At 44.6% G+C, this 71,445-nt stretch overlaps 4 protein-coding genes across 4 annotated transcripts; 2 read left to right on the top strand and 2 right to left on the bottom strand.

Annotated features, from left to right (window-relative positions):
• Window positions 1-19,547: 19,547 nt before the first annotated feature.
• Window positions 19,548-24,554, top strand: LOC109761923 (shaggy-related protein kinase epsilon). Its single transcript, XM_020320730.4, has 13 exons — window positions 19,548-19,923; window positions 20,757-21,014; window positions 21,099-21,191; window positions 21,497-21,556; window positions 21,662-21,934; window positions 22,027-22,101; window positions 22,270-22,326; window positions 22,399-22,539; window positions 22,925-22,975; window positions 23,057-23,152; window positions 23,229-23,312; window positions 23,988-24,090; window positions 24,204-24,554. Exons 1-13 carry the CDS (start codon window positions 19,864-19,866, stop codon window positions 24,263-24,265), a joined length of 1,413 nt encoding a protein of 470 aa, XP_020176319.1. The 5' UTR covers window positions 19,548-19,863; the 3' UTR covers window positions 24,266-24,554.
• A 1,701-nt stretch (window positions 24,555-26,255) lies between these two features.
• Window positions 26,256-30,596, top strand: LOC109761994 (probable E3 ubiquitin-protein ligase XBOS33). The gene is made up of 10 exons (XM_020320805.4): window positions 26,256-26,677; window positions 26,771-26,830; window positions 27,145-27,216; window positions 27,315-27,523; window positions 27,608-27,768; window positions 27,871-27,929; window positions 28,041-28,087; window positions 28,248-28,391; window positions 28,940-29,031; window positions 29,656-30,596. The coding sequence occupies exons 1-10, from the start codon at window positions 26,501-26,503 to the stop codon at window positions 30,195-30,197; spliced, it is 1,563 nt and encodes a 520-aa protein (XP_020176394.1). The 5' UTR covers window positions 26,256-26,500; the 3' UTR covers window positions 30,198-30,596.
• Window positions 30,597-30,679: 83 nt separating this feature from the next.
• LOC109761995 (uncharacterized) lies at window positions 30,680-32,386 on the bottom strand. The gene is made up of 3 exons (XM_020320806.4): window positions 32,165-32,386; window positions 31,286-32,031; window positions 30,680-31,203 (listed from the first exon to the last, which is right to left on the bottom strand). Exons 1-3 carry the CDS (start codon window positions 32,187-32,189, stop codon window positions 30,868-30,870), a joined length of 1,107 nt encoding a protein of 368 aa, XP_020176395.1. The 5' UTR covers window positions 32,190-32,386; the 3' UTR covers window positions 30,680-30,867.
• Window positions 32,387-39,315: 6,929 nt separating this feature from the next.
• Window positions 39,316-40,930, bottom strand: LOC109761971 (uncharacterized). Its single transcript, XM_020320779.4, has 2 exons — window positions 40,498-40,930; window positions 39,316-40,372 (listed from the first exon to the last, which is right to left on the bottom strand). The coding sequence occupies exons 1-2, from the start codon at window positions 40,801-40,803 to the stop codon at window positions 39,605-39,607; spliced, it is 1,074 nt and encodes a 357-aa protein (XP_020176368.1). The 5' UTR covers window positions 40,804-40,930; the 3' UTR covers window positions 39,316-39,604.
• Window positions 40,931-71,445: the final 30,515 nt, after the last annotated feature.

Here is a 71,445-nt window from a genome sequence, read left to right as displayed (position 1 = left end):
TAGACCTGTGGTAGGCATGCCTGATATTTCTGTTAAAATAGGAGATCATTGTTATCATGGTTTATGTGATAGGGTGTCAGTGCTAGTGCTATACCTCATGACTTATTACAAAGAAATTATGCATGATATTGCACCTGCTGAGATAGAAGATATTGATGTTACCATCAAGCTTGCCAATAGAGATACCATATCACCCATTGGAATTGTTAGAGATGTTGAAGTCTGGGATTGGTACCTGTAGGTTGCTAGTAGTGTTGATTACTCCTTGTAGTTGATGCTAGTTGGTTTATTTGGTGGAAGATCATATGTTCAGATGCTATATGCATATTAATACCCCTCTGATTATGAACATGAATATGCTTTGTGAGTAGTTACGTTTGTTCCTGAGGACATGGGAGAAGTCTTGCTATTAGTAGTCATGTGAATTTGGTATTCGTTTGATATTTTGATGAGATGTATGTTGTCTCTCCTCTAGTGGTGTTATGTGAACGTCGACTACATGAAACTTCATCATTATTTGGGCCTAGAGGAAGGCATTGGGAAGTAATAAGTAGATGATGGGTTGCTAGAGTGACAGAAGCTTAAACCCTAGTTTATGCGTTGCTTTGTAAGGGGCTGATTTGGATCCACTTGTTTCATGCTATGGTTAGGTTCACCTTAATACTTCTTTTGTAGTTGCGGATGCTTGCAATAGGGGTTAATCATAAGTGGGATGCTTGTTCAAGAAAGAACAGCACCCAAGCACCGGTCCACCCACATATCAAATTATCAAAGTACCGAACGCGAATCATATGAACGTGATGAAAACTAGCTTCACGATAATGCCCATGTGTCCTCGGGAGCGCTTTTCTCTATATAAGAGTTTGTCTAGGCTTGTCCTTTGCTACAAAAGGATTGGGCCACCTTGTTGCACTTTATTTACTTTTGTTACTTGTTGCTCGTTACAAATTATCTTATCACAAAACTATCTGTTACCTATAATTTCAGTGCTTGCAGAGAATACCTTGTTGAAAACCGCTTATCATTTCCTTCTGCTCCTCGTTTGGTTCGACACTCTTACTTATCGAAAGGACTACGATAGATCCCCTATACTTGTGGGTCATCAATAGGCATCACGTCCGCGACAAGTAGACCGAAACGATTCTGCATCTACTACTATTACTCCACACATCGACCGCTATCCAGCATGCATCTAGAGTATTAAGTTCATAAGAACTGAGTAACGCATTAGGCAAGATGACATGATGTAGAGGGATAAACTCAAGCAATATGATATAAACCCTATCTTTTTATCCTCGATGGCAACAATACAATATGTGTCGGTTCCCTTTCTGTCACTGGGATCGAGCACCGCAAGATTGAACCCAAAGCTAGGCACTTCTCCCATTGCAAGAAAGATCAATCTAGTAGGCCAAACTAAACCAATAATTCGAACAGACTTGCAAAGATATTAAATCATGCATAAAAGAATTCAGAGAAGAATCAAATATTGTTCATAGATAATCTTGATCATAAACCCACAATTCATCGGATCTCGACAAACACACCGCAAAAAGAATTACATCGAATAGATCTCCAAGAGAATTGAGGAGAACTTTGTATTGAGATCCGAAGAGAGAGAAGAAGCCATCTAGCTAATAACTATGGACCCGAAGGTCTGTGGTAAACTACTCACGCATCATCAGAGAGGCCATGGTGTTGATGTAGAGGCCCTCCGTGATCGATTCCCCCTCCGGCGGAGCGCCGGAAAAGGCCCCAAGATGGGATCTCACGGGTACAGAAGGTTGCGGCGGTGGAAATAGGGTTTCGTGGTGCTCCTGGATGTTTTCAGGGTATAAGAGTATATATAGGCAAAGGAAGTAGGTCGGCGGAGCTACGAGGGGCCCACGAGGGTGGGGGGCGCGCCCTCCTACGTCATGGCCACTTCGTGGCTTCCTTGACGTCCACTCCAAGTCTCCTGGATTGCGTTTGTTCCAAAAACGATCCTCGCGAAGGTTTCATTCCGTTTGGACTCCGTTTGATATTCCTTTTCTGCGAAACACTGAAATAGGCAAAAAATAGCAATTTGCACTGGGCCTCCGGTTAGTAGGTTAGTCCCAAAAATAATATAAAAGTGCATAATAAAGCCGATTAAACATCCAAAACAGATAATATAATATCATGGAACAATCAAAAATTATAGATACGTTGGAGACGTATCAAGCATCCCCAAGCTTAATTCCTGCTCGTCCTCGAGTAGGTAAATGATAAAAATAGAATTTTTGATGTGGAATGCTACCTAGCATAATTCTCAATGTAATTTTCTTTATTGTGGCATGAATGTTCAGATCCAAAAGATTCAAGACAAAATTTTAATATTGACATAAAAATAATAAAGCAATCATGTCTTCTCAAAATAACATGGCCAAAGAAAGTTATCCCTACAAAATCATATAGTCTGGCTATGCTCTATCTTCATCACACAAAATATTTAAATCATGCACAACCCGGTTTTAGCCAAGCAATTGTTTCATACTTTAGCATTCTCAAACTTTTTCAACTTTCACGCAATACATGAGCGTGAGCCATGGACATAGCACTATAGGTGGAATAGAATGGTGGTTGTGGAGAAGACAAAAAGGAGGAAGATAGTCTCACATCAACTAGGTGTATCAACGGGCTATGGAGATGCCCATCAATAGATATCAATGTGAGTGAGTAGGGATTGCCATGCAACGGATGCACTGGAGCTATAAGTGTATGAAAGCTCAACAAAAGGAACTAAGTGGGTGTGCATCCAACTCGCTTGCTCACGAAGACCTAGGGCATTTTGAGGAAGCCCATCATTGGAATATACAAGCCAAGTTATATAATGTAAAATTCCCACTAGTATATGAAAGTGACAACATAGGAGACTCTCTATCATGAAGATCACGGTGCTACTTTGAAGCACAAGTGTGGTAAAAGGATAGTAACATTGTCCCTTCTCTCTTTTTCTCTAATTTTTTTTATTTGGGCCTTTTTCTTTTTTATGGCCTCTTAATTTTCTTTTATTTTTTTATTTTTCGTCCGGAGTCTCATCCCGACTTGTGGGGAATCATAGTCTCCATCATCCTTTCCTCACTTGGGACAATGCTCTAATAATGATGATCATCACACTTTTATTTACTTACAACTCAAAAATTACAAATCAATACTTAGAACAAAATATGACTCTATGTGAATGCCTCCGGCGGTGTACCGGGATATGCAATGAATCAAGAGTGACATGTATGAAAGAATTATGAACAGTGGCTTTGCCACAAATACGATGTCAACTACATGATCATGCAAAGCAATATGACAATGATGGAGCGTGTCATAATAAACGGAACGGTGGAAAGTTGCATGGCAATATATCTCGGAATGGCTATGGAAATGCCATAATAGGTAGGTATGGTGGCTGTTTTGAGGAAGGTATATGGTGGGTGTATGATACTAGTGAAAGGTGCGCGGTATAGAGAGGCTAGCAATGGTGGAAGGGTGAGAGTGTGTATAATCCATGGACTCAACATTAGTCATAAAGAACTCACATACTTATTGCAAAAATCTATAAGTCATCAAAACAAAGTACTACACGCATGCTCCTAGGGGAAGGGTTGGTAGGAGTTAACCATCACGCGATCCCGACCTCCACACATAAGGAAGACAATCAATAAATAAATCATGCTCCAACTTCATCACACAACGGTTCACCATACGTGCATGCTACGAGAATCACAAACTTTAACACAAGTACTTCTAAAATTCACAACTACTCAACTAGCATAACTCTAATATCACCATCTTCATATCTCCAAACAATCATAAAGAATCAAACTTCTCATAGTATTCAATGCACTTTATATGATAGTTTTTATTATACCTATCTTGGATGCTCATCACATTAGGACTAATTTTTTTAACCAAAGAAAATTACCATGCTGTTCTAAAAGACTCTCAAAATAATATAAGTGAAGCATGAGAGATTAATAATTTCTATAAAATAAAACCACCACCGTGCTCTAAAAGATATAAGTGAAGCACTAGAGCAAAATTATCTAGCTCAAAAGATATAAGCACATAGAGTATTCTAATAAATTCTGATTCATGCGTGTCTCTCCAAAAGGTGTGTACAACAAGGATGATTGTGGTAAACTAAAAAACAAATACTCAAATCATACAAGACGCTCCAAGCAAAACACATATCATGTGGTGAATAAAAATATAGCCTCAAGTAAAGTTACCGATAGACGGAGACGAAAGAGGGGATGCCTTCCGGGGCATCCCCAAGCTTAGGCTTTTGGTTGTCCTTGAATTTTACCTTGGGGTGCCTTGGGCATCCCCAAGCTTAGGCTCTTGCCACTCCTTGTTCCAAAATCCATCAAATCTTTATCCAAAAACTTGAAAACTTCACAACACAAAACTCAACAGAAAATCTCATGAGCTCCGTTAGTATAAGAAAACAAACCACCACCTTAAGGTACTGTAATGAACTCATTCTTTATTTATATTGGTGTTAAACCTACTGTATTCCAACTTTTCTATGGTTCATACCCCCCGATACTAGCCATAGATTCATCAAAATAAGCAAACAACACACGAAAAACAGAATCTGTCAAAAACAGAACAATTTGTAGTAATCTGTATCAAACGCATACTTCTGGAACTCCAAAAATTCTGAGAAATTAGGAAGTCCTAAGCAATTTGTTTATTAATATTCTGCAAAAAGAATCAATTGAAAATCACGTTCCTGTGATTTATGAAAACTAATCTCGTGCGTGCAAAAGTTTCTGTTTTTCAGCAAGATCGAATTAATTATCACCGTAGGTTATCCTAAAGGTTCTACTTGGCACAAACACTAATTAAAACATAAAACCACATATAAACAGAGTATAGATGAATTATTTATTATTAAACAGGAACAAAAATCAAGGAACAAAATAAATTGGGTTGCCTCCCAATAAGCGCTATCGTTTAACGCCCCTAGCTAGGCATAAAAACAAGAATAGATCTAGGTATTGTCATCTTTGGTATGCAATCCATATGTAGCTCTCATAATAGATTCATAAGGTAATTTAATTCTCTTTTTAGGAAAGTGTTCCATGCCTTTCCTTAACGGAAATTGGAATCTAATATTTCCTTCTTTCATGTCAATAATCGCACCAATCGTTCTAAGGAAAGGTCTACCAAGAATAATAGGACATGTATGATTGCAATCTATATCGAGAACAATGAAATCTACGGGCACATAATTACTATTTGCAACAATAATAACATCATTAATCCTTCCCATAGGTTTCTTAATGGTGGAATCCGCAAGATGCAAATTTAAAGAACAATCATCAAATTCACGGAAACCTAACACATCACACAAAGTTTTTGGAATCATGGAAACACTAGCACCCAAATCACACAAAGCATAACATTCATGATCTTTAATCTTAATTTTAATAGTAGGTTCCCACTCATCATTAAGTTTTCTAGGGATAGAAACTTCTAGTTCAAGTTTTTCTTCATAAGATTGCATTAAAGCATCAACGATATGTTTGGTAAAAGCCTTATTTTGATCATAAGCATGAGGAGAATTTAACACGGATTGCAACAAGGAAATACAATCTATCAAAGAGTAATTGTCATAATTAAATTCCTTGAAATCCAAAATAGTGGGTTCATTGCTATTTAAAGTTTTGACCTCTTCAATCCCACTTTTACCAATTTTTGCATCAAGATCTAAAAACTCCGAATCATTGGGACGCCTTTTAACTAAAGTTGACTCATCTCCAGTCCCATCTTTATCAAGATTCATATTAGAAAACAAAGATTTAATAGGATACACATCAATCTATCTTCATCCTTATTATCATGAAAACTAGAAGAACACGCTTTCACAAAGCAATCTTTTTTAGCACGCATCCAAGCGGTTCTTTCCTTGCACTCATCAATGGAAATTCTCATAGCTTTGAGAGACTCATTGATATCATGCTTAGGTGGAATAGATCTAAGTTTCAAAGAATCAACATTAAGAGAAATTCTATCTACGTTCCTAGCCAATTCATCAACCTTAAGCAATTTTTCTTCAAGCAAAGCATTGAAATTCTTTTGCGAAATCATAAATTCTTTAACACTAGTCTCAAAATCAGAGGGCATCTTATTAAAATTTCCATAAGAGTTGTTGTAGGAATTACCATAATTATTAGAGGAATTACTAGGGAACGGCCTAGAATAGTTTCCTCTATATGCGTTGTTACCAAAATTGTTCCTACCAACAAAATTCACATCCATAGATTCATTATTATTCTTAATCAAAGTGGACAAAGACATATCATTAGGATCAGAAGAAACACTCTTAATTAGCAAACAATTTCATAAGTTCATCCATCTGTCCACTCAAAACATTAATCTCTTCAATTGCATGAACCTTTTTACTAGTGGATCTTTTGGTGTGCCATTGAGAATAATTAACCATAATATTATCTAGGAGTTTAGTAGCTTCTCCTAAAGTGATTTCCATAAAGGTGCCTCCCACGGCTAAATCTAAAAGATTTCTAGAAGCAAAATTCAATCCGGCATAAATTTTTTGTATAATCATCCATAAATTCAAACCATGTGTAGGACAATTACGTATCATTAATTTCATCCTCTCCCAAGCTTGTGCAACATGCTCATGATCAAGTTGCTTAAAATTCATAATATCGTTTCTAAGAGAGATGATCTTAGCGGGAGGAAAATACTTAGAGATAAAAGCATCTTTGCACTTATTCCATGAATCGATACTATTTTTAGGCAAAGAAGAAAACCAAGTTTTAGCACAATCTCTAAGCGAAAATGAAAATAGCTTCAATTTAACAATATCATTATCCACATCTTTCTTCTTTTGCATATCGCACAAATCAACGAAGTTGTTTAGATGAGTAACGACATCTTCACTAGGAAGGCCAGAGAATTGATCTTTCATGACAAGATTCAACAAAGCAGCATTAATTTCACAAGATTCAGCATTGGTAATAGGAGCAATCGAAGTGCTAATAAAATCATTATTGTTGGTATTGGAAAAGTCACACAATTTAGTATTGTCTTGAGCCATCGTGACAAACAATCCAACACACAAGCACACAAGAAGCAAGCAAAAAGCGACAAACGGAAAAGGGCGAATAAAGCGGCAAGGGTGAAGTGGGGGAGAGGAAAACGAGAGGCAAATGGCAAATAATGTAATGAGAGGGAGAAGAGTTTGTGATGGGTACTTGGTATGTCTTGACTTGTGCGTAGATCTCCTCGGCAACGGCGCCAGAAATCCTTCTTGCTACCTCTTGAGCATGCGTTGGTTTTCCCTTGAATAGGAAAGGATGATGCAACAAAGTAGCGTAAGTATTTCCCTCAGTTTTTGAGAACCAAGGTATCAATCCAGTAGGAGACTACACACAAATCCCTAGTACCTGCACAAACAATCAAGAACCTTGCAACCAACGCGATAAATGGGTTGTCAATCCCTTCACGGCCACTTGCAAAAGTGAGATTTGATAAAGATAATAAGATAAATATTTTTGGTATTTTTTTTGTATAGATTGAAAAGTAAAGATTGCAAAAATAAACGGCGATAGAAATAGCTAATTGACGGGAGATTAATATGATGGAAGATGGACCTGCGGGCCATAGGTTTCACTAGTGGCTTCTCTCAAGATAGCAAATTCTATGGTGGGTGAACAAATTACTGCCGAGCAATTGATAGAAAAGCGCATAGTTATGAGAATATCTAGGCATGATCATGAACATAGGCATCACGTCCGCGACAAGTAGACCGAAACGATTCTGCATCTACTACTATTACTCCACACATCGATCGCTATCCAGCATGCATCTAGAGTATTAAGTTTATAAGAACAGAGTAATGCATTAGGCAAGATGACATGATGTAGAGGGATAAACTCAAGCAATATGATATAAACCCCATCTTTTTATCCTCGATGCCAACAATACAATACGTGTCGGTTCCCTTTCTGTCACTGGGATCGAGCACCGCAAGATTGAACCCAAAGCTAAGCACCTCTCCCAATGCAATAAAGATCAATCTAGTAGGCCAAACTAAACCAATAATTCGAATAGACTTGCAAAGATATTAAATCATGCATAAAAGAATTCAGAGAAGAATCAAATATTGTTCATAGATAATCTTGATCATAAACCCACAATTCATCGGATCTCGACAAACACACCGCAGAAAGAATTACATCGAATAGATCTCCAAGAGAATCGAGGAGAACTTTGTATTGAGATCCAAAGAGAGAGAAGAAGCCATCTAGCTAATAACTATGGACCCGAAGGTCTGTGGTAAACTACTCACGCATCGTCGGAGAGGCCATGGTGTTGATGTAGAGGCCCTCCGTGATCGATTCCCCCTCCGGCGGAGCGCCGAAAAAGGCCCCAAGATGGGATCTCACGGGTACAGAAGGTTGCGGCGGTGGAAATAAGGTTTCGTGGTGCTCCTGGATGTTTTCAGGGTATAAGAGTATATATAGGCGAAGGAAGTAGGTCGGTGGAGCTACGAGGGGCCCACGAGGGTGGGGCGCGCCCTCCTACCTCGTGGCTTCCTTGATGTCCACGCCAAGTCTCCTGGACTGCGTTTGTTCCAAAAACGATCCTCGCGAAGGTTTCATTCCATTTGGACTCCGTTTGATATTCCTTTTCTGTGAAACACTGAAATAGGCAAAAAAAGCAATTTGCACTGGGCCTTCGGTTAGTAGGTTAGTCCCAAAAATAATATAAAAGTGCATAATAAAGCCCATTAAACATCCAAAACAGACAATATAATAGCATGGAACAATCAAAAATTATAGATACGTTGGAGACGTATCAGGGACCTTTTCCGGCACCCTGCCGGAGGGGGATTCGATCACGGAGGGCTTCTACATCAACTCCATTGCCCTTCCGATGAAGCGTGAGTATCTTACCACAGACCTACGGGTCCATAGCAAGTAGCTAGATGGCTTTTTCTCTCTCTTTGATTCTCAATACCATGTTCTCCTCGATGTTCTTGGAGATCTATTCAATGTAATACTCTTTTGCGGTGTGTTTGCCGAGATCTGATGAGTTGTGGATTTATGATCAGCTTATCTATGAATATTATTTGAATCTCCTCTGGATTCTTATATGCATGATTTGATATCTTTATAATTCTCTTCGAACTATCGGTTTGGTTTGGCCAACTAGATTGTTTTTTCTTGCAATGGGAGAGGTTCTTAGCTTTGGTCTCAATCTTGCGGTGTCCTTTCCCAGTGACAGTAGGGGAAGCAAGGCACATATTGTATTATTGTTGCCATCGAGGATAAAAAGGTGAGGTTTTCATCATATTGTTTGAGTTAATTCCTCTACATCATGTCATCTTGCTTAATGCGTTACTCCGTTCTTTATGAACTTAATACTCTAGATGCATGCTAGATAGCGGTCGATGTGTGGAGTAGTAGTAGTAGATGCAGAATCGTTTCGGTCTACTTGACACGGACATGATGCCTATATTCATGATCATTGCCTTAGATATCGTCATAACTTTGCGCTTTTCTATCAATTGCTCGGCAGTAATTTGTTCACCCACCGTAATATTTTCTATCTTGAGAGAAACCTCTAGTGAAACCTATGGCCCCCGGGTCTATTTCCCATCATATAAGTTTCCGATCTACAATATTAGTTTCCGTTTTACTCTTTTTGCAATATTGTACTTTCTGATCTATAAACCAAAAATACCAAAAATATTTACTTTACCATTTATCTATCTCTATTAGATCTCACTTTTGCAAGTAACCGTGAAGGGATTGACAACCCCTTTATCGCGTTGGGTGCAAGTTGTTTGATTGTTTGTGCAGGTATTCGGTGACTTGTGCATTGTCTCCTACTCGATTGATACCTTGGTTCTCAAACTGAGGGAAATACTTATCTCTACTTTGCTGCATCACCCTTTCCTCTTCAAGGGAAAAACCAACGCAAGCTCAAGAAGTAGCAGTTCGCAGAGGCGACGGAGATGAATCGTGTGTGATAGTAAATCACCGAGATTGAATGGGAATCCAAATTTCCTTTGTCCTTTGTCCATGAGTTTTTTTCTACGATGAACATAAACCCTGCAAATCACCGTGTTCAAATTTGGCACTTTTCCGGGTTCATTTATAATATTTAAGGGATTATGTGCATTTTCTAGGCATTAATGCACATAATTCAAATTCAAACAATCGGTGCTTGAAACGGTACACGAGAACGGTCTGGAAAACCATGATCATGCTATTTAGTAAATTCTCATGCCTTTTACAAGGAATTGGCAGATATTTCAAGGAAATGGGTTTACTGGGTACTATGCAAAAATGAAATACATGCTTGGAAACCATGACGCCTGGCGTGGTGCCATGGTATGGCCTCACCATGCCCTGGTAAAATTTTGAGAATGTTTGTCTTATGTCGTCATGCACGCCATTCATAAATCGAACCATCACCGAGGAAATTTCATGGTTTCGCGGGGGAAATCAACAAGATTGAAGGGGCTGAGAATCCAAATTTCCTTCCTGTCATTCAGTTTTTTCTACAATCAACATACACCCTCGAATGCAAAGTGTTCAAATTTGGCATTTTCCCGGGCTCATTTACCATATTAGGGGATTATGTGCATTTTCTAGGCATTAATCCACATAATTCAAATTCGAACAATCGGTGCATGAAAAAGTGCACAAGAACGGTCTGAAAAACCATACTCGTGGTATTTAGTAAATTCTCAAGCCTTTTACAAGGAATGGGCAGAGATTTCAAGGGAATGTGTGGCAATAGTGAATCACAAACGCGTCATTTACTGGGTTATCAACTATAGAAAAATGAAATGCATGCTTGAAAAACATGACGTCTGGCATGGTGCCATGGTATGGCCTCACCGTGCCTTGGTTAAAAGCCGAGAAGGCTTGATTTATGTCGTCATGCACGCCCTTCATAAATCGAACCATCATCGAGGAAGTCCCATGCTTTCGAGAGGGAAATCCCCAAGATTGAAGGGGAATCCAAATTTCCGTCCTAGTTTGTCATTTAGTGTTTTTTCCAATGATCAACATACCGCCTCAAATGCAACGTGTTCGAATTTGACATTTTTCCAGGCTCATTTACCATATTTAGGGGATTATTTACATTTTCTAGGCATTAATGAACATAATTCAAATTCGAACAATCGGTGCACGAAAGGTGCACAAGAACAGTATGGAAAACCATGCTCATGCTATTTGGTACATTCTCATGCCTTTTACAAGGAATGGGCAGATGTTTCAAGGAATGTGTGGCAATAGTCAACCATAAACGCGTCGTTTACTGGGTTAACAACTATACAAAAATGAAATACATGCTTGGAAAACATGACGCCTGGCGTGGTGCCATGGTATGGCCTCACCGTGCCCTGGTGAAAATTCGAGAATGTTTTCCTTATGTCGTCATGCACACCTTTCATAAATCGGACCATCACCGATGAAGTTTCATGGTTTCGAGGGGGAAATCATCAAGATTGAAGGGGGATCCAAATTTCCTTTGTACTTTGTCCATGAGTTTTTTTCTATGATGAACATACACCCTGCAAATCAGCGTGTTCAAATTTGGCACTTTTCCGGTTCATTTACCATATTTAGGGGATTATGTGCATTTTCTAGGCATTAATGCACATAATTCAAGTTCAAACAATCTGTGCATGAAAGGGTGCACAAGAATGGCCTGGAAAACCGTGCTCGTGCCATTTAGTAAATTCTCATGCCTTTTACAAGGAATGGACAGATATTTCGATGAAATGTGTGGCAATAGTCAACCACAAACGTTTGTTTATTGGGTTTTCAACTATAGAAAAATGAAATAAATGCTTGAAAAACATGACGCCTGGCATGGTGCCATGGTATGACCTCACCATGCCCTGGTAAAAATTTGAGAAGGTTTGGCTTATGTCGTCATGCATGCCCTTCATAAATCGAACCATCACCGAGGAAGTTCCATGCTTTCGAGAGGGAAATCACCAAGATTGAAGGGGAATCCAAATTTTCTTCGTTCTTTGCCCAGGAGTTTTTTTCTACGACGAACGTACACCCTGCAAATCATCATGTTCAAATTTGGCATTTTTCCAGGCTCATTTACCATATTTAGGGGATTATGTGCATTTTCTAGGCATTTAGCGCATATAAATCCAATCCAGCTACAGCTGCACAGGTGTGATGTGAGGGACATGGATTGCCATTCGATCGCGGCGCATCCTATGGTGCACACACGCGATCCGTGTGGCTGGGGTTCCGACCAATCATAACGCAACACACAATAGGCTCACAGCGCACTGTTTTCGGAAGCGACGGAGATGAACCATGTGCGATAATGAACGAGCAAAATTGTAAGGGAAGCCAAATTTTCTTTGTCGTTTGTCGTTGAGCTCTTAAAAACCACCGCACTGTACGGCTGCCCGGCCCCTCCATCCCAGAGCTCTCTCCAAGCGTCGTTCATGGCACCGCGGCGCACCGTAACTGGTAAGGAAGCGATGGCATCCCGCCGCGCCGCGTTCCTCGCCGCCCGCGACCGCACACATGGTAAGGAAGTGATGGCATCTCGCCGCGCTGAGTTCATCACCGCCGGCGGCCACACAGTTACGTGGGCGGACTTTGCGGCTGCCATGGCCGAATGGGCAGTGGATCTAGAGGCGGCCAAAGCCGCACAGAAAGAGCGGAAAAGGCAGAAAGCAGTCAAGAAAAGAGAGTCCCACTGCCGTAAAAAAGAAGAGGCCACACGCCGTGGTGAGGAGAGCTTGGCGGAGATCGAAGCACGGTGGGTTGCCGCCTACAAGGCCCGGAAAGAGAACGCCGGCGTCTGGCCAGCATGTCCCGATGGCAGCATGTGAGAAGTAGTTTAAGTTTGTAGTATTAGAGCAAATTACCAGTAGTACTTTAAGTTTGTAGTATTAACGTACAATGTCGGTAAGAGCATCGCTTGAGAGCTTTGAGCATTGATTAGCATGTGTGCCCGTGTGCGTTTTTTTGTGTTAATCATTAGAAGATCACAAAACACACGGTTTCTATGGCGTACCCATGTGCGTTTTTTGCGTTCCATAAGTCAGTTACATGTGCGATGTTTCCTAATAAACCAGGCGTACCATTGACCGAAAAAATCAACTACACGTGTACATTTTTTTGGAGACGGGATCTGGCAATTTTCTGTTTTCTCGCCCACGAGTATTTTACGCGCTTCGTCTGCATTGTGTGTTTCCCCCGCCCAAGTTTCAAGTTTCGCAGTGAAATTTTCATTAGGCACGCGGTTTCAGAATTTATTCCTCCAACCACATCCCCACCCATCAAATTTCCTCAGTATCTCTCCCCCCCCCCCGTGCCTCCCCCTACCGGCAGCTCAAACCGCCGCCGCTGCAACCACAACTTCAACCACATATACGTTCTGCTCGGATCCAGTCAGGTAACCCACCGATCTCTATCACGGGCCCGACCTGATTGCTTAAATGGCGCCTGCGAAACATCCTCATGCCTCCAAATCCCTACCGCCCCTACCTCCAGAGCATCGCCGCGCAAGCCCAACCACATATCACGTGGAGGTCGAGGAGCTGATGGCGGTCCATGGCGCAATGGCCGCTGTGCATGTTGACCCGGAGGAACACCTCGCCTCCGCCGCCGCCGACATGATGCAGGCTCTCGCCCAGACGAAGTGCCCCAGCGACTACCCCCCAGGACTTAACAGGTATGATCTGACTAGCTAAATCTTACCAATACCACTTGCAATGGCTATGTTTTGTACGGTTGATGTATTAAGCATGTTCGTGTCTTGTTTATTTCAGTACTGCACACTGTGTGATGTTCAAGTATTAACTATCCAGCTCAATTTCACCAATACCAGCAACAAACTTACAATACATGACTCAGGATATCACTAGAGATGCTGCCCATTTGCTTGTTTTGGTGGATGCTAACCCTGTTGTACTTAACATGCCTTTCCATGTACTTACGTAGGGCCATAACGGGCGATGTTGTTGTTTGCCGTCGAGGTTAGCTGCATCCCATGTCTTACAGTATTTTACATAATTTGTGCAATTGCAGTTTGGCTTCTAACATTTACTTGCTTCTTGTAGGTACACATGTCGGCGACACTGATCCACGCTTCGACCCGGAGGAAGAGCTCGCCTCCGCCGCCGCTGACTTTGGGCGGGCTCTGGCCAAGATGAAGTGCCCCAACAACTACCTCTCAGGACTTACCAAGTATGAACTCACCAGTTCAATATTACCAATACCAGTTGCAATTAATGACTATGTTTTGTACGGTCGATGTATTAAGCATGTTGTAGTAAACATGCCCAACACGTTTTAGCTATTTTCCCTACCTTTTTATAGACAACGGGGCCATTATCTGCTCTGGCAGCACCTGCCTTGTGATGTTTAACTCTGCCAATTGCATTTTTATCAGTACCGGTTTCAATGGCCATTAAGCCTGTTGCAATTAACAGTTGTATTCATTTTTAAACAGTTATATTTCAATGGCTACAAACTTACAAAACATGACTCAGGATGCTGTTAAGCCTGTTAATTGTATCCATTTTTAATCCGTCCCTTTGCTACTGTGCTACTCTTTCGCAATAAAGATATCACAGATGTTGCCGTTTTATTACCATTAGCTATTTTTGGTGGATGTTAACCCTGTTGTAGTTAACCTTGGCTTTCCATGTACTTACACATGGCTACAATGGGCGATGCTGTTGTTTGCCGTCGAGGTTAGCTGCATCCCATGTCTTATACACCATATGTTCCTAAATATAAGTATTTTTACAGATTCCAATATAGACTACATATGGAGCAAAATGAGTGAATCTAGATTCTAATCTAAACTATCTATAATTCTATATACATCCGTATGTAGTTCATATTGAAATCTCTAAAAATACTTGTACTTAGGAACGTAGGTAGTTGTACTTTACATCATTTGTGCAATCTCGGTTTAGCTTCTAACATTTATTGATTGCTTGTAGGTATATATATGAGCGGTACTGATCCACGCTTCGATCCCTTTTGCGTATGGGGCAATGAGATATTTATGAACTAGCATCAAGTGAGGAAACTAAGAAAGATTGTTAGGCGAAAAAAGGGTGATGGGAATTAAGCTCTTTATTTACACTTTGTCCAAGACAACAGTGAACTTTAGGATGGTAAGTAATGTGTTGCCTTTTCCCCCTGCCCACAACAAGTTACTCTATTAGACCTCAATATCTGATATTTTCTCTTTTCAGTGATTTCCGAAGCTATTTACTGATGATTACCTTGCAAACTACATGACCGGAGTGGAGGCAACTAAAATTAAAGTATATAATTCATGCTACCATGATAATGCTCTAGAAGTCTTCCTGAAGGCCGTGAAGGATGGGCGGGCGATCGTCACAAGGGGTTGGACAAAAGTTGTTCGTGCCTATGGCATGCAGGAAGGCACATTATGGGCATTCCACTTCTTCAACACCATCGGCAGTTAAAATGATTTACACTTGTCTCTTCACCTTTACCGCCTCTAAATATTGTGGTCCATCATAGTTAATTGCTGTCTAATCCTGTAATTCCTGAACATATTGTACTGACAATTTTATTTATGGATTCGTTGTTGAACCATTGTGCTGAGAATTTGAATTGCACATTTCATATTTCAAAATTTCCAATTCGAATAATAAATTACACGCAAAAATAAAAATATACATGAGCGAATAAAATAATGTGCAGACAGTTAGAAAGAAAACACCGTGTGCGATGAAAAAAAGAGAACAGACGATTCTTTGACGTGAAACGTTCGCGATGCCCGACGGATGCACACACGGTTTCGTCTCATATGCGTATGCGATTCATGGTAATACGGCGAACGCCTCAAACCAGTATGCGTGTGTGATAGGAATACCAATCGCACACAGTTATGAAAATGGATATGTTGGCGTTAGTAGAGGCACCGCACACATTTTACATTCTTGAACCGTGTGCGATAACGTACCTATCACAAACATATCGTAGACTAAATGTTGGTGTCCACCTTTTTCACACGACTATAGCGGCGTAATCCTTTGGGATGTCTCTCTGATCAGAAACATAACGTCGAGATGTAACGTGTGGGACTCGGGCGGGTTCTCATACGTTTATTCCATGGCAATCGTCAGTAGCCGCTCGCTCATCCCCGACGGTTTTTGGGTCATGTGGGAAGGACCCCCCTATCGCCCACACTCACTTGGACACGATTCCAAATGTCGTCGCGGAAAGAGGTTAAAAATGATTTGTATAGCACCTTACGGTAAGACATATATCAATATTCATCTTGGTGTGTTCTTCAATGATTTCTTCTTGTGATCCGATCGCCATGTGTGAGTAATCCTGTAAGGTCATGGGCTGATGCATAGCCTTGCAACCCTATGTATTTGTTGAAGGGATTGATGTAATGACTTTGAACTAACATCTCGTATTTGTGAAATGAAATTGTTTCATAGGTGTCTTTTGTCTCTCTCGCGTCTTTGACCCTGCAGGTATCCAGGATCAAGAAGTTCGATCCATGGGGAGGCTAAGGGAAGAGAGATTGTGAAGCCCTATTCTGAACACTAGTGACAGAAATGTTTAGTATAGTAGCATGAATCGTATCTCCGGGGATATAAGAGGTGTAGCCATTAAACGACCAATGCTTTTGTCTGATTTTATCTTAATTATCGAGACAACCCCATGCGATGGATAGGGCCTTCAGTTGGAAAACTGACTCTTGATGCAGGATCCGTTCCGGTCAAGACGTAATTTGGACACACCCCCCACTTTAATACGTTGCAAGCACATCTTGACGGGTGTCTTCCAGGGGCACAAATTAATATCACAATGATTCCGGTCGTAAGTATATGGTTGTAAGAATTAACTTCTCATATGCACTGCTCAAGAATTCATCCGATTAATCAGTTAACGGGCCAGTTAATCGTTACTCGTATGGTGGCCGAATCGAATAACGCATATTCATCATGTTAACTTGGCAGGCTGATTAATTGTCATGTCAGACCGATTAATCAGTTATTAGGCTGATTAATTGCTGTCGGCCCATTAAATTGTGGGCAAACAAAGCCCAAAATTTTGGCCCATAACGCCTTCCAACCCCCTCTCGCTCCTCAATAGCTAGGGTTCGACCAAACAGTAGCATATTTTGGTATATTACATAGCTGAGAGCATGAGAATATGGTATAATACATAAAAGTACTAGATATATGTTGGCAAATTCCTATTTAATCTACCAATTAATGGTCGACCGATTAATCCAGTTAATAGGCCGGTTCACCGATTAATCGCTACTCCCAAACAGGCCGAGTAGCTACCAGTTACCGATTTCCTGAACAATGCTCATATGCATGCCTATTTTTTATTATCTGTTGCAACTTGATTATGATCCGGTCTAAAAACTAGAATTTAATACTTGCAAAAGCTTGTTAGAAACCCTTGTCTTCAAGGTGCACGTCCTCTTGTGGGTTCGATATCTCAGGGTCACCTCTGGAGAAAAGGCAAGAATCCTTTTTCTATCTGTTTGCAAGATCACTAAAGGGACTCATCAATGTACTAAATTTAGGGATTGACTTTCGGGTTTAGGGTATACATCGTTAGTGATTAGATTTCAGGGCTAGGATTTAGGGTATACAATGTTAGTGATTAGGATTTAGGGCCAGGGTTTATGGTTTAGGGTTCAGAGTCTATATTTTATTGATTAGGTTATTCACATAGACTTTATTGTTCATGATTTAGAGTTGGCGTTTATGACTTCGGTTCCAGTTTTTATAGTATTACTGTTTATACCTTACATTATTGCATTTCATGTTTAACACATTCGAATTGTATGATCATTCCATCCAAATAATTAACTTGTCGGTATTGTATGTTGAGTCTGTAAATAGTATAATTACCAACACAAAGCAATAATTAACTTGTCAGAATTGTATTTCAATGAATCAACGACTAATAGAACGATTGTTAAATTTATTATTACAATGTAATACATTACATAGAATAAATAAATAAATCTTTATATGCACGGAACTAAATTTACTAATATACATACATAGCACTAAGTTTGATTGTCTCGGGTTTAAGATGATAATCCTGACACTGATGAATTACTACAATCAACTTAATTTGGATCAAATAACTGAACAGTTAGATCATAGAAATCTTATTTGCCATGGACTCAAACGAACTAATAAATGATAATATTTATTATGTTAAGTTCCATGAGTACAAATTAGGAACTTAACACTATAATAGTAAACGTGACAATCTCTAACACACACAATTATTTTACACACATAACCATGGGTGTACCAATTGTATTTCCATTCTAAGATTTGAAACTAAACAACCCAGGACAATGTAATTCTAGTTGTCATGAAATCAAACAAATATTATGTTTCATCCTCTGTAACTTAAACCAATTTGTTTTTCCAAACATGTCAACACACATAACTCGCAAGATTCAAGATCATACTATTTTAGACCACATCAACTTAATATATCCAACATACAGCGACTACAAACCAAAGAAGGCACTTGAATCAAGAATCTCAAAAGAAAACGACGCGTGACGAGATTTGTGAAGCATTATCATTTTCAAACTGTTGTACAAGAACAGACAATTATGGACAAGAAAAATATAAGTACAACCAATCTTTTCGGCGAATCTTTGATAGAAGTGGAGTGGTGTTGTTGATTCCTTTAATCTTCTTAAGTACACACGAAGAATAAGAAATCTTCCTCCATGATTGCATTTCCTGTAAAATGGTAGCGAAGTAAAAGAACAGACAGGGACCAAGACCAAGAGCAACCTATGTATATGATGTAAATGAATCGTTTTCCTTGCGGCTTATATTTGTCTAGGTTAGATTCACTTATCGTACATTAACCTACCCTAGCTGAACAGTTATGCGACCTCACAAGAAAAGATATACAATTTTGATATACATTGCATTATGGACATATACGAACTATTATACAAGATGAAAACACTATATACACAAACAAATATCCGAATCTTGGCGCACATCGGCGGCCACAATCTGCGTGCCCTATGCACATGCCTGCCACATATCCTCCCCTCGAACAATATGACCTTGTGTTCACAGCTAATGATCAACATTTGCACACAAATAAAATACTAGTTTGGCCCCCAACGAAATTAGCGAGGTTATCAATCTCATTAGCTTTACTAGTTAGTATAAATAAAAGATTTTAAAAACATAAGAAAACGTAAATTTTGATTGAAAGATTATAGGAAGACGCAAACATAAACATAAAAACGTAAAAGAATATTTTTCCTTGCTGGAGTACTATTTGGTTTCTGCTACTCCATGTTACATTGACTGACCCATCTCAGAGATACAGCCGTACATGGCATCTGGCATTAAATGGAAGCATTTGAAACTCAAGCCCATCTCAAGAAATTTACAGCAGAATCCAGGACGCCGAGGATCTCCAAAACTATGCCATTTCGGGGAGCAACATCCGGAGGAGAGAGAGAGAGAGAGGGGGGGGGGGGGGGGGGGGGGGGGTTCAGAATCTGAAAGCTAAAAAAAGCAGCGAGCAATCTAGTGGTGTAGCGAGGCGAGCCCTGGCTGCGTCCCTCCCCTTCCTCCGTTTCCCACCCCTCCAAAAATATTCACCTCACGCCCCCGGGCCCCGGGCCTCCCCCCGCGCCGACGACCCCCGAAGCTCCCAGAGGCTTCTAGGGCCTCGCCGCCGCCGGCCCCCCTCCCACCAATCGCCGCCTCCGGCAGCGGCGAGGCCGCTTCGCAGACGGCGGAGGGACGGTGCTAGGGTTTGCAGCCGCGGCCGCCGGCGCCCGCGGAGGAGGATGCATATGATGCGGCGGCTCAAGAGCATCGCCTCCGGCCGCTCCTCCGTCTCCGATCCGGTGCGCATGCTCGATCTGTCCCCGCCCCTCCCCCTGGCCAGCGATTCGCGGCGCAGCTGCATTTGCCGTCAATGACACGGAAACCGTGGTGCTGGTTCGTTTTTGCGCGATTTTCCTAGTCTTGCCCGAGCAGCACCATCGTGGTTCATTCGTTGGCTTGATTAGTTGCTATTGGGCGAGAAAAATAAAAAAAATGCATGTTGCGCTGTCAGGTGGAAAATGCTTCAGTTTGCTTTCGTTGGATTTGGCATTGAGCTAGTTGCGCTTTAAAGGTGACCGTTTCATTCTGCTTTTCTTTGACGTATACGATGAAAACGATACTTACATTTTTTAGTCCCTAATGCTTTGGCACCGTGAAATGTTTATTTCCGAATAAGCAGCACGGTTCATCCATTTTATAGGTTCATTTTTGCCCCCAAAAGGCCGCAAGGCTGGATTCCACTATTGTAAAGATGCAGAGTGCCAGCATTCATATGCAAAAGAAAGTCGCAAGAACCAAGCTAGGAGTTCAGGCCAGCCATTTTATAGGTTCATGAAGATATTTGATGCTCCATTTCTACTCCGATAGTTGTTCGGTAGCTTGTTCACTTCATTGGTCATTCACACGAAAACAGTTACCTGCATGGATTGACCGGGAATTGGCTTACCATATAACTATTGATTCCCGACAGTTTGATGGATGCAGTTTGTTGGTCATTGCTTGGGACTGCTAGAAAATGGCTTCCATCGTTGCAAGATCTATTAATTTCTTTGATTGCCAAATTGAAGTTTCCTTTTAGCCTCTCTATGCTCTCCAGCTGTGAATACTTATTTGCATATATTGTTGTTGTTAGGGTGGTGACTCTGGCTCAAAAAGGCCAAAATTTGATCAGGATGGATTGGGCGATATTGTCATTCAACCACATCTATCTGATGACAAACCTATGCATCTAGACCAAGAATCATCATCATCATCATCTCATAGAGATGCTGAGGCAAGCACATCTACCAGTATGAATCCTGCTAAAGCTGAAGAAACGGGTGCAGATCTTCCGAAAGGAATGAATGATATGACAATAAGCGATGATAAAGTTGGCCATAATAATGATAAGGTTATTTTGATTCTCCGCCCATGACTTGTTGACCTAATGCCATTTATTCTTTTGCTATTTATGTGATGGCTTTTCTGACTATAGGAAGCTGAAGGGGTTACCGTTGATGGAAATGGAACAGAAGCTGGCCAGATCATTGTGACAACAATAGGAGGTCAAAATGGGAAGCCAAAGCAGGTGATGCCTTGATCAGTATCTTTACTACTCTCATACATATTCTACTGCCGGATTCTAGATGCAGTATTTCCATATCGGAAACCTTTGTGTGGTCCATGGACTGAGAGTTTATTTGTTCTCGGGAACTCTTATTGGTAGAATTTTGCACTATGACCCCATTTATGGGCATATACAGCATTATTTTTCCTGATGGCTGAGTATTGTGGCTTAAAGCTATTCTCTGGAATGTTTGTACTACTGCATTTATTCCTCAAAACATTGGATGGCCCAGTAATGATAATACTAATATTCCAACTGTTTTACAGAAGGTCTCATACATGGCAGAACGCGTCGTTGGGACTGGTTCGTTTGGTGTAGTATATCAGGTGTGTTAATTTGCCGTCTTTCGCCCTTGTATATCACTACAGTTTCTGTTAGTGAATATTTCTAATGCTGGGCCTTGAAGTCATTGATAATATCTGGTACAACAGGCCAAGTGCTTGGAAACTGGAGAGACTGTTGCCATTAAGAAGGTGCTGCAGGATAAGAGATATAAGAACAGAGAGTTGCAAACAATGCAGTTACTTGAGCATCCAAATGTAGTTCAGCTAAAGCATCACTTCTTTTCGACAACTGAGAGGGGTGAAGTGTACCTAAACCTTGTACTTGAATATGTCTCAGAGACAGTTTATCGTGTTGCCAAATATTATTGTCGGCTGAACCAGCGTGTACCCATACTATATGTTAAGTTGTATGCATATCAGGTTTGTGAAGATGTTCCATTGTAGTTTATAAATTCTTTCAAACAGTTACTTTCGGTGATCCTCAAGTTGTTTGTTGTTCCATCTTTGCATAGATGTGCCGGGCCCTTGCATATATCCATCGTGTTGTTGGTGTATGCCATCGAGATATTAAGCCGCAAAATCTGTTGGTAAGTTCATTAGACTCTTATTAGACATATCTTCTTGCTTGAACCATGCAGTATCATTGCATGCTTGCAGGTTCCCTCCTTCAATGATGACTGCCTGCAATATTTTAAAATATTATTTGATTGTATCACACGTAATGATCAACTTACTGCAATGGATTGATCTTCCAGGTCAATCCTCATACGCATCAACTTAAGCTTTGTGATTTTGGGAGTGCTAAAAAACTGGTATGTTTTTGTCACTTATTTTCTTGGTCTTGTGTTTTTACATGTATTTGACTGTACATGGCTCTATTTTAGGTCCCTGGAGAGCCAAACATCTCATACATCTGCTCGCGGTATTATAGGGCTCCTGAACTAATATTTGGAGCTACAGAGTACACCACAGCAATTGATATCTGGTCTGTTGGTTGTGTAGTAGCTGAGCTTCTGATTGGTCAGGTATAGAATCTCATTCTAGAAGCTCAGTTTTCTTGCAGCCAAGTTCATTAATTGAAGTTATGCTTCCTTGAACAAGACCACTTGATTTCTGAGGACACATAATTTTTTTGTTTATCATTATAGATCGTATGACTCCTTTTATAGCTGAAAGTAATGGTATTTAGTTACAAGAACAGTGGAGTATTCGGATAAGCAAATACTGCACAAGTCAAGCTCTGTTAAATTATGCAGATGTTATCAAATTCATTTGAAGTTGCTTCACTTTAGAGGGCTAATACTTTCATGGAAAAAATCAAGTTGATTATTACTTTCCTGTCGACAAACTCTTTTTTGTACATGAGCTGGATTTTTTTGTTGAGTTCTCTTTTTTTGGGGGAAATTGCAGCCTCTGTTTCCTGGAGAAAGTGGCGTTGATCAGTTGGTTGAAATTATAAAGGTTTGTATCTCCCGCCAAACCATTAAAGTCTAGTAATTAAAATCAGTAGGCTGAAGTCATCATTTCTTCTCCCTATTCTAGATTTTGGGTACCCCAACAAGAGAAGAAATCAGATGCATGAACCCAAACTACTCCGAATTCAAGTTCCCTCAGATAAAAGCTCATCCCTGGCACAAGGTTAGTAACCTCTCTATATGTATTCAGTTAGCCTAGACCGCTGTAACATGCTTGCCTAATTTTCTTCTGCATGCAGCTTTTTGGTAAGCGTATGCCACCTGAAGCAGTTGATCTTGTGTCAAGGCTACTTCAGTACTCACCAAATCTGCGCTGCACAGCTGTAAGAATGATTTTATCCTTGGGCTATTTGAACCAACCTATGAACAAGTCAGCACAGATTCATTGCTTGCTAACGCTAAAGTATATATTATGGGACGGAGGGAGTACATTTTTCTCTAGCTAAAGTATAGTATGGTTGCTTCTAAGAAGAGTATTGTGTTGTCCTGGCATCTGTGAATCCAGTTTGGTTGGTGTCCACGGCCACATGCCTGGGCAATAGCGTTGCCTGGCGTGGACACATTTTCTGGTTGTTTTGCTGCCTGGTCAGGCAACTTTGGATGAGAGGCGTTTGGTTACCGCCCTGGCCTGGATAGTTCACTATGAATGAAAAATTCAGCTCATGAGCCCATGTACGAAGAACAGTGTCTATAATTAAAGAATTAAAGGAGCCCAGGCAGCTGCAATGTTCGCCAGGCGCTCCAATTCTTACGCCTGGTCCAGGCTAACTATCTCCCTGGCTTCACTGTCGAGGCTAATCACTTGCATGCAAACCCAGGCCAGGCTATACCTGGCATCTTGAGCACCTGAACCAAACAACTTACAGGCAACCTCCAGGGACGTCCCAGGCCAGGCGAGACTTTCCCAGGACGCAAACCAAACAAGACCTAAATTCATGAATGAAAGAAGAGAAATCCTTGAAAAAGGCGAGTACTATTCTGACTAGACATTTTTGCAGGTTGATGCTTGTGCCCATCCGTTCTTCGATGAACTGCGGGATCCCAAGACCTGCTTGCCAAATGGACGGCCATTACCACCATTATTCAACTTCTCGGGGGCTGGTAAATAATAACCATACATAGACTCTGCGATTGTTTTGAACTGTAAAAACTACACCGTGCTGTTGAGCTTTTTGTTACGCTTACCTGATACAACCCATGGACATATGCTGCAGAGCTAGAAGGCCTCCCTGTTGAGCTACTCCACCGGATCATTCCTGAACAGATGAGGAAGTGAAGAGACGGCGGCTGGAGAAGCGGTCGCTATTTCTCGGCGGCACCGTGCGGGTGGAGACCGGACACCGCGAGCATATCCATGTCTTGTCGTGGATTTGATCTGGAGTAGACTCTCCGGCTGGCCTGGACTGGCCTGGAGCTAGAGAAGGGCAACCGCGGGCATGTGCCCAGGGCCCAGGCCCACACTGCTGTGGGCCCCTGTTTTAAGTGTATGTGTTTATGTCGTTTGATGAAAGAATAGTATGTTGCTCGTTTCCAGCTTTCAGAATTTTCTCAGTGAAGCATGAAAATGATGGTGTCACGTTTCGTATTGATATGGGATTCGAATTCGAATCCCATATCCGAGGCATTCATGGTGGGTACCTTTTGACTTGACCAAGTTGCCAACAGATGCGTTTTCGACCATCAAGGCCAGCATAATTATACATGCATTGCTTTTATGCAAAAGCAATCGAAGTACTACAGATCACCAGATCTGGTAGTGGTATTGACAATCAAACTGGCTCCATTTAAAACAAAGAGCCTGGGCCACTTACATGTGCCTCCGATATGAATATGATGATGCAAATTGTTTGTTTATCTGGCCAACCGAGCCTTCCGTTCCGGTGCGATATGCAGAAAGGGGAGATGGGTGACAAGTGTAGTGTGGTAGCTCAACGAAACCTCACCAGACGCAGATAGCCGAGGACGTGTCCTTTGCCCCGGATACTTTACGTGCAAGGTTGTTGTCTTGGTGGTGACAAGTTGGCACGGCAGCAGTGCCGATATTTTTTGGGTGATGCGTGTTAGGAGAGGACAAATATCCCGTGAAAGATTCTTTTTTGTTTTTGAACATTTTTTAAAGAAAGTTTTCCGATATAAATTCACTAGATAATTGTGACATCGTACAAACACAGCCTACCGATTCTTCTACCGGCAACGTTGTGAAGTCGCTTGGAACATTTAAGTCAACAGTAGCACGCATCCATCGAGTATGATGCAAGGAGTCACTCAGACACCCGGCCATTAATAATGGCACGATGGTATGCTTACTGATGAACCATCGGTGACACCGACTCGATATAAATAAATCACTTATCAGGGACTGCGACCTGTTCAATAGGTACACCTAGAGCAGTAGAGCTAGAGATAAATCACATTGGGTGGGTGATCTTGGGCCGTACAGCAAGTGCCGTCCATCGGTCCACTTCAGAAACTTTGTCCCGTGTCCCGACCTGCTTTCTTTTCTTTTCTTTCTGGACATCATCGGAGGACAAAACCGCCGTCCATATCAAAACATGTGATTTGCGAGCGCCCAGCGCACACCCCGCCCGCCTACCATATTGACTCCATTTTTGTTTCATCTTTTCAAATTTTTTTCTTAAAAAAATTAAAGGTTGCAAGTGTATAATACAAGTAGGACGCGCACCTCACCCGAGTTACCTCATTGGCCCCATTTTTTGTTTCACGTCTCTGTTTTTTTGCTTAAAGGTTACAAGTGTATAATACAACTAGGACACGTTGGACATCACCATACAAGTATGTATGTATGAATGCTAGGAATACTACACATCACCACGAGGTGGGGAAAGAGACGGTTTTGTGTTTAGAGATGGTACAACAAGCAGGTCAATTAGTGGTTACTTGTTAGGTAGTGTTGCCAATCAGCCATGAATGGCAACTTTATCGGGCTCACTAAAGGCGAGCAAAAAGAAGCGAAAAACAACAACTTGAAATCTCGTGGCTCATCCATCCATCACGCTTCATCCAAGCAAGCCAAAATGTGAAAAAGCTTGGCCCGTGACCATCATCTAAACCAACTCCACTCCATCAGTCACTAAGCACAATCACACCCACACAAGCTGCCGCTACTAATCTATGCTCATGTGGTCCCGACGGCACATGAGCCATGCTAAACAGAGATATTTATATTTTTCTCTCACCGTTTTAAAATACTGTACATTTTATACCAAGAGTATATAAAGCGAGGATGAAAATGGAAATATAAAAATCAAATCCAAAGCCTTGTACTCCTCCTGCTCCTCCCCCTTGTTCCGGGCCTGGGAAAAATTTGAGACCCCAGAACGCAAGACGCGAAGACGACCCACCACCGGCCCCCGCCCCTAAATTACGGCCGCACGCCTCGCCGCCGGCGATCCCGCCGACCGTCGGCTCCCCCGCGCCTCGTTCGCCCCTGCGGCGTGCCCGTGCCCACGAGGACGCCGCTCGCCGGTGCGGGCGGGCGAGGAGGGCGGCGATGGGGAACTCGCTCGGGTGCTCCGCGTCCGGCGAGCGGCTGGTGTCCGCGGCGCGGGACGGGGACGCCGTCGAGGCGCGCATGCTGCTCGAGCTCAGCCCGGCGCTCGCGCGCTACTCCACCTTCGGCGGCCTCAACTCCCCGCTCCACTTCGCCGCCGCCAAGGGCCACCTCGACGTCCGTGCCGCTCTCCCTTGCGATTCTATGCCGCCCGCGTGCGTGGTTTCCCGTTCGATTTGATTCATGGACTCGTGGTTTTTTGGTTTTCAGATTGTGACGCTGCTGCTGGAGAAGGGCGCGGATGTGAACGCGCGGAACTACTGCGGCCAGGTAGATCTTTCTGTCCGAGTATCATTCCATGGATAGGATAGATAGGAATCTCCCCCCAAAAATGGAAGATCTGTCATTTATACGTGCTGAAGTTGGCAGCCGCCGCGTCGTGTTTCTAGTGAAAGTAGTAGTACCTGATCTTTGCAATATCGGGACAAGCCAAAAATTGAATTCTTGTTGGCTTCTCGTGGTCTCCTGCTCTGTGCTCGCCCACGGGATAAACATGTGTTACATTTCGATCAGTCTCTACAATCCTTTCTGTGAATCGAATCATTTAGCTGATTGTTTTTGTTTACTTGGATGGGCGGATGAAGACTGCATTGATGCATGCATGCCGACATGGACACTGGGAGGTGGTTCAGATGCTTCTGCTCTTCAGATGCAATGTATGGTGGTATTTCTGATATGGTCTTTACAATGGGTACCTTTCTGCCCTGAGACAAGGAAGGTGCTGACTGCTGCTTCTGTTTGGGTTGTTTGGAAGGTTACCAGGGCGGATTACTTGAGTGGTCGAACGGCATTGCACTTTGCAGCACACGACGGACTTGTTCGGTGTGTAAGGCTGTTACTTGCCGACTTCATCCCAAGTGGGCCCTTGGAGGATACTGCCTCTTCGGTGGCAGATGGCGGTGATTCTCAGATGAATAGCGGCAGCAGTCCTACTTCTTCACTGGGACTCAAGTTTAATGAACCGTATGTATTTTGTCAAGTGTTGATCTACTGTTGTCTATTTTGTTTGAAATAACTAGCAACCAATTGTACGCTGTCTTTGTGCAGTGCTCGTGTGAGGTACATCAACAAACCTGCTGATGGCGGTGTTACCGCTCTTCACATGGCAGCTTTGAATGGTCATTTCGATTGCATGCAATTGTTGATTGAGTTAGGTGCAAATGTCTCAGCTGTCACATTTCCATACGGAACTACATCAAATTTGATAGGCGAGTGATGATTCTTATTTCAGATGATATGCAGTAGATAATGCTATTCTTTCTTAGTACCTAAAATAAAACGAGTTCTCAAATTATATCTGTATGGATCAGGAGCTGGCAGTACTCCTTTGCATTATGCAGCCGGTGGGGGCAGTCTGGAGTGTTGTCAGGTATGTTACTGTCATAAAGGAGCATCGTATTTTTGGACAAGTACCATTTCACGCCTGTACTTGTCGCATATGTATTGATACGTTCTAATGTTTGTAATGCCACCATCACAGGTACTTCTTTCAAAAGGTGCTAGCAGGTTGACACTCAACTGCAATGGGTAAGAATCTGTTGCTCAATTATTAATGCCAAGTTGTGTTTCAAAATATTTATTGACCGTGGCATGACAGATATTTTATTATATTAACTTGACCGGCTCTACTTGAACCTAACGTGTATCTTCCTGTTGAAATGTTACTAATACGTATCTTGTTCTTTAGGTGGCTTCCCATGGATGTTGCTAGGATATTTGGACGCCGTTGCTTGGAGCCATTACTTTCTCCAAATTCACACACGATTATTCCAGCAATTCAGCCATCCAGTTATCTTGCCTTGCCACTGATGAGCATACTTAATATAGCCAGGTTAGTGCCTAACAACTCACCTTACACCACTTTCGATTTTTTCAGTTTTATAAGTAAAATATAATGACAACTGTTACTTTTATGAACAACAACGAGTGCTGCTTGATTTCTGAATCTATGCCTTTTGAGAAAACACACAAGGGTGCAAGCAGTTTCATTCTGCATACCAGCTGATCTGGTTCTTATAATCAATTGGGCCAGTTTATGTATCTAGCGGAATTGCAATGGTTTCTGCAATGTTACTTGCAGAATGGCATACCTGAACAAGGCAACTGCCAAAGTCTGTTCTTGAGCTGGAACAGACATAGAGCAAATATTTTTACTTATCTTGTGTTTTGTCATCTTCAACGAGTTCACTCTTTATGGTGTTGTTACCGTAGAGTGAGCTGAGTGTGCCTTTCTTGACTTATTTCACCTTCGATACAAGTGCTTGCTGTTCAGACACCATATAATGCTTCCAATTATCGACACTTCCATGTTCAATATTCAAAATGAGGATTGCACTTGTCGGCTCTTTTGCTTATAGATTTCTTTTATATGCTTTGCAGAGAATTTGGGTTGCAACACACCGTATCCTCGGTGGATGAGAGTGACCTTTGTGCAGTTTGCCTGGAACGGTCTTGCTCTGTAGCTGCTGAAGGTGGGGGCTACATGACACACTTTGCATGAATCCCATTTTTTAACTAAGTGCATAAGCATATTTTACAGACTGCTCAATGATCATAGGATAAAAACTATCATAACAATTTGTCAAGAGATGAACACAGTCCTGTCTAATCCAATCTACTAAGCTCCATCTATTTGTGAATATGTTACATTTGTTCATATTTACATTCTAAGCTTGGATGTGCACCAATGAGTCATCTTCGCTATCCTTGCATTTTTTTTGTTAGAGAATAACACTATGCATCTTAGCACTTGAAAAGTGAAATTTGTTATTGACTTAGTTAGAACACCTAAGACTATTTTCTTTTATCACAAACTCGAAACACCCGATAAGTTGGGGCGATCATTCAGTGTCATAGTAATCTGAAAAGGAGGCTCATATTTCTGTATCCTTACAGGGTCGTATGATGCCACCCTTTTGTGAATTCCCTTGTTTCAAACCATGCTAATAAACAGTGATAATGGCAGAAACATGAAACCGAATACGAAGTCATATTTTTTCAATAGGATTTCACTTGCTCATGTACATCACATTACAGTACACCACCAGATGAAAACTGCAATGGTGGTATCCTAACACTACATTCTGTTCTTTCAGGCTGTGGTCACGAGTTCTGCATCAAATGCGCTCTCTATCTTTGCTCAACCAGCAACGTCCGTGTGGAGTTCACAGGCCCAGCTGGGTCAATCCCATGCCCTCTCTGCAGGAATGGAATAATGTCATTCACTAAGCTGCCGAGCACACCGACAGAAGGGCTCAAATCAAGCTCAGCACTCACATTCTGCAATCCGTGCATTTTGAATACCCGTTCTGTGGACTCCCCAGCAACTGTCTGTAAAGCTGAAATCAGGCGCAACCGTGTGGCAGCTCTCTCTTCCGAGTTGGTCTGTCCACTGACATGCAGCCCATTTCCGTCGTCCGCCCTCCCAACCTGCAGGTGCAGTGACGACGATCCATGCGGCTCAACAGAAACGCTGGATGGCTCCGAGGTGCAATCTCCACGGCCCTCGCACAGCACAAGCACAGAGCTGGATAAGAGGGGAGAGCAGGACGTTGACCGGACCACCTGCTCAGGCATGTTCTGGAGTCGCAGAAGCTGTCAGAGGGAGCAGCAGTGCAATGCGGAAATCAATGCTTGATTCCTCTCCTTCCTGGTTGTGAATATATTTGGATTCATAGCAGCTAAATGCGGGAGATGATCAGCGGTTATTCTTTCCTCCCCGGCTGTGTTTCTTTTTCTCCTGTTTTACAGCCAAGATTTTGGTGTTTTGGTGATCCATCCTGCAGCTTTTGGCTGCCGTAGTTTTCACTGTATTGTAACATTCGGCTCATATCTATTGTGTTGTGTCATGAGCCTGTGAGTGAGTCTAGATCATAGCTTGAAAATCACTAGTCAGTTACTGTTCTGTAGCTGCATGTAAATTACACGGTTTGGATGGGGTTGTTTTTTGCTTCTTCTGATCCCGGTGATAAGATTCTATGTAACATGACATCAAATTACCCCCTGATGATATATAGATTATGCCGCAGTCTCTTCAGTTTGTTTGTACAGTACAGTAGTGGTTCAGCTGAGCTCACATGAAATGCATTTCCTCCCTTCACTATCATAAGGTGTTTTACATATTTCAATACGGACTACATACATGCTGAACGAGTGAACAAACACACTAAATGCGGCTATATACATCTGAATCAGAAAAACTTAGAACATCTTATAATTTTGGAACGGAGGGAATAATCTTCTTTTCTTCAGCATTGCTTCCTACAGTCCTCTACCTACTGAAGATCAGTCATCAGTCGTCTTTGGTTTCAGTACGCACAGACGCTGCCGGCGGCGGTCGAGCTGTTACCCGCCGGCCCTGGCAATAAGGTGCCGATGATCCTGTCTCCGAGCCCCGGCACCGCCGACAGGAAGTGCCCCACCCTGGCGAGCTCGTGGTAGCTGACCCAGCCGAGCCGGCGGCATATGTGCCGCTGCAGCTGCACCGGCACGACGCCGTCCTCGTCGCCCTGGAAGAGGTGCACCGGGAACGGCGGCGCCTCCCCGAGGTCCGTCGGCTCGAACTCCGGCCACCGCCCGAACATCACCGCCATGTCGCGGTAGAAGGACTCCTGCACCCCCTGCTGCGTGGCCGCCTGTGCCCTCTGCGCAAAGCAAAGCGCACGATCGTTGCATCAGGGTCGTACGAGATTGACAATGGGGGAGCTGAGGGAAGGGACGACGAACCTTTTGGAACATTCCAGTGGAGAGGGCCATGAGGCGGTTCTTCTCGTCGAGGGCGTTGGGGAAGGAACCGGAGCCGCTGACGACGGTGGAGGTGGGCAGCCATGTCTGGCTCATCCACCAGTGCAGCAGCCACGGCGCATAGTAGGCAACGCGGAGCGACCACTGGTCGCCCAGCGGCTGGCGCCGGTACAGCTGCCGTGCCAGCCCCCTCGGCAGCCCCGACCACCGGTAGTTTATCACCGGCGCCATCATCGCCACTCCGGCCAGCCTGTGTGGGATGTACTTGACGGAGGCCCAGCCGGCGTGGCAGCCGAGGGAGGAGCAGATGAGGTGGAACTTGTCGCCGAGGTCGAGCGCGTCGGCGAGGTCCTGGATGTCCTGCGCCGCGCTCTCCAGCGACCGGCGCGGGTCCGGGTCGCTCTCGCCGTAGCCGGCGCGGTCGAACGCCACCATGTACACGCCCAGCTCCTCCAGCAGCGCCTGCGAGGCGCGGGGCGAGTCCATGCGGCTGCCGGAGAAGCCGTGCGAGTAGACGACCTTGAACCGCGCGCCGTCCTGGCCCACGCCGGACTCGGCGTACGCCAAGAACCGCCCGTCGCGCATCCGCGCCCTCGGCGCCGTCACCGGCGGCCCGCCCGGCGCCCCGCACGGCGTCGGCGGCGGCGGGCGGACGGCGTTCGCGAACCACCCGGCCGCCAATGCCAGCACCATCAGCACCAGCAGACCCACCGGCGGGCTCCCGTTCCCTGCACACCATCGACGCACAACTTGTTAACGAACCGCACGTACACGGCGACGCATGCATGCATGCATGCATTCGTCCGACACCAAAACCGCTGCCGCATTGTTTCTCCTCAGTTTTCTTTGCGCAGTTGTTACCTGTGGAAGCAGCGGCAGCCGCCATTGGAGGCGACACAGGAGGAGCTGGAGCTCTGGGATCCTTATCGAAATGGACGGGGATGTGTGGCGTTGTTGGAGCAGGAAGAGGACCGCTTAATGTGTTGGGTGGGTACTGGGCTAAGCTAGTGCTAGCTGAATAGCGGTGACACTTTGCTGAAAGAAAATGCAGCACGTAGTGGAGGCCAGGGCACGACCTACCAACGTACTTTGTATACATGCATTATTATGCCTAGGAAAAAAAACTCTTCACCTACCACCAATTTTCACTCCAGGGTCTTCCCAAGCACGCCTGACAGGTACGAGTAATTTTCTCTTAAGCTTTTCCTGGCACAAAATAATGTTGGAGGAGAACAGATGAATCCAAAAGTAGAATTTCTATCATGCTCCGAGAATAAGAAATTTTTTAGGACATGAATTTATATCATGCAAAATGAATCTCGCGTTCCAAACACGCTCTGTGTGTGGGAAATGTAAAACGACATATATAGGTCTGTAGATTAGGTTTGAGCTATAACCATTTTATATTAATGATAATCAAAACACTCAGGTCTTGAACCACATATATAACCTGTGGATGCAAGTGGACCATGCATGAAACTGGCGATGATTTATGCTTGGAATTTTGTACGCACATCTTACATAGGTGTGACATGGGAGATGATGTCTTACAAATGGTTTACACACACCGTTGCTTTCTAGTACTTCACAAAAACTCTATTCTTGTCTCTCCTGCCTCCGTTTTCAGGAGAACGTAGTCCGTCAAATTTGCAGTGGAGTTGGTGAAGAAGTGTGAATGGAGAAAACGAACCAACACAATCTCCTCTTCCCTCTGGCAGCTCATGTCAAAGTACCTACCTTTCTGGAATCTTCTCACCAACCCCAACAATGGCGACCTGTTGCGCATGGCCAATGAGGGGATGACGATGGCCTTATGGGTCGGTAGTGTTCTTGGTAGGTAAAGACTTGTTTCAGAAGTTCGGTGTGTTCACAATAATTTTGTCAATGCACATTGTGTGGTGGTCAAGGTGCACCACTCCCCCACCTGGTTGCTTTGCTAGAATCTTTCTTTAGACTTGGTTAGCAGCTAGCTGCTTATCCTTCCTAGGTTATTTACTCGGAGAAACATGTGCTAAAATCAAGCTTACAAGTGCAAGAAAATCTCAGAATAGTATATTGTTGAAGTGAATGGTATGTTTGCAACCATGTTATTTTTTTTCAAATTCAAATTAAATTTTCCCAAAAATAAATGCAAAGGATTTGCCATATTTCATTAATTTATTTGTTGATATGTTTTGAGATAGCTTACAGCTCATGCCGAACGGTGCCTTATTTCATTAATTAAGAGAGGGTTTAACACAAAGAGGCCAAAGAAGGCAAGGACACGGATTATGTGAGCTCGAGCTCATATGAGCTTGGGGGAACAGTAAATCCGAAAATTTTGTGGAAAACTAAAAAAAGACCTGATTTTTTAGCAAACATCGACAAATGTTTTAATTGCTTGCAAAGTTTCATCATGGAATGACATTTGTGGAAGACGTGGCAAAAGAAAATAGATGCTCCAAAAATATTATTTCAAAAGCATTTTGGAGTGTTGATTTTTTTGTCACGCTTTCACGAATGTCATTCAATGATGACATGTTGCAAGAACTCAAAACATTTGTCAAAGTTTACAAAAAATCAGTTTTTTTTTACTGTTCATACCAAGCTCATACCGAGCTCGAGCTGAGAAGGACACTTTCGCCACAACTGGCCCTATAGCAGTCTATGGTAAAGATGAAAGCCTACTCTCTCCACAAAGAACAAACAGCTGCCTCACTTTTGCAATCATCCAAATTGCTAGATAGGTGTAAAGGTAGTGGGAGACACGCATGGTTTAGGTGTTCCCAAAAACAAGTGCTTTGCGCTCATTCTAAATCTCCAAAGAGACGAGCATCATAAGGGAAGCACATGCTTTTTGTTGATTTCATGTAGCAGGGATCACATTAAGTCATCAATATTTGATAGTTGCCGCGTTGCTCCAAAGATATATATTGATACTACAACCCTTATACTAAGTGACATGGACATTCTCCCATTTTCACCTGAACGGCAATGTCCGGACTATTACTTCCAAACTAAAAATGGTCACTTACAAGGGGGTCATCTCTCCTGATGCCTTTTTATTATCATGGCAAAATATGCTAGCTATTTGGATTAGCCAAGGAGGAAGAAATGACCATTGGTCTGATTCCACATTTAGTAGACGAAGACCTACCTATTTTGCAAGTTGTAGATGGTAGAATCCTTTCCATGAACCATTACATTGAAAAGGCTTCGTGCGAAAGAAACAATGGTCGAAGAGTTTGATACCTCAGCAAGGACCCTGCGTGTATATATAACAGATAGATTACATATATTGGTTCGGTTGTGCTTCGACTTGATCCCTACAATAGCTATACAAGATCAAATCTATACACCAAGAAAACTAGATTACAACAAACTCCTAACAACCTACAAACACGAGAATACATAGGTATTTAAACATGCCCACTCAATCACAACTTATCTAAGTTGAGATTGCATCGAGAAGCTTCTTACTACTGTCAGGGGTTTAGTAAATTCTTCTGCAAGTTGGTCTCCTATGGATATAAACAGAATATTAAGCAACTTATTTGACACTCTTTCTCGGAAACTTCAATATGCTTGGTTCAAGCATGAAAAACATGATTTGCTGACAGATAAGTGGCACCAAGATTGTCACACCATAAGGTTGTTGTCCGTGGTTGATTAACACCAAGTTCATGTAATAGAGATTGCATCCATATTACTTCTGTTATTGCATTTGCAAGAGACTTTACCCTGTCTCGGCGTTGGACCTTGATACTGAAGGTTGTTTTCTTGCACTCCATGTGACAAGATTAGACCTAAAAAATATGGCAAAACCTCCCGCGGACTTTCTATCATCCGAACAACCTGCCTAATCAGCATCCAAAAACACTCACAAGAGATGAGCCTGCCTTCACGAGCTTGAGTCTAACAACAGATGTATATCTGAGATATCTAATGATTATTTTTATTGCTGAACAATGAACAGTTGTAGGAACATTCTCGATTTCCTCCATAAAATGGCCATTCCCGCAGGAAACAAAATAAATGAAAGGATTTGCAATCACTTGCTTTCATTAGTCATTAGTGAAAGTATCAGAGAGATTCTCTCGGAATATCCGGAATTATCAGGTTTAAGCAATGGTGGAAATAAGTGTGAAAGTACACTCATCACACTTGCTTGTGTACGACCATGTGAAACCTGTTGGGTCCCTAGTGTCAGCTTCTCTTTGTATGATTCCCTCGTTTATTGACCACATTGACAACCTTGTGGTTTTGGATGTCAGCATTATAGTAGGAAACACCATCTTTGATATTTATCTTTTTTCGGGGGCTCTTCCTGTTTATCACGTGCTTGAAATGTTGTTTTACGCCAGTCGTTTTTGCGGTATTGTCGAGACCGATGAAGACGGCCTTGTGGCGAGCGCAGCAAAGGCGCGAGGACTAGGACCAGACCTCGAATGGTCAAAGGCATGGGGACTCCGACGGTTGACTTGTCCTGATAAGGGAGGGATGGGGCTTCCATTGCCGTAGAATAACATGAGGTGCCGGGGTTAGAGGAATGCCTCGGGGGTGGTTATGAAGAGGGCGAGGAGGCAAGGCTCGCGTGTCAGCGGGGTGGCGGGAGCGCGGTGTCCAGCCGACACAGCCTTTGGCCAGCTGAAGGAAGAAGATGAGAGATTCAAGAAGCACCACATCGTTGGATTGAAATCCAACACCTAGCAGAATTGACCGACGCGAGAAAGAAGGAGGCACTTTGCTTGCGTACGGCCATGCGAAACCTGTTGGGTCCCTACCATCAGCCTCTTCCCGCAGAATCCTCTTCCTGATGGCTCTCGTTTGTTGACTACGTTGACAATTCGTTGCGTAGGCTTAAACCTAGGTGGGTCAAAAATGTCAGCCTCCCAATCAATGGTGGCCGACATCCCATTTATTGGGAAGGCCAATGTACATGAAATAACACTAATTTTTTTATGAACCGTGTTGATCAATCTTACGCAAACGTCGGATATATTTCGATGGCGGTTGAATACTAATGATGTTGGCATTATAAAGTCTACGCGGACCTCATTAATACTGTGTCTATTTTCACGGTCAACACATATGGAAAACCAAGATTCCCACTAAAATTAAAGTTTTTCATGTGGTTCTTGCATAGGGAGGTAATTCTTACTAACGATGTATGGCAAAGCGAAATTGGCAGGGTAGTAAAAAAGGTTGCTTCCGTGATAGAAAACAATTCAAGATTTTTTCTGTCTTGCCTTTTTACAACCTTGATTTGGCAAACAGTTCATGCCGCGTATAATTTGTCTCCAACAACGAGTATACCAAATTTGTTTGGCAACTGGTTGGGTGTTATCCAACCAAAGCTGAACGGAAACCTCTTTGTGGGAGTTTGTGCCCCTCTACAAGCGAGAAATGACTGCGTCTTTAACAAATCATCTATGCCGAAAAATTGTAGGTTATCATCAAGGCTATGGTGCCGATCCATACGTGGATATTAATTCAACATGTGGATAGTTAGTAGCGCATGGCCTTTGGGTGTAGCCGTTTGGATACGGTTGATTTGGCTAGCGAGCCAGTAGTAGATTATGTGTTTATGTGTTTGAATCATGTAATCTCATTTTCGACCGGTTGTGGTCGTGTTTTTCTTTTTTTCCCTCCGTTTCCATGACTGATTCACACTTTGAATATATTTTTAATAAAATGAATGCATATGCATAATGCATCAGGATGATACATAGGCCGGGGCAACCCCCATTAGAAAACAAATTGAAGTTTCTTTATTTACGTAGGTATGACATATATGATGATTTTTCACAAAAGCACCCACTGTTGTTTTTTCTATGGAGGAATGGTACCACCAAGAATCTACTTTGTTTCTCCTGCCTCCTTTTTTCATGAGTACGTCATCCACTAGATTTGTAGTTGGAGATGGCGAAGAAGTGTGAATGGAGAAACAAATAAATTAACAATTAATCCGCTCTTCTCTTTGGCATCTCATGTCAAAGTACCTTTCTGAAATTATGCGCAAAAAAAAAAGTACCTTTCTGAAATCTTCTCACCAACCCCAAATGGTGACCTGTCAAGTGTTGAGAGAGCCTATAGGCTAATGGCCAGTGTGACGATGACGATGTGACCTTCCGGGCCTGTAGTGATCTTGGTAGGTAAAGACTTATCCTAAGTTTCTCTTGTTCACCATAATTTGTCAATGCACATTGTGCTGTGGTCAAGGTGCAGTACTCCTTGACCCGTCTGATTTTCTCGATTCCGTCTTTAGACTTGGATGTCACCTATCACTCCGTTCCAAGTATTTTGAAGTTTTAACATTTCTCGAAGTCAAACTTATTTATTTGCGGGGTAAACTTCTTTATATTTGATCAACCTTTTATAAAAAATATACTAATGTATGCAACATCAACTATATATATTGTGAAAATATATTTGTATGCTTAATGTAATGAAATTAGTTTGGTCTGGTAGATGTTGATGTATTTTTTTTAAAGAATTGGTTAAACTTTTTTTTCCTTCAAAATTAAGACAATGCTATAGCTTCAAATAATTTGGGTAGGAGAAAGTAGATCTTTACCCTAGGTTATTACACGGAGAAATGTCCACTATAATCTAACTTGGAAATATGGAACAAAAAATCTCAAATATATATATTGCTTGCTCCGAAAATAACTAGCGCTAGATACATCCGTTTGAGCGACAGTTATTTCCGAACAGAGCGATCAATTCATTTTTGTTATTTATCAGGCACCTGGATTTTATAGAAGATGAGCAACATCAAGGCGTGATGACCCCGACGAGGCCGAGCCAGGAATGCACCGTAGCCAAAGACGAGTCGACGACCAACACTCGGATTAGGTAGCTTCCGCGTTGGAGGAGGGGATGCTGCAGTGAACGGCAGTGAGGTGCGGTGTCATAACCAAAACAGAACTGGGGTGTGGGGGGGGGGGGGGGGGAGCGATTGTTTTCTCTTTTCGCGAGGTAGAAGAAGACATAAGGTGAAAGACGAAGTGGGGCCAGTTGGATCCTAATCCAACGGCTCTTAGAGGGAGAGGGGAATAGACTGGCGGAAACAAAACATTCAGGTGCGTGCGCTATAGGCGCTCCCAATTCCATTGCATTTCGGCTGATATACTTTGCTATTATAGTGTATTCACATTTATTTCATCAAGTATTTGTCTTCCTTATATCTCGCACAGCAAATGAGCTACGTATTGAAACTTCCGGGGGCATAGCGCATCTCTACACCTAGAATTTTGTTGTTTCTTTGTTTAGAGATGCTACAAGCCGGGGTAAGAATTATAGTACTAATTGGCTCAAAAAAAAGAATTATAGTACTAATTAATGTAAGACGTTTTTGTAGTTAAGGAGCTTAACTGCTAAAACTGTCTTACATTCACCCGCAAAAAAAAACTGTCTTACATTAAATTACAGAGGTATTTTCTAAAATAAAATACCATCAACAGAGGCATGTTTCAATAAACTGGCAACTCTCTACCCCTATCAATGAAATGATACGCTGCTAAGTGTATTCATCACAAAAAAAAACTGTTATTGAAAGTGTTTGTCTATGGCACATCTAGATATGCCTAATTATTAGTACATATCTAAGTGACTCAATTAAACTAGAAAGAAAAAAAATGCTTGCAAGAATCTTAGCATAAAATTAATGACATAGAATTTAGTTGTGCAATAGTTGAAAAGGGCTGGGGGACACGGCTTCACCAACTTACCGGTTCTTCTCTAAACTACGAACTGTTATTCTGATCCTTGATTTTGTTTGGGCTCTTGTTGAGGAAGGGGTCCAATTTGTCTGTATCTACCACCAATGATTTCGTCAAGGACAAGAATTAATATTGCCTGAAACTCACTGGCCCTGTAGACCAGGTCTTGTTGAGTGTATGAAATAAAACCTCTTTCATTTCTCTAACCAACATCCCAACCTGCTTCTGTTGTCTACAAGACTAAAACAAAATAAAAAACAGTAACAGTCGCAGCCTCAATTTGTACATAAAAACTTTAGAAACCCATGGTTGACAGTTTCAAAAAATTTATCGATATGTGGAATCAACATCTTGGTAAAAATGTTACTACTAAGCTTTTTGTCAGCATAGTTTTGATTACAAACGAATGAAAAAAGGAGTATGAAATACAAAATCTACATGCTGCCTCATGTTCCCATGTACAGTAGTATAAATTAATCAAGAAATAGACATACTGTCCTGCACTTTGCCAGTTTGCCTCGTACGCCAAGCTAGCTAAAGGCCAAACACTTCTCCACGTTTTCTTGGACTAAAAACTAACTTGTCTGGTATTGGTCGATCAACCGAAAAGTGTCCGGAGAACGGTGTCTCCGAGCCCGGGAACGGCGGACAGGAAGTGGCCGGTGCCTGGGAGCTCGTGGTAGTTGACCCAGCCGAGCCTCCCGGCGATGTGCCGCTGCAGCGCGACCGGCACGAGGCCGTCCTCGTCGCCCTGCCACAGGTGCACCGGGCACGGCGGCTCCGGCAGCGCCATGGGGTCGAACTCCCACTTGCCGAACATGACGGCCATGTCCCTGTAGTACGACTCCTGGATCCCCTGCTGCGTCGCCATCTCCCTCTTCTTCCGGAGGGTGCCGTCGGCGGTGAAGGTGCGGCGGATCTCGGCGTCGCGCTTGTTTGGGAGGTAGGTGGTGTTGACGACGACGGTGGAGGTGGGCAGGGGCAGCCAGCTCTGCTCCATCCACCAGTGTATGATGCCGGGGGCGTGGTGCGCCACGCGCAGCGCCCACTGGTCGCCGCGCTCCTGCCGGCCGTACTCCCGGGCCGCCAGCTCCGCCGGGAACCCGGGCCACCAGTAGTTCACCACCGGCGCCAGCATGGCGGCCCCAGCGATCCGCTCCGGGATGTACCTTAGCGCGCCCCACACGGCGTGGCAGCCGAGGGAGAAGCCGACGACGTGGAACTTGTTGCCGAGCCCCAGCGCGTCGGCCAGGTCCTCCATGTCCTGCGCCGCGGTCTCCACGGAGCGGCCCGGATTGGGGTCGCTCTCGCCGTAGCCGGCGCGGTCGAAGCCCACCATGTACACGCCAAGCTCCTCGGCGACCTCCTGAAATCAAGTCGTTGCGCAGACGGTGTAAGCGACGGCGAGAGAGACGCGTGATCTTATTATAATGAGCTCGCCGGTCGGGCGGGGGTGGCGAGACGACAGGAGAATGTATGCACAGTACTGACCGGCGATGCGCGGAGGCTGTCGAGGCGGGAGCCGGTGAAGCCGTGGGAGAAGACGACCTTGAACCGCGCGCTCTCCTTGGGCACGCCGGACTCCTCGTACGCCAGGTACCGGCCGTCCCTCATCCGGACCCGCGGCGCGGTGATCGGGGGCCCGCCGGGCGACCCGCACGGCGTGGGCGCCGGCGGCTGCACGGCCCGGAGCAGCCACTCGCCGAGCTGGCCCGCGAGCGGGCCCATGCCCATGCCCGTGCCCACCGGCGCCGCCGAGTAGTAGTACCCTCTCCCGCCGGAAACCGATCGGTCCATGGAGACGGCCCCGACCCTCGAGTCTGCAAGCTAGCTGGCTGCCGCCGTTCTTGGGTGTTGGCTCGGCGTGGTGCTGGTTGGCGCTGTGCTACGCAGGAGGAATGGTGGGTAGTAGGTGGCGAGCAGGCACAGAGGGTGGGTGTTTATATATTGGCCGGAGCTGGCCGGGGCTGGACGCATGCGCGTGTGTGTTTGCGGACGCGGTCGTGGGCTTTGCTTTTCGGCCTGGTTGGTGAGGTGAGCTTGGGTACGATTTCGTCGGCTTTGGGAGGGAAACGCGGTTGTACGACGGGGTATTTTTGGCGTGCGCCGTTGCTCTCACTCTCGGGGAACCTACGCCCGGTCTCGGAGAATCCCCTGCCAGCAGTGCCAATGCGTGGGGGCATCTCAAACGCCGGCCATCAAAACGCCTCCAAATGTTTGAGCCGAATTTCGGACGCTAGAAATCTTACAACTCGATTTCAAACTTGGGAAACTCAGGGGGAGTCCCAGTTGTTCGCCACTTCGCCAGGTCAACCCATCTAAAAACTAGTCGACACCCGCACATTTTGGCAATCCTCATTCTTTTTGTGTTGAGCCCCACCCTCTTCGACTCCATCACCAGGGCCTATCACGAGGTTCGTCGTCCCATCAGACACAGAGAAGTCTGGCCGCATCCACGTTACGCCAAAAGCGACGCCTGAAGGAACAAAAACAGGGACCTCGTGTCACCCGCGTCTGGCGACACGAGGGAAACCCTAGCCGTCGCCGGTAGGTCCCTCCTCCGTCGCCCCCTCTGCATCGCCACCACCAAAAGGCTTGTTGGCAAAGCCACGCTCCACCCTGGTATGGTGGCGGCTAGCGGCTTCGTCCTTGGCGCACCACGGCGCCACCCCCAAACCTCTCACCAGATTCAATTTGGCTCGGCGTGAGGCCGCCCCTCTCCCCTCCGGTTGTCGCGTCCTCCTCTATCATCCTCCCCACCCCACCCCACCGTGGTCACTCCCTCCCATGAAGACGTAGCTCCCCTCTTGTGCTGGTGGTGGTTGGGTGCAACACATGAGTGGTGGCGGCCAAGCTAGTCAAGGCTTGGTTCTGCATCGTTGCAGACCGTTCCTCGTCTCCGATGGCGCTTCCTCCGAGCTGCGGCGATGGCTTCTGTGGAATTATGTGGTCATAGTGGTTTTCTTGGCAGGCGGTTGAGGCCTCGCTGCGGACCCTTTGTCGGCGCTGCTCCGGTCCCGACAGCCATGGACCTGCGTTCTGCAGCGTCCATGCCCCGCTGGAGTCGTTTGTCGGCACGATCCTGGTTGCTGCATTCTCTCCTGCCTTCGGCTCACCGCCGACCCGGTGACTCCGCCCTCGGTAGCTCAGATTTTGTTCCCTTTTGGCTCCTGGCTTTTCGGTCACGTCGGTCGCCATCCCATCCTCTGTGTCAGCTCTATCTATCATGCAACCTTCCCGACCCGTCCACCTCCACGCTTGCCAGGCCCAAAGCTCGTGTTTTTTCGATGACGCCCAGTGCCAACCTCCCAAGGTAGGAGCACCCCACCTCTTGAGGTGGTGGTCTCAACCAGTGGACTGACTTCCTCATCTCCGGACCCTGATCTTGCGGCAATGGGATTATTCGAACTCGGGCCAGGGTATAATCCTTGCTCGGCCGACCAATGCTGGTAGCGGAGACACTCGCGGGTGTCATTTCCCTTCTTGGAGGCACTGACATAGCCTCTATCCGTGCCCTTCTCTGAGCACTAGGGAAACCCTTGGTCCGGTTCTTTAGATCAGAAGGCAGTTGTCGGTGTCAAAACCGCCAGATCTCGGGTAGGGGGTCCCGAACTGTGCGTCTGATGATCGAAGGTAACAGGAGATAGGGACACGATATTTACCCAGGTTCGGGCCCTCTTAATGGAGGTAATACCCTACTTCCTGCTTGATTGACTTTGATGAGTATAGGGGTTACAAGAGTTGATCTACCTCGAGATCGTAATGGCTAAACCCTAGATGTCTAGCATGTATAATTATGATTGCCTACGGACTAAACCTCCGATTTATATAGACACTGAAGGGGCCTATGGTTGTACAGAGTCGGTTTACAGAGAAAGAAATCTTCATATCCGAACGCCAAGCTTGTCATCCACGCAAAGGAGAGTCCCGTCCGGACACGGGGGAAAGCCTTCTATCTTGTATCTTCACGGCCCATCAGTCCGGCCCATGTCATATAGCCCGGACGCCCGAGGACCCCCTAATCCAGGACTCCCTCAGTAGCCCTTGAAGCAGGCTTCAATGACGATGTGTCCGGCGCGCAGATTGTCTTCGGCATTGCAAGGCGGGTTCCTCCTCCAAATACTCCAAAGTAGTCTTCCGAACACAAGAACTGTATCCGGCTCTGTCGAACAGCTGCCTCCCACAACCGCAAGGGCATAATACTTAACCCAAAAAACATGGCATGCCTTTACTGACAGTTTTACTGGCAAGACGTGACGTCTGGCTGCTTCATTATTTTGAATCGTTTTTCGACCTTCCGTTTCACGTTTCAAGACGCACCCTCTGGTGACACGTCTTGTCAGAGCGGAGATCGCGTCCCCTTGTTACGGGATTCTCATCAATGAGGGCTTGGGTTATCCAACCGTGCCATCCGCACGACCCCTTGGGAATAGGCAAATTTTAAGGATTATGCGAGGTCGCTTGATATTCGTTGCCTTTATAAAGGGACAAAGACCCATCCCTTTTACCCCACGCCTTCTTCGTCCTCTGCCCTTCCGTGCTTGAGCTTCCAGCGCCCGAGCCCAAATCTTTCTCCGTCGCCACCACGTACTCCAGCCATGTCTGGATCCAGCTCTCAAGGCAAATGGGTGGCTTCTTCCGTGAGGAAGAAGGATATCCAGGGGCTCCGGGAGGTGAGGTACTTGACCGCGGAAATTAGACACAGGCTCCCGGCCAAAGGGCAAGTCATCCCCACTCCAGAGCCCGGCGAGAGGGTCGTGTTCATTCCTCACTTCCTCTGCGGGTTAGGGTTTCCCCTTCACCCTTTTTTTCGCGGCCTCATGTTCTACTACGGGCTAGATTTTCACGATCTAGCCCCGAACTCCTTCCTCCACATCTCGGCGTTTATCGTCATGTGCAAGGAATTTCTCCGCATCCCCCCACACTTCGGCCTATGGCTCAAGACCTTCAACGTGAAGCCGAAGGTGGTCGACGGGGAGCACGCAGATTGCGGCGGCGCCATGGTGAGCAAGCTTCCCCACGCTACCTGGCCTCAAGGGGCCTTTGTCGATACTGTCAAGACATGGCAGCAGGAGTGGTTCTATATCACCGAACCCCGCGGCACCAAGTGGGCAGCCACCCCTGCATTCAGATCCGGACCCCCGCTGCGGCTCGCGTCGTGGATCAACAAGGGGTCTAGACTGGGGATCGTTTGATGAGGTGCTGATGCTGTAAAAGTGCATCAAAAGCATCACAGAGAAGAACATCCGCCTCACTAACGTGATCCAGGTGATGCTCATCCGCCGCACCCTTCCCTGCCAGCGACGACCTCTCCTGGGAGTTTAATCCAGAAGGGCCGCGAACTCTGCAACAATTCTGCGGCACGACGCACAAAGAGATCTGGAAACTGCTCTTTAAATCTCAAAAGTCGTGGCCAGAGACGTCCGAGTACGTCGACTTTGAGTGCAACAATCCGGCCACCCCGGTAAGGGTTAAGTTTCAGCCTATAGCTTGGTTTACCGATCCAAGGGGGTATACTGATGATTTCACCCTTTAAACAGGTCTGGACAAAGAAGGCGGAGCGGATCAGGTGTCCGGCCCCTCCCCGAAGACTCAGCTGATCCTCTCCTAATGAGGATGCTGGTTCCGGCGCCATACCAGGCGCCGATGAAGAAGGACAAGAAGAAGAACAAGGAGGCCGAAGGTGGCCTCCACCTCGAAGGCACTTCGGATGCTCTGTCCGAAGGGACAGAGGCTCCCTCCTCTCATGAGGGGGACGAAGACGAGGACGAGGAGGAGGAGGAAGAGGATAACCTTGCTCTCAAGGGGAAAAAGAGGGCGGCCCCCGCAGATCCGGAGACAGGTGCGTCCAAGAGGGAAAAGTTATCCCTCTCGGATGATTCGGACTCGGGCGCCGAAGCTATCCCCAAGCCCCGCTCCCGGGCCAAGCCTCGCTCCTGGGCCAAGCCCCCTGCCGAATCGTAAGTACCTAAGGATGCTCTTCATACATCCCATCTATTACGAATTGTGAGAGTAATATTAAACCATGTGCTTCAGTCCGGCCCGCGATCTTCCTCAACAATCCTCCTCATCGGGGGATTTGCCGCCGGAGATGATGGAGAGCGAGACGCCTCCACAAGCTTCCTCGCCCCCTAGGGCGGATGACCTTGAGGTGTCATCCCAGAGGGTTTCTCCGGATCGCCAAGAGGTGCGGGGGATGACCAATACGGCGCCAGAGGGTAACACCTCGGCTGTCAAGGGTATGGGGGGCACGACCCCTGTGGGAACCAATGATGGGGGCCCTGGATTGTCCGGCCTCCAGCCGAATACTACTCCGGAGACGGATCCGGAGTCGAGCAAGCGGCCCCCTTCAGGGGTAGGGGGAGTGCCTACTCCTACGGCGACCTCCATGAATCCGGAGGCGCCGAACACTCTGATGGGCGCACTGCAAAGTGCATCCGTCTTAGAGGAGCACCGTACCTTGATGGGTACGGTGATTGAGAAGATTCAGTCCGCCAAAAGTGGACTGAATGACGCCTTCACGAGCCTACTAACAGGCTTCGAGGTATGCGATGTAATGTCTTTAGCCGCTTTCCATATGAAAAATACACCTGTATATAGATAGTAGCCCCTGAGACTCTGGTCGGCTCATAAAGAGAGGCGAACAGAGGATCTATAGATATCGTCAGGAAGTAACATATTTATTTGATTGGAAAAATAGGCTTCACTGTTAGCAGCGACCGCCCAGGCCGCGGAGGTTGCCGAACTAAAGCAGAAATTGAAGCTGGTTGATGAGGACATTGTCCTTATTAACAAGCGGCTTGACGAGGCGCAATGTATAGTTCGGGCATCCAGTTTGTGCCTATATGACGGTGCGAATACTAGGTTGAAACTTAGACGCTGTTATGTGCATAATTGCAGATGGTGCTGTTGCGGTCGAGACCCTCCAGGTTAAACTTGCCCGGGCCAAGGAGCAGGCCAGGGTGAGCAATGCGGCCGCTGATAAAGCGGCTGCCAATTTGAAGGCCGAACAGGCCACCCGGCGCCAGTTCGAGGAGCGGATATCTGCCATAGAGCAAGAGCTCAAGGACGCTGCCCGTAAGTGGAAATCCCTCGAGGAGGATAATAAGGCCAAGGCAACCGAACTCAACAAGGCCCTTCAGGAGGCCAAAGAGGCGCGGTCCGAGTCTAGAGCGGCTCGCGAGGAGATCCGACAAGCTAGACAGATAGCGGCTGGTAAGCCCTTTCTTTTACAGACTAAGTTCAGCAATCAGAAATATGCCTTGCTTAATCAACTGTGGAGTTCTTCAGACGCGTTTTCGGATCTGCCGAAGAGTGCCGCCGAAGCTGCACAATTCTTCCAAGCTCAGGAAGGACATGCGACGGAGAAGCTGTTCTGGACAGGAGCGCCCGGCGCTGCTAAACGACCAAATGGCGCAGTGGGCCGAGCTGCATAAGATGTCCGGAGCGGCCGTGAAGGATGCCATAGTTCGGCTATGGCCAGCCGAACCCATTCTGGGCAGCTATTTTGGCTTGGTGCGGCGACTTGTCGATGCACTGCCCCGACTCGATGCAATCAAGCGGTCAGTGTGCATTGAGGGTGCACAGATGGCCTTCGCCCGCGTCAAGATGCACTGGGCGAAGATGAAAGCCACTGTTATTGCAGTTGAGGGCCCTCCCGGAGGCAAGGACCACCGCACGCCGGAGCGCTACTTGGATGACGTCCTGGAGGGCGCCCGCTTAATAGAGGGTCAATGCTCAAAGGACATTATGTTCGAATGAATGTACCCAAACTGCCAGAACAATTTTATTATATATTAAGGCTTTGTGATATATGTGTGCCTTTGTCTAAAAGTTATTTCCTCCTGTGCGGCCGTTTTTGTATTTTTGAGAGTTTTCCAGTCGTCGGCTTCAGCCCCCACGTAGATAATACGGGGGTGTTCGGAACAGCACATGATCACACTTAACCCAACGTCTTGGTCCGTAAAGGAGGTGTCAGTGCGGCGAACCAGGCAATCGGACTATGTGGCTTTACCACTCTCACTTAACCATATGAGTTTGACGATGGGGCTATAAGATAGCCCCTGGTATGTGCGCGGCTATCCGGATGCGTTACACATGTGACCGAAAAAACAGTCCTTCGTGTAGTACGGAAAAATCGCTAAGGATTTTAGTAGGTCACCGAGTGGCTGACCAGCTCTCGCCGCATCATGACAGTCAATTTTTGGCTTTCTCTACTGAGGTGCTTGACCGGACGAATCAGAAACATAATCGTAGTAGTTCTCCCTTTACTACCCTAGCCGAACTAACGGAACGTAAGGTAGCAAACACAGGAGCCGGGCAACCCAACTATTGACCAAAGACATGATTCGGAGCCGATGCATATAATGCCAAGCTCGGGACGCCGAAGTGTGCTATAAAGCTAATCGGGATTTTTGTTTGGCATCACATATGTGGCCACATGGAGCCCCTGGCAATGTGTGCCGAGGTGAGTGAAACAACTGAAGAGACGGAATATAGCTTATGAGTAAGGTCGATACCGAATAAAAATTGTCTTCACTAGAATCCGATTGATATGTCAAAACGTGATCTTACAGAGGGCACCACGATCACAAAGGCCATTTACATGCCGTGGGTCTAAGAATAAGGGGAAAAGCTCTATACAGGTCCTTGAATAAAGTGTTGGTCTACAAAAATCCTTTGGAACTCCTGCCGCACGTCTGCGCCGCTTTTTGCCTTGGAGGGAGAGGTTCCTTAAGAGGAATAATCTTCAGCTATCTGTACGGAATCGGGCTCGAGGAGAGTCCTTGTAGGTTCGTAGGATGAATAGGTTTTAATGCACCTGTTGTAAAAGAGAAAAATAATTGACGAGAAAAAAGAAAAGGAAGGCCATACAGGGTCAAACCATATTATAGGCCTGTCCGTATTGTGCCTCCGCTGATGCCCAAGGTATTTTGAGTGCATAATTATGCACACGCGGTGCAAATTTCGCGGATGTGTGTGGCGATCGACGGAGGTGAAACTGCTAATCTAGCTCTGGAATTACCGAGCTATCAGCATGCGGGACTGATTGGACTCGTTTAACAAAGTCCGGTGGCTTGATGGCCGATGAGGTGTGCGGCTTGATAGGGCCGCTCTGTATTTCGGCCGCAAGGGCCGCGGTATGCTCCTCTGTACGGAGGGAGCATTCCGTGTTAACCTTGACTGTTATAACGCCATGTGGGCCAGGCATCTTGAGCTTTAGATAAGCATAGTGCGGGACCGCATTGAAACGGGTGAAAGCGGTTCGTCCGAGCAGTGCGTGATAGCCACTGCAGAAGGGGACGATATCGAAGATCGAGTCTTCGCTTTGGAAGTTGTCTGGCGAACCGAAGACGACTTCCAGTGTTATTGAGCCCGTGCACCGGGCCTCTGCACCAGGTATTACTCCTTTGAAGGTAGTTTTAGTGGGCTTGATTCTTGACGGATCAATGCCCATTTTACGGACAGTGTCCTGATAAAGCAGGTTGAGACTACTGCCGCCGTCCATGAGGACCCGCGTAAGGTGGAATCCGTCGATGATTGGATCGAGGATCAAAGCTGTCGAACCCCCATGACGGATACTGGTTGGGTGGTCCCTTCGATCAAAAGTGATCGGACAGGCCGACCATGGGTTGAATTTTGGGGCGACCGGCTCTATGGCGTAGACGTCCCGTAATGCGCGCGTGCGCTCCCGCTTAGGGATATGTGTGACATATATCATGTACACCGTTTTTACCTTGGGGGGGAATTTCTTCTGACCCCCTGTGCTCGGTTGACGAGGCTCTTCATCGTCGTCCTCGCTGGGCGGCCCTTTCCCTTTGTGTTCGGCGTTGAGCTTGCCGGCCTGCCTTAAGACCCAACAATTTCTGTTGGTATGATTGGCAGGCTTATCGGGGGTGCCGTGAATTTGGCAAGGCCGATCGAGTATTTTGTCCAAACTAGATGGACCATCTCTGTTTCCTTTGAATGGCTTCTTACGTTGACTGGATTTAGAGCCACTGAATCCAGCGTTCACCGCCGAGTCTTCGGTACTTTCATTATTGACTCGGCGCTTGTGTTTGTTGCGTCGTGGCTTGCCATTGCCGTCCCTGCCTTCGGAGGTGCCGGGGTTGCTGGTGCTATTGCTTCTATGGGCTAACCAGCTATCTTCTCCCGCGCAAAAGCGGGTCATGAGTGTGGTAAGGGACGCCATGGAGTTCGGCTTTTCTTGGCCAAGGTGTCTGGCGAGCCGTTCGTCGCAGACGCTATGTTTAAAGGCCGCGAGGGCTTCGGCGTCCGGACAATCTACAATTTGGTTCTTTTTAATTAAGAACCTGGTCCAGAGTTTCTGGGCTGACTCTCCGGGTTGCTGGACTATGTGACTGAGGTCATCGGCGTCTGGGGGCCGTACATAGGTACCTTGGAAGTTGTCTCTAAAGGCATCTTCCAAATCTTCCCAGCTGCCAATAGAGTTTTCTGGGAGGTTATTTAACCAGTGCCGTGCTGGCCCCTTAAGTTTTAGGGGGAGATATTTGATGGCATGTAGATCGTCGCCGCGAGCCATGTGAATGTGGAGAAGAAAATCTTCAATCCAGACTGCGGGATCCGTCGTACCATCGTATGATTCGATGTTCATGGGTTTAAACCCTTCTGGGAACTGGTGCTCCATTACCTCATTGGTGAAGCATAGGGGGTGTGCGACGCCTCTATATTGGGCCACGTCGCGACGCAGTTCGGATGAAGTCCGCGTGCGGTTTTCGGCCCAGGTGAGGTTATGCTTGTCGCGCCAGGCCTGATAGCCGTCTTCTCTTGCTGGGGAATGCCCCCGTGATCCGTAGATTGATCTGGTCTGACTGGCTCTATTGTCCAGGTCCTGTCGTAGGTCATAGGTGTATCCTGGAGCCGCTGTTTCTCTGCCTCTACGGCGAGGTGGTGCGGGCTGGTGTTCGGCTTGAGTTGCCGCTCCGTCCCGGCCACGTGGTGGACGGTCAGGTCTGTCAGCAGCATCACGTGCTGGCAGTATGGGCTGTAGGGCCTCATTGTCGAATTGGGGTAGCAGCTCGCGCTTCGGGTAACTCTTAGTTGGGCATGCGAGGCCGTATTCCTCGGCTGCCAGGACATTAGTCCATCTGTCATTGAGTAAATCCTGATCAACTTGAAGCTGCTGCTGCTTCTTTTTCAGGCTTCTTGCAATGGCGATTAGCCGGCGTTTAAAGTGCTCTTGTTCGAGAGGTTCCTCTGGCACGATGAAATCTTCGTCGCCGAGGCTTACCTCATCCTCGGAGGGTGGTAGATAGTTGCTATCTTCCGAGTCCTCGTTCCCGATAGGATCGTCGGGGTTAACTTGCCCATCCTCCCAATCATCCTGTTCGGATGTTGGTTCGACAGGGGCTTCGGGGTCTTCGGCATTTTCTGGAGTGTTATTGTCTCCGGTGCCGGTATTGCTGTCTTTGTGACGCGATTTTGAGCGGCGCCACTGATGTCAACGCTTTGGAGGTGCTTCAGTGGGCTCGTCCTCAACCAGATCCTTCTTGCCGTCGTCGTCATACTCTTTGGGTGTATCCACCATGTACACGTCATATGTGGAGGTGGCCGTCCAACGTCTGGTAAATGGAGGGTCTTGGCCTTGCATGTTTCCGGCATCGTCGTCCATGCCGTCGATGTCTTCAGAGGCGTAGTCCAACATGTCTATTAGATCCTCGAAAGTGGCTATGAAGTGGGTGGTGGGTGGGAAGTAAAATTCCCCGCTCTCAGCCCCTAGTCCGGGCTGGGCGCAATTCGGAAGCGATTCCTCTGTGATGGCGAGGGATCGCATTAAGTCCAAAGCCTCATTTAGGAGCGAGGTTTGGACCGAGAAGCGAGAGTCCGCAGGGCTGGCCGGGCTGAGAGCCTCCTGGCCATGCCTGCTCGACACAGACCTCGAGAGTTCAGATTCAGAGTCCGGCAATTTAGCTGCGAGGGGAGCTCGGTTCGTCTTCGGGTCAGCCGATGACGCCGTCCCCTCCAGACCTCCAGTAGCAAGTTCCATAACTGCGGGGAGTCCGGCAGGCTCTAAACTCCCGTCTTCGGATTTGGTAATCGGCTCTGGATCTGAAGCCAGAGCGGCGGTCGGGGCCGCGAATCCTTCGAAGATCAAGTCTCCTCGGATATCAGCGACATAGTTTAAGTTCCCAAAACTGATCTGACGACCAGGGGCGTAGCTGTCGATCTGCTCAAGGTGGCCAATCGAGTTGGCACGCAGTGCGAAGCTGCCGAATACGAAAATCTGTCTGGGGAGAAAGGTCTCCTTCAAGGAAGCGTTGTTATAGATGATCGACGGAGCCATCGAACCTTCTATCAACGGCACATAGGAACTCTTAATGAAAGCACCAATGTCGGTGTCAAAACCGGCAGATCTCGGGTAGGGGGTCTCGAACTGTGCGTTTGAGGATCAAAGGTAATAGGAGACAGGGACACAATATTTACCCAGGTTCGGGCCCTCTTAATGGAGGTAATACCCTACTTCCTGCTTGATTGACTTCGATGAGTATAGGGGTTACAAGAGTTGATCTACCTCGAGATCGTAATGGCTAAACCCTAGATGTCTAGCCTGTATGATTATGATTGCCTCTACGGACTAAACCCTTCGGTTTATATAGACACCGGAGGGGCCTAGGGTTGTACAGAGTTGGTTTACAGAGAAAGAAATCTTCATATCCGAACGCCAAGCTTGTCATCCACGCAAAGGAGAGTCCCGTCCGGACACGGGGGAAAGTCTTCTATCTTGTATCTTCACGGACCATGTCACATAGCTCGGACGCCCGGGGACCCCCTAATCCAGGACTCCCTCAGCAGCCGATGCATGATGTCGCTCCCCTTCTTAAAGGCACTATCTTGTTTGCTAGTGGCGTCCCCATTGTGTTTGGAGATGTTCGATATCATACCAGTTCGGCCTGCCCCTCTAGTCCAAGGCTTGGTGGGTTTTGTTGTGCGTTTTCCTCTGTTCGGGCTGAGCATCCCTTGTCTCTCTGCTCCGAGTACCATGCCCGCACCTTCTGATGTATATGTTTGTGCCATGTGTTGTACCCTTTCATGTACTCATTTTATTTCCTTCTACCAATGAAATGATACACACACTTTGTGTATTCACAAAAAATGTCGACGTGTGAAGGAGAGGGCGGAGAAGAAGAACATGCGGCCGCTCCGCCTGAGGCTCCTCCTCCACATCAGACCATCATGATGGTGGCACTCAGGCTATCGCAGCCCTGTCCTGCCAATATAAGGTGTCATACTACTTCGGCGCCTACCAGTACCATCAAACAATCACCGCAGCCCTCCGCGCCTCCTTCACGTCCGCCTCCGGCCACCCTCCACCGTATATCATCAACCTCAACAACAACTACATGTTCACCAAGTCGCCAATGCTCGTTCGATCACAGTTTCTATCTAAGGCACCAACACAAAAGCAGGTGACGAAGGTGGTGATCCAACCAAAGGAGAGCTTGCACCGGCAACCCATGTGGCTAGGTCGAGGGGGAGGAAATGGGAGAAAGAGAAGCGAGAAGGGGCGACGACCAAGATGACGGAGAAATTTGAGGGCATCATATGGAATAAGGAGGCAAGTGGCAAGCATGATGACCTCAAGGAGAAAAGTAGATGTAGAGGTTTAACATGTTCATGGAAATACAAACGAAAAAGGTTGAGCTCCTGGAGAGAAAGCTTGCGACCAAGCACACATCCGAGAAGCAAAAGATCTTATACGTGAAGGTCGACGACTTGGATCCCGATGCGGCCAAATTTCTTCACGCCTTTGTGTGATAGCATGATAGCACACTTTGCGCAAATAAAGAGGGGGGAGGCTTAAAATTGAGGTATTTGGTTCGGACAGCCAGTTCTTTCGCTTTTGGATTCGAGGGATGTAAAAAACTTCATGAACATTTGATCATCTTGTTGGTAGTTGTATTTGTTTGCAACTATTTAATATATGACCGAGTTGTGATTAATCTAATATTTTTTCAAAAAAATAAGGTTGGGAAAATAAGGGAGAATTTGAGGAACATGATTCGACAACCTTCGTCCGCAAGTTTGTGGACACGTTGCCCATTGACATTTGGTAAGGTTCACTTAGGGCATCTCCAATGCCAACCCACAAACCACTCTCATACGTCCGGACCGCGAGGTCCGTACATGTTTTGCCATCCAACGCGGGCCTGTATCGGTCCGCTCAGCGATCCGGATGCACTTTTTTCCGCAAATCAGAGATAAGGGGTTGCGAACGTCCAGATCATTGCCACGTCTGCTTCTGACTTCCCCGGCCCACCCAAACCCACCTCCCTCACCCACGTGCGCTTCCCGCCCAAAATGGTCAGCGTCGTGATACGTCTCCAACGCATCTATAATTTTTTATTGTTCCATGTTGTTATATTATCATTCTTGGATGTTTTATATTCATTTTATAGCAACTTTATGTCATTTTTTGGGACTAACCTATTGACATAGTGCCCAGTGCGAGTTGTTGCTTTTTGCTTGTTTTTTAGTTTGCAGAATATCCATATCAAACGGAGTCCCAACGCAGGAAAACTTTTTGGACATTTTTTTGCCCAGAAGACAACTAGGGAGCCAAGGAAGTGCGGGAGGGGAGGACTATGGGGCCCATAAGGCACCAGGGCGTGCCAGAGGCCCCTGGCGCGCCTTAGTGGGTAGTGGGGCCCACGGGTATCATCTCCACCACCTCTCAGCTCTATAAATACCCAAATATTCAGGAACCCTAGGGGAGTGGACGAAAAAGAATTCCAACCGCCGCAAGTTCCAGAACCACGAGATCCAATCTAGAGCCCTTTTTCGGCACCTTGCCGGAGGGGAACACAATCACGGACGGGTTCATCATCCTCATTGGTGCTCCTCCGATGATGCGTGAGTAGTTTACCACAGACCTACGGGTCTATAGGCAGTATCTAGATGGCTTCTTCTCTCTTTTTGATTCTCAATACAATGTTCTCCTCGATGTTCTTGGAGATCTATTTGATGTAATGAATTTTTGCGGTGTGTTTGTTGGGATCCGATGAATTGTGAGTTTATGATCAGATCTATCTATAAATATTATTTCAGTCTTCTTTGATATCTTATATGCATGATTATTCTAGCCTCGTATTTCTTCTCTGAAACTTTTGTTTGGCTTGGCCAACTAGATTGATTTTTCTTGCAATGGGCCGGAAGAGGTGCATTGTGATGGATTCGATCTTGCGATGCTCAATCTCAGTGACAGAAGGAGAAGTGACACGCATGTATCGTTGCCATTAAGGATAAAAAGATGGGGTCTATTCCTACATGAATAGAACTTGTCTACATCATGTCATCGTTCTTATTGCATTACTCTGTTTCTCCATGAACTTAATATGCTAGATGCATGCTGGACAGTGGTCCATGTGTGGAGTAATAGTAGTAGACGAAGAATCATTTCGGTCTACTAATCTTGGACGTGATGTCTATATACATGATCATTGCGTTGGATATCGTCATAATTATTTGCTCTTCTACCAATTGCCCAACACTAATTTGTTTACCCACCATATGTTATTTTCTCGAGAGAAGCTACTAGTGAAATCTACGCCCCCCGGATCTATTTCCTATCATATTGTTTTCAGATCTATTATTCCAAAAACCCAAAAATACCTTGCTGCACTTTTTATTTATTTATTTTATTTTGTGTTTTTGCTAGATCTATTTATCCAATCTCATACAATTTAATCTATCTCAATACCGAGGAGGGATTGACAACTCCTCTTACGAGTTGGTTTGCAAGTATTTGTTATTTGTTTGTAGGTGTTGTTTACATAGTGTTGCTTGGTTTCCTACTGGATTGATAACCTTGGTTTCATAACTAAGGGAAATACTTATTGTTGCTGTGCTGCATCATCCTCTCCTCTTTGGGGAAATGCCAATGCAGATACCGGCAATTAGGAAGAATTTCTGGCGCCGTTGCCGGGGAGACATCATGAACATCTATTAGGTAACCAGTCACAAATCTCATCTCCTTGCAGTTTACATTTTTTGCCATTTGCCTCTCATTTTCATCTCCCCCACTTCTAAAATGTTTGACAAAAACACAAAAATATTTGCCTTCTTTTTCGTTTGCCTTTTCCTCGTCCGATCTTTTGTTCGCGTGTGATCTTGCTTGCCTACCTTATTGCTATGGCTAGTTCTTCACCTACTACGTGTACCCTTAAGAATGAGGTTCTCAATTTTAAGCAAAGGGGAGGAGAGAATTTAAAAGATGCTTGAATTCCTTATTTGACACTATTCTAAATTGTGTTTCCTTATTTGACACTCAAAAACTTTTTCTTCCTTCTCTAACACCAAATCTAAATTTTGTTCCCTTTGTAACACTTTCATCCATTTTGACTACTAATTGTGTTAATTGACATATGAAAAGATGATTTTACCCCTAGTACATTATTCACTTGACTAAAAAGGCAATATTTTTTCGTGGTTAGTACAGGAACAATGGAGTTTCAGTGTGCGATGACATCGTCAGGTATTCAGATCCATGGAGAAATAGTATACGTGCAGATGTTGAGGTACTATAGGACAATAGACAAACCCTTTTTTTTCTACGAGTGCAGTGCCTACGTTTTGAGCTCGATCTTCTCCTGCCGGTCTGGATTGATGTGCTGGTCGCTTGGTGCGTGCAACCACCTCTGCGTCTTTGCAAGACACCAGTCAACATGGGAATGGGCCGGGTCGGCCCGCTTCTCTGGTCATGTGAAGAATTCTGGTCACAAGTTGCACCAGGGGCAAAGTCATCTTTTCATGTGTCATTTAGCATCGCTAGTAGTCAAAGTAGATGAAAGTGTCATAAAAGGAACAATATTTAGACTATGTGTTAGATAAGGAACAAAAAGTTTTTCAGTGTCAAATAGGGAAAGAGAATTTAAGACAGTGTTAAATAAGGAATTCTCTCTACAGAATTTCTGGTGCTCATAATAGATCTATTCAAAAGTAATCCACTACTATTCTCCTTCGTAATTTTTATGTGGGCATTACTACATGGTATAGATTTGTTTTTGATACTATCACCAGAGGGAGTTTCTTGATGTGCCCCCCTTTGGATGCTTTTAGTGCTATGTAAAATTTAGTGGGATCACCTCCTATCATTATCAATGAAACGGTTTTAAGTAACAGAGTATTTTGATAGCAAGATAATTTGTAACGAGCAAGTAATGGTAGTAGTAACAAAAGTGCAACAAGGTAGCCCAATCCTTTTGAGGCAAAGGACAGGCCAAAACGATCTCTTATGATAAGCAAAGCGTTCTTGAGGGTACACGGGATTTTCATCTAGTCACTTTCATCATGTTGGTTCGATTCGTGTTCGCTACTTTGATAATTTTATATGTGGGTGGACCGGTGCTTAGGTGCTGTTCTTACTTGAACAAACCTCCTACTTATGATTAACCCTCCCGCAAGCATCCGCAACTACGAGAAAAGTACTAAGAATAAATTCTAACCACAGCATTAAACTTTTGGATCCAATCGGTCCCTTATGGAATAGTGCATAAACTGGGGGTTTAAGCTTCTGTCACTCTCGCAACCCATCATCTAATTTTTTTTTGACTGGGAACTGTAGGGGAAACCCCCACAGCATACCAAAACTTTATTGAGAAAATATATACAGTACAGGTATAGAAAAAAGGGGGGGATTACAAGAGGTAATCAAAGAATCTAGGGGAAGAAGAAAAAGAACAGGGTAGAAAATACTATTAAAGACCTCAAGGTGGCAGGAATGAAATCCAACGTAAAAGATCATCTTTGTAGGCAGCTTTCACTCTATATTGCATTAAGCTGATGTCATGTATAAAAGCAGACCTCCATTTATTAAATCCAGCCCTCTCATGCCTGAAGACCTTAGCATTCCTGATGATCCAGATATTCCAGCAGGCAATGAACACCACTTCAGTGAAGAAGGGCTTCCTAAAACTCCTACTAGCATTAAGGACCAAATGAGCCATGGAGTCACCAGAAGACCAATCAATTTGCAGATAGTTCCAAACTCTGACACTAAAGTTGCAATTGAAGAACAAATGATCTCTTGTCTCCCTAGTCTGCAAAGGGCAAAGGACACAGCTCACTCCACCCTCCAAGTGCCAATGCCTCCTCTCCACCATGTCCTTGGTGTTCAACCTGTCCATAATAAGCATCCAAGCAAAGACTTTGATTTTCATTGTACAAGAGGACTTCCAGATCCAAGCTGTCAAAGGGTTGAAAGATGCAGAGACAAAAGTATGTGAGTAAAACAGCTTTGGTGAGTATCCCTTGGCAGTGCCCTTCCAAAACCAAATATCCTTGGACCCAGGTGCTCTAATAAGGCCATCCAACATAGACTGGAGAATAGTCAGTTCATCAAAAGCCTGGCTGGACAAAGGGAGGTGGAACTGCTGGAAAATGTCCTGAGAGCCCAAGAACTCCATAGCAGTAACCCAGGGGTCCTTAACATAGGAGTAGAGCCTGGGAAATCTGAGCTGAAGGCTAGACACCTGACCATCAAACTGCAAGTTATCTGACCACATGAGGGCAGTGTTCCCTGCATTAATCTGAACCCAAGCACACTCTCTAAAATGATGCATGACCTTGCAAATATCCTTCCACCAGAATGAGCCACAATCAGAAGTTCCCTGAGGGACCCTATTATGGTAGTAAGTATCCTAAATTAAAGAAACCCAAGGAAGATCCTTTTTATTAAGGAAATTATTGGCATGTTTGATCAAAAGTGCAACATTCTGGGAACCAAGGTTGAGGATGCCAAGACCTCCCCTGTTTTTTGGCCTGCAAATAAGGTCCCAAGCAGCTAGGGAGGGAGCAGGCTGACCCCTATTCCTCCTCCAGAGACATTGCCTCTGGGTTCTTTCCAATTGTTTAAGAATTCCAGCTGGGACAGCCAAACTGCACAAGTAGAAAATGGGCATAGATGACAAAGCAGAATTAAGGAACTGCAGCCTTTCCCCCTGATTCAGAAAAGATGAACTAGCTGTCATTCTGCTCTCCATGCAATCAACCAGTGGCATAAAATCCAGCATTTTAGGCCTTGTAGTTCCCACTGGCAACCCAAGGTAGGTAAAAGGCATTTTCCCAATCTGGCATCCAAAAGCAGAAGCTAATTCGGCCATGACAGCAGTGTCCACATTGATGGGAATAATAAAGGATTTATGATAGTTCACATCCAGACCAGTGGACTCAGAGAAGATCCTGAGCATATCCTTTAGGGCTAAGAGTTGATCCTTGTCAGCAGGCAAGATAATAAGAGTATCATCAGCATACTGAACTACAGGATAATCCTGATCATGACAAGGAATAGGTAACTGAAGAAGGCCCCTTCTGAACATATCATTAATTACAGTCTGCAGAAGATCAGCAGCTAGGACAAACAAGAGAGGAGAGACTGGATCACCCTGTCTGACACCCTTTTTGCACCTGAACTTCCTACCAGGGACACCATTAAGCAGAACAGAGGAGGTACCTGTGGAGAGAAGCTGCTTCATCCAAAGGATCCACTTCTCATTAAAGCCCTTATGTCTCAGAATTTGCACAATGGCCTCATGCTCAAGGGAGTCAAAAGCCTTTTCAAAATCCAACTTTAGAATCACAATAGGTTTCTTGGACTGATGACACTGGTGCAAATACTCAAAGGTCCACCCAATACAATCCTGAATTGTTCTACTTTTTATGAAACCATATTGGTTCTTGTGAACACACTGCATAATCACCTCTTGAAACCTATTGGCTGCCATTTTAGACAGAAACTTAAGACCCATTCCTGTTAAAGATATAGGTCTGTAGTCACCCACCTCCTCAGGGGAGGGCTTCTTGGGCACCAAAGTTATGTAGGAGTCATTGATATTCTCCAGATGGGCAGTACCCTGAAAGAAAGCCTGGGCCAGTTCATAGAAATCCTGAGAAATAATGTGCCAGCATCTTTTGAAGAAAAGACCATTAAATCCATCTGGACCTGGAGCTTTATCAACTGGCATGTGCTTGATAATCAAGTCCATTTGCTCCTTCTCAAAAGGCTTAGTGAGAACATCCAGTCCCACAACAGGTTCAATAAGGGAAGAAAGATCAAATCCCATTTTAATTCCCCTGGAAGAACCCATTCTGTTCTTGAAACAATCCCAGATAATACCCTCCATTTGGGAATGATCAGTGACCACCGTACCATCATGCAGTTTTAAGCTAGCAATAGAATTTCTTCGGTATCTCTCCGTGGCCATAGCATGAAAGAACTTAGTGTTCTCACCACCCACTTTGATGTACCTGATAGTACATCGTTTCCTCCAATAAAGACATTGAAGGTGGAGCAATTTCTCAACATGATATTTAACCACAATCCTGAAATTTGATTCCTGTCTGTAGAGTGTTCTATATTCCTCAAGCTCATCCAAGAGCAGGATAACACTATTGCATTTACAGATTAGAGTTTTCAGTTTAGAAATGCTCTTCTGCCACCTTTTAAGACACATTCTCAAGGACTTAAATTTGTCAGCTATCCTGGCAGTAATATGGCCCTTTCTGGATTGTTTCTGCCATGAGGAATCCACACAATCCATAAAACCCTCCAACTCTAACCAATAGTTCTCAAACCTAAAGATATTAGACTTGGGAATAGAAGTTTGAATTGTAACCATACAGGGCACATGGTCAGAAGCAGTCCTGGCAAGAGGTAAGACCTCAGTCATGGGGTAATCGGAGATCCAATCAACAGAAGTGAAAAACCAGTCAAGCTGCTCAAGAAGTGGATCATCCTGCATATTGGACCAAGTGTAGGACCTGCCTTTGATGGGCAACTCCAAAAGGCCGAGGTGTCCAATTATCTCATTAAAGATGAACATGTCATTCAGGTCACCACCAGGTAGATTCCTGTTATCCATAGACCGTAAGAAGTTAAAATCCCCCAATAACAGCCAATTCTCATCCACAGGAATGTTCAGGTGATATAACCAGTTTACAAAATTATTCCTGGCTTCCCCCTGACAAGGTCCATAGACCACCACAAGAGTCCAGCGCTCATTGTTGTGCCTAGAAACAAACTCAATTACCACTGCAAATTGTTGGACTTGCAATAAAGTCCCCCCAAATATAGACGAATTCCAAACAACTAAAATTCCACCAGAGGCCCCCAAGGAAGGAGAGAAAGCAAAGCTGTCAAATCTCTTGGGGCAGAAACTTTTAATCATGCGGGAATCGAATGAAGCACATTTAGTTTCTTGCAGGCAGGCAATAGCACAGTGGCTTTCATCAATCTTTTGTCTAACAGCTCTTTGCCTAGCTTCAGAATTTAAACCCCTGACATTCCAGCACAGTACATTCCAGTTTCTACAGAGATTATTCATAAAGGAATAATATAAACAAGTTACCCATGCACATGACACACAGTGCCAGATGCCCAAAAGCACATAAGAGTTTCAAACCAGCATTATTACATAGCCCCAGACCAGAAAAAGAAAACCAAACACATAAAGCATATTTGTGGGCTTGCCAAACCCAACAGTATTGGAGTGCACTATTCATTGGAGTCTTGAGTTGTAGCAGCAGAGGGGTCCACCATAAGTGCATCCTCCGTGAGCAGAGCTGCATCAATCTCCAGGTCCTTGCCAATAGCTTGCAGGTGACTGATGGGAGTAGGCGGAGGAACATCTCCAAATGCAGGGTCTTCAGACTTGTCAGCAGAGAGGGGCATGGCCTTGGGCTTCTTCTTCTTGGGCTTCAGAACCAGCTCATGGAAAGTGGGCTTAAACCCATCCCGCTGGGCCGAACTTCTGGTACACCTACGAACAGAAGTTTCAACGAGTGGAGTAGGCGCCAAAACTTTGCGTGGCCTCCTTGCAGGTGCACGCTCAGGAGGAGGAGAGACAACAGTCACAACCCTGTCAGTTTCATCCACAAAAAGTGCTCTAGCCACAGGTCGAGCAGGTACCGACTCCTTCCATGTCAGCAAATGAAGGGCATCCTGCTGAAAAGCAAAGTCCCAGGTTCTCTTGCGCAAAATGACAGGCGACAGGGGCTGCAGCAGTATAGGTTTAGGCACCTCAAACACCATTGGAGCAGTCAGCAAATTTTCAAACGAACGCCTCCAAATCATTTCCGGCGGCAGAGGGGGACCAAAAGGAATCGGAACCACAGGCCGCTCCAGAGCGCGGACATCAAAAGGGGGAGGTTGATACACCACAATGGCCCAATTATTAGCATCCTCCATATCCGGTGCTGCCATTTGATCATTCGAATTAACATGAGAAGCCCCATCAAAAATAACGATAGGAGCAGGGGGCACCTGGGGTTGATCTTCAGAACTAGGTTGTGCCGAGGCATTCAAAACCACAGATTCTTGATCCTCCACAGCAGGCTCCGCAGCAGGTTCCGCAGCAGGTTCCTCCCAGTTGCCCCAATTGTCCTCATGCACTTCATTCTGCGCAGGTTCAGGCGGAGGTGGTGGCACATCGTTCCACCCCAAGGCCGGGAATGGAGGCAAAATAAAAGGTGGCATCTCCGGGAAGGGAACACCAGGCATGGGATGGGGATTTCCATTAATGGGCATCCAATCTTCATCCTGGGGCATCTGTTCAGCAAAATTGGCCCCCAGGATATACAGAGGCACCGTCCAAGACACCCGGGCACCACCCCAAGCAGCATAATCCATGAACACCACATCTCGTGGTACTAAAATATCTTCTGGAAAAGACGCAAAAACCAAAGTGCGCACAAGGTAGGGATCCTCACTAATCCAATGCTGAAACTTCCCAAATGTGTTGACCGCTGCCCGAATATTCCCCTCATTGCGAAGATCGAGGGGAATCCCCAAGAACATGAGCAGACCCTGACGGAAACCCTGAGCACCTCGAAACGAATCACCCTCATCGTGCTTCATAAAACGCACAAAACGATCGTTGCCTAGAGGTTGGGGCGGCATCTGAAGAAGAGAAAACCTGACTGCAGCATCCCAAAGCTCGAAAAGACCCACCGATCTAATCCATGGCTGAGCCGACCTCACCAAAACCCCATGAGCTTGCAACCACTGGACCACTTCCTCCCTAGCAGCACCAATCTGATCGGGAGGGGGGATTGGCATTACCTCAGCAAGCATGAATTCCTCATGGCGGTGCACAAGTGGGGTATGTGGCGTCACATAGGTCCGAGGCAGACGAGCATCACCGCCGTCAACAATGTGATGGCCAGCCGGCACATACAGCATGGGGTCGAGAGGGAAGTTAGCCATCGGAGAGGAACAACCCGGGCTGGAAGCAGGTGGCAAGAAGTCCGGTGGGGGAGGGGTCTCAGGCGGCGCTGTCGAAGGCGTTTTGGGACCGGAACTGATGGAACAAGGCGAAGCAGTAAATGCAGAAGTGCAAAAGGAGTCCAAGTTGGGTAAAAGCTGTGCCAGAGAGATATTCTCGGTGGGAGCTGAGCGATCTTCGGAAGTTGCAACATTACCGGGTTTTGGTTTCCAAACCAAACCCAAAATGCTAGCAAACTTGTTACAATCCTTTTTACCATGCCCCATCCGCAGACAAGAGGTACAACGCAATTTAGACGTGCACGCCGCAGCAAAATGACCCTTAGATAAGCAAATCTGACACGTTAAAATTTCATCTACCATGCCCGTAACCAATTTATCAAAATCTTCGTCTGCTTGCTGAGAAGACGGAATGGAAAGCCCAGAAGATAGCACTGCCTCCACCTGGACCGTGGACCGTGAAGAAGACGGCCCAACATGGGAAGGCACATCCACATTCGGAGAGCCAAAGTTTCCGCCCGAGATAGGCGGCGACCCATTCTCAACTGGTTGAAGATCTCTAACCGTTCCAAAGGAAATGGAGGGGGTAGTTGTCGTCCACCGGAGCTCAGCCGGCGGCGAAGGGTGGATGACCACTCGTTCATGCGCAGAAAGCGTGTACCCCGCCTCCTCAACAGTTTGAATGCAAGACTGCGTGGCTGGATAACGATAACCATGACAAGCAGGATAAGTATGGAACTGTGAAAATGAGAGCTTCTTGGCAGGGCCATGCGATGATTTTATCGAAGATTTACGGGGCTTGGTGTGCATAGCCAGCATGCCAAGGGTAGCTCGACGTTTAGAAGGACTAACAATGATCCACTCAGCATCACATTCCAATTTCCAAAGCTTAAACTCACGGCCCCAATTTGGACCACCATTACCCCAAAGGTGAAAGAAGCATTTAAAATGATCACAGGAGAAAGAACGGAGCCTGAGAATGAGTAAAGCCACAGCCTTGCAAGAAACATGAAAACCAAAAACCCTCTCCGTGATCATAAAAACCATGAACTCAATAGCAGAACCCCCGATGGCCGCCTCAAGCGCCGCTGCCACCGAATCCTCAGTCAAACGAAAATCATGCCGGCCAAAAGAAATTACCATGGTGAAGGAGCCCGTGTCATCCATGGGGTGCACCGGAAAACCCGTAGATTGAAAAACCTTCTCCGCAAAAACCAGACCCTTGGAGAAGTCCAAGCCAAGGGTGGATCCATCAGCAGAACCCATAGAGATGGGTATGAAAACGTAGATCTCAGTGCGCCAGAGAGATCTATTGGAAAGGAAATGAAATTTGGTGGCTAGGGGAGGAGATCACCGGAGGTGGTGGCGATCGCCAGGGTGGGGGTGGGAGCGCCTATCATTAAAGGCCTACAGTAGTCCATCTAGCACTTTAACCCATCATCTAATTGCTACTCCACACTGCATTCCCTTAGGCCCAAATATGGTGAAGTGTCATGTAGTCGATGTTCACATGACACCACTAAGGGAATGACAACATACATACTATCAAAATATCGAACACATATCAAGTTCACATGATTACTTGCAACATGATTTCTCCCGTGACCTCAAGAACAAAAGTAACTACTCACAAATGATAATCATGCTCAAGATGAGAGGGGTATTAAATAGCATATTGGATCTGAACATATAATCTTCCACCAAATAAACCATATAGTAATCAACTACAAGATGTAATTAATCAACACTACTAGTCACCCACTAGCACCAATCTATAGTTCCGGTAACAAGATTGAATAAAAGAGATGAACTAGGGTTTGAGATGAGATGGTGCTGTTGAAGATGTTGATGGAGATTGCCCTCCCCAAGATGGGAGAGTAGTTGGTGATGATGATGACGATGATTTCCCCCTCCGGGAGGGAAGTTCCCCCGACGGAATCGCTCCGCCGAAGGGCAAAAGTGCTCCTGCCCAAGTTCCGCCTCGAGACGGCGGCGCTCCATCCCGAAAGTCCTCTCCTTATTTTTTTCTAGGTCAAAATGACCTATATACCAGAAGATGGGCACCAGAGGTGGGCCTGGGTGAGCACAACCCACCAGGGCGCGCCTGGGCTCCCTAGCGCGCCCAGGTGGGTTGTGCCCACCTGGTGGGCCCCCTCTGGTAGTTATTTGCTCCAATAATTCTCAAATATTCCATAAAAAACCTTCATGAAGTTTCCGCTTGTTTGGAGTTGTGCAGAATAGGTAGCCTGACGTAGCTTTTCCAGGTCCAGATTTCCAGCTGCCGGAATGCCCCCTCTTTGTGTATACCTTGCATATTATGAGAGAAAAGGCATTAGAATTACTCCAAAAGCATTATTATGGATGAAAACATCAAAAATAACAGTAAGAAAACATGATGAAAAATGGACGCATCAACTCCCCCAAGCTTAGACCTCGCTTGTCCTCAAGCGAAAACCGAAATAAAGAAACATGTCCACATGCTTTGAGAGAGAGGTGTCGATAAAAACAAAATACGGACATAGAAGCATCATGTAGATTATTATAACAACAACAAATTTAAACATAAGACTCTTGTCATAGAATTTTTTTCATATATTTCTCATGAATAAGTAACAGTTCATCACACAATCTAAGTATAAAGCAAAAACTCTATTAGAAACCAACAAACTATGTTCTTAGTCAACTTTGCAACTACAATTCATCATCTTTCCAGGAAGGGTCACGTATCGGAGCCTTTAGGCAAGTCCTACTCAACCATCATATAGTCTTCTATGATTGCTAACACTCACCATGTACACATGAGCAAAACATTTCAACCGGACACATAGAAATATAGGGGCTTATAGTTTCGCCTCCCAATGTATTCACCTCAAGGGTGATGTCAACAATAATAACTCATGCTATCTATATTCAACTGGACATATGTGCCTAGATCTTTCCTCACCACATGATGCTTGCCAAAGGAGAAAAATAAAAAGGGATAGAAGGAAAACTTTGACTCTTTGCATAAAAGTAAATACATAAAAGTAAAAGATAGGCCCTTCGCAGAGGGAAGCAGAGGTTGCCATGCGCTTATTTTTTTGTATGCTCAACCCCTTAGTGCAAAAGAACGTCACGTTGCATTGCCCCTTGTGATAGCGACCTTTATTATGCAGTCTGTCGCTTTTATTCTTCACCATCACAAGTACATGCAACACTCAATTTCTCTTACACTAAATGATCTCACACATATAGAAGCAAATTTTATTGCCTTTTTTGCACCGATGACAACTTACTTGAGGGATCTTGCTCAATCCCTAGGTAGGTATGGTGGACACTTGAAAGTAAGATTTGGGTTTAAGGATTTTTGGATGCACAAGTAGTATCTCTACTTAGTGCGGAATTTTTGGCTAGCAAAGATAGGGGGCAAGCATCACATGTTAAAGGATCTATGACAATATGACTTCTATGTGAATATAAATAAACATAAACCATTAAGTTGTCTTCCTTGTCCAACGTCAACAATTTTGGCATATAATATTTTGATGAGGGCTCACAATCACAAAAGATTTCTAGGATAGTATATTTATATGTGAATCTTCTCTGCCCTTATTAATTCTTTCATGAGTTGCATCATTGACTAATGCTATGTTTGTCAATCTCTAGTAAAATTTTCTACTTATACTTTTCCTTATGTGGTGCCATCACCTACCATAGGATTAGTATATGATCTTTTTCATTATTTCTTTCCTTTTATTTATTTCCTTTCTTTTTTATTTGCAACATGAAAGTAAAGAAAGAAAAAACTCAAACTAACTTTATTATATATCTTGCACATGGTTACAAGGATAGATCACTAAGCAAGCTCTCAAAGAAGAAAGGATCGAACTAACTTTTATTCATCTAAAGCAAAAGATCGAACTAAAATAAGTAAAGGCGAAAAGATAGTGGGATGATACGATATCGGGGCACCTCCCCCAAGCTTGGCGGAAGCCAATGGGAGTGCCATACCCGATACTCAATTCTCTTTTGGTGATGAAGAAGATGGTGGTGGTGATGAAGAAGAGATCTTGTCCTCGAATTTCCATGGTAGTGGTCCACCATCATAAGAGGAGGAGTGGGTCTCACGGGTCCTGCAACTAGCAGCCAAACTCATACCTTTAAACCTCGCCTCATATTCAAAGACTTGGTTTTGGAGATCATAGATTTGGCTTTGGAGAAAGTTGATTTGCTCATTGAGGGTGAAGACGATGTCCTTCAAGGGCTTTCCATCCACCTTGAGATCACGGGAGAGGTCTGTGATCATGAGGTGATTGACGTTGAGTCCACGCTCCACCATCCCCTTGCACCGGAAGACGTCTTGCTCCATGGCTTCAAGCCTGGCCGGTTCCCGTCCCCTTGGGACATGGCACATCGCGGAGGTGAAGCATCCCTCATGCATCTGGATGACCTGAGGGTGCTGCACCACCTCCCGTAGATATGGGTTGATGACGTTCTTGAAGAACTTGTCCTTGGAGGAGCTTGAGGTGGTCATGGTAGATGGGATCTGACAGAAAACATCAAGAAAAGAGAACAGAGGATTTCTCCGTGATACAGTGGTTTACAGGTTTGGGAAGTATATATAGATTTTTTTATCTTGGAGGACAAGTATACAGAAGAAAAATGGAGTCCGGAAGGTGTCCCGGGTGGGCGCGCGCCTGGCAAGCCTGGCGCACCCTGGTGTCTTGTGCCCACCAGGGTACGCTTCCTGGAAGTTTCTTATTTTCCTATTTTTCTAAATATTCCAAAACTGATAAAAAATATTTTTGCGGATTTTTTGGAGTCCGTTTACTTACCGTATCACGTACCTCCTTATTTTCACGATTCTGGGGTGTTCCGGAAGGACTCTTTTATGTGTTCTTCCGGTGTCAAAGTTTGGATAATATTGCTTTCAACATTAATAGGCATAGCTGAGATATAATGTTTTATTCGTTGCCCATTGACAACCTTCGGGTTAGTACCTTCGGCATTATTTATTTTGATGGCTCCAGACCGATAAACCTCCTCGATAACATATGGGCCTTCCCATTTGGAGAGGAGTTTTCCTGCAAAGAATCTGAAACGGGAGTTGTACAAAAGAACATATTCTCCGACTTTAAACTCACGCTTTTGGATTCTTTTGTCATGCCATCTTTTAACTTTTTCTTTGAATAATTTTGCATTTTCATAAGCTTGGGTTCTCCATTCATCTAATGAGCTAATATCAAATAACCTCTTTTCACCAGCAAGTTTGAAATCATAATTGAGGTCTTTGACTGCCCAATATGCTTTATGTTCTAACTCAAGAGGCAAATGACAAGCTTTTCCATAAACCATTTTATAAGGAGACATACCCATAGGATTTTTATATGTTGTTCTATAAGCCCAAAGTGCATCATCTAATTTCTTAGACCAATTCTTCCCTGACCTATTGACAGACTTTTGCAAAATTAATTTTAGTTCTCTATTGCTAAGTTCAACTTGACCACTAGACTGAGGATGATAAGGTGATGCAATCCTATGGTTAACATCATACTTGGCAAGCATTTTACAGAAAGCACCATGAATAAAGTGTGAACCACCATCAGTCATTAAATATCTAGGGACTCCAAACCTTGGGAAAATAACTTCCTTAAGCATTTTAATAGAGGTGTTGTGATCAACACTACTGGTTGGAATAGCTTCTACCCATTTAGTAACATAGTCAATAACAACAAAAATATGTGTATACCCATTAGAGGAAGGAAAAGGTCCCATGTAATCAAATCCCCAAACATCAAATGGTTTAACAGCAAGTGAATAATTCATAGGCATTTCTTGACGCTTACCGATATTACCTATTCTTTGACATTCATCACAAGAAGACGAACTTACGGGCATCCTTGAAGAGAGTAGGCCAATAAAATCCAGATTACAATACCTTGTGAGCAGTTCTATCTCCAGCATGATGCCCTCCATAAGCTTCGGAGTGACATTTCCGTAGGATTTGTCCCTGCTCATGCTCAGGTACACAACGTCTAATAATACCATCCACTTCTTCTTTATAAAAATGTGGGTCATCCCAAAAGTAGTGTCTTAAATCATAGAAGAATTTTTTCTTTTGTTGGTATGTAAAGCTAGGTGGTAAATATTTAGCAACAATGTAATTTGCATAGTTAGCATACCAAGGAGTACTATGAGAAACATTTATTGTAGCTAACTGCTCATCAGGAAAACTATCATCAATAGGTAGTGGGTCATCAGGCACATTTTCAGGCCTAGATAGATTATCAGCTACGGGGTTCTCAGCTCCTTTTCTATCAGTGATATGCAAATCAAATTCTTGTAGCAAGAGAACCCATAGAATAAGTTTAGGTTTAGCATCTTTCTTTTCCATAAGATATTTAATAGCAGCATGATCGGTGTGAACAATTACTTTGGAATCAACAATATAAGGTCTAAATTTATCACAAGCAAACACCACTGCTAAGAATTCTTTTTCAGTAGTAGCATAGTTTCATTGAGCACTGTCTAGAGTTTTACTAGCATAATGAATAACATTCAATTTCTTATCAACTCTTTTTCCTAGAACAACACCAACAGCATAATCACTAGCATCACACATAATTTCAAAAGGCAAGTGCCAATCAGGTGGTTGAATGATAGGTGTAGAAATTAAGGCTTTCTTGAGTGTTTCGAAGGCTTCTAAACAATCATCATCAAAAACAAAAGGAACATCCTTTTGCAAAAGATTTGTAAGAGGCCTAGAAATTTTAGAGAAGTCTTTGATAAATCTCCTATAGAAACCAACATGACCTAGGAAACTACGAATACCTTTGATATCTTTAGGACATGGCATTTTCTCAATTGCATCAACCTTAGCTTTGTCCACTTCAATACCTCTTTCAGAAATTTTATGACCCAAGACAATGCCTTCGTTAACCATAAAGTGACACTTCTCCCAATTCTAGACAAGATTTGTTTGTTCACATCTCTGCAAAACTCGATCAAGATTGCTTAAACAATCATCAAAAGACTTCCCAACAAAGAAGTCGTCCATGAAAACCTCAACAATCTTTTCACAAAAGTCAGAGAATATAGCAGTCATACATCTTTGGAAGGTAGCAGGTGCATTACATAAACCAAAAGGCATGCGTCTATAAGCATAAGTTCCAAAGGGACAAGTAAAAGTGATCTTTTCTTGATCAGGTTGAGAAAAAGGTATTTGTGAAAAACCAGAATATCCATCAAGGAAGCAAAAGTGTGTGTGCTTAGATAATCTTTCAAGCATTTGATCAATAAAAGGCAGAAGGTAATTATCTTTTCTAGTTGCTTTGTTTAATTTTGTAAAATCAATTACCATTCTTTAGCCTGTAACAATTCTTTGTGGAATAAGTTCATTCTTATCATTAGGAACAACAGTTATACCTCCTTTCTTAGGGACACAATGAACATGACTTACCCATCTACTATCAGCTATAGGATAGATTATACCTGCTTCCAGAAGTTTTGATATTTCCGTTCTTACCACTTCCTTCATCTTCAGATTTAACCGACGTTGGTGATCAACAACGGGTTTAGCATTAGGTTCCATATTAATTTTGTGCTGACATAGAGTGGGACTAATGCCCTTTAAATCATCAAGAGTATATCCAATAGCAGATCGGTGCTTCCTTAGAACTTTCAATCATCTTTCTTCTTCATGTTCTGAAAGGTTAGCACTAATAATAACAAGATATATCTTCTTTTCATCAAGATAAGCATATTTCAAAGTGTCTGGCAATTGTTTTAATTCAAACACAGGATCACCTTTAGGTGGAGGAGGACCTCCTAGAGTTTCAATAGGCAAATTGTGTTTAAGCAGAGGATGTTCCAAGAAAATCTTATCTATTTCATTCCTTTCATGCATATGTAAATCATTTTCATGGTCTAGCAAATATTGTTCTAGTGGATCAGTAGGAGGCACAACAACAGAAGCAAGACCAATTAATTCATCTTTACTAGGCAATTCTTTTTCATGAAGCTTTCTACTAAACTTGAAAAAATTAAACTCATGAGACTCATCACCAAAACTAACACCGATAGTTTGTTTCTTACAATCTATTCTAGCATTAACAGTGTTCAAGAAAGGTCTACCAAAGATAATGGGACAAAAGTCATCTTGTAGGGAACCAAGAACAAGAAAATCAGTAGGGTAATTTATTTTCCCACACAAGACTTCAACATCTCTAACAATCCCAATTGGTGATATAGTGTCTCTATTAGCAAGTTTAATAGTAACATCTATGTCTTCTATCTCTGCGGGTGCTACGTCATTCATTATTTCTTGATATAAGGTGTAAGGAATAGCACTCACACTAGCACCTATGTCACATAAACCATGATAACAGTGATCTCCTATTTTAACTGAGATGACAGGCATGCCAACAACAGGTCTATGTTTATCCTTTTTATCAGGTTTGGCAATTCTAGCAGCTTCTTCACAGAAGTAAATAACATGCCCATCCATATCTTCTTCCAAGAGATCTTTAACCATAGCAATACTAGGTTCTACTTTGATTTGTTCATCAGGTTTAGGTGTTCTAATATAACTTTTGTTAACCACAGTTGAAATTTTAGCATGTTCCTTTATCCTAACAGGAAAAGGTGGTTTCTCAATATAAGCAGAAGGAACAACTGGATCAACATTGTAAAGTATAGTTTCTTCTTTAACTAGTACAAGTTCTTTAATTTCTTCTTTAATAGGTGGGTGATACTTAAACCACTTCTCTTTAGGGAGTTCAACATGAGTAGCAAATGATTCACAAAAGGAGGCTACTATCTCAGAGTCAAGTCCATATTTAGTGCTAAACTTTCAAAAAGCATCGGTATTCATAAAAGATTTAACACAATCATACTTAAGCTTAATACCCTTCACCTTCATCGAGTTCCCAATCTTCAGAGTTGCGTTTAATTGTTTCCAAAAGATCCCACAGGAATTCAACAGTCTTCATAAAAGAACCAGCACAAGAAGTATCAAGCATGGTTTGATCATTACGAGAAAGCCAAGCATAAATTTTTGAATAATAATTTCTCTTGAGAGCTCATGATTGGGGCATGAATATAACATTGAATTAAGACTCCCCCAAGATAGAGCAATACTTTCTCCTTCACGAGGCCAGAAGTTATATATATAATTCCGATCACGATGAACTAGATGCATAGGATATTTTTTTGATGAAATTCCA

This window comes from Aegilops tauschii, chromosome 1, assembly GCF_002575655.3.
Source record: "Aegilops tauschii subsp. strangulata cultivar AL8/78 chromosome 1, Aet v6.0, whole genome shotgun sequence".
Classification (NCBI taxonomy): Eukaryota; Viridiplantae; Streptophyta; class Magnoliopsida; order Poales; family Poaceae; genus Aegilops; species Aegilops tauschii.
This window is presented reverse-complemented; position numbering and strand designations above follow the sequence as displayed.

Coding starts and splice junctions, on each gene's coding strand:
- LOC109761923 (XM_020320730.4), top strand. CDS start 19,864: ATGCATATGATGCGGCGGCTCAAGAGCATCGCCTCCGGCCGCTCCTCC. Junction 21,935..22,026: donor TTAAGTTGTATGCATATCAG/GTTTGTGAAGAT, acceptor ATCTTTGCATAG/ATGTGCCGGGCCCTTGCATA. Junction 23,313..23,987: donor CAAATCTGCGCTGCACAGCT/GTAAGAATGATT, acceptor ACATTTTTGCAG/GTTGATGCTTGTGCCCATCC.
- LOC109761971 (XM_020320779.4), bottom strand. CDS start 40,803: ATGGACCGATCGGTTTCCGGCGGGAGAGGGTACTACTACTCGGCGGCG. Junction 40,373..40,497: donor ACAGCCTCCGCGCATCGCCG/GTCAGTACTGTG, acceptor ACTTGATTTCAG/GAGGTCGCCGAGGAGCTTGG.
- LOC109761995 (XM_020320806.4), bottom strand. CDS start 32,189: ATGGCGGCTGCCGCTGCTTCCACAG. Junction 32,032..32,164: donor GGCTGCCGCTGCTTCCACAG/GTAACAACTGCG, acceptor GATGGTGTGCAG/GGAACGGGAGCCCGCCGGTG. Junction 31,204..31,285: donor CCACTGGAATGTTCCAAAAG/GTTCGTCGTCCC, acceptor TGCTTTGCGCAG/AGGGCACAGGCGGCCACGCA.
- LOC109761994 (XM_020320805.4), top strand. CDS start 26,501: ATGGGGAACTCGCTCGGGTGCTCCGCGTCCGGCGAGCGGCTGGTGTCC. Junction 26,678..26,770: donor CCGCCAAGGGCCACCTCGAC/GTCCGTGCCGCT, acceptor TTTGGTTTTCAG/ATTGTGACGCTGCTGCTGGA. Junction 27,930..28,040: donor GCAGTCTGGAGTGTTGTCAG/GTATGTTACTGT, acceptor CCACCATCACAG/GTACTTCTTTCAAAAGGTGC.